Source organism: Myotis daubentonii, chromosome 3 (genome assembly GCF_963259705.1).
Source record: "Myotis daubentonii chromosome 3, mMyoDau2.1, whole genome shotgun sequence".
NCBI lineage: Eukaryota > Metazoa > Chordata > Mammalia > Chiroptera > Vespertilionidae > Myotis > Myotis daubentonii.
The window spans coordinates 190272697-190343395 of NC_081842.1; the positions used below are offsets into that span (position 1 = coordinate 190272697).

The 70699-nt window shown below is 49.7% G+C and overlaps 1 protein-coding gene and 1 long non-coding RNA gene across 4 annotated transcripts; one reads left to right on the forward strand and one right to left on the reverse strand.

Annotated features, from left to right (window-relative positions):
- Positions 1–2140: 2140 nt before the first annotated feature.
- Positions 2141–31031, reverse strand: SLC2A1 (solute carrier family 2 member 1). 2 transcript variants are annotated; one of them, XM_059689820.1, is made up of 10 exons: positions 30850–31031; positions 20042–20137; positions 7780–7940; positions 7383–7623; positions 6614–6776; positions 6338–6525; positions 6012–6116; positions 5427–5528; positions 3592–3795; positions 2141–3228 (listed from the first exon to the last, which is right to left on the reverse strand). In XM_059689820.1, exons 1-10 carry the CDS (start codon positions 30865–30867, stop codon positions 3028–3030), a joined length of 1479 nt encoding a protein of 492 aa, XP_059545803.1. In that variant the 5' UTR covers positions 30868–31031; the 3' UTR covers positions 2141–3027. The 2 variants fall into 2 exon arrangements, with proteins under 2 accessions (XP_059545803.1, XP_059545804.1); XM_059689821.1 differs by lacking the exons at positions 20042–20137; positions 30850–31031 and adding an exon at positions 18366–18389.
- On the forward strand, positions 30910–38399 carry LOC132231167 (uncharacterized). 2 transcript variants are annotated; one of them, XR_009451997.1, is made up of 3 exons: positions 30941–31047; positions 37385–37589; positions 37972–38399. It is a non-coding gene; the product is annotated as an uncharacterized LOC132231167 (long non-coding RNA). The 2 variants fall into 2 exon arrangements; XR_009451996.1 differs by lacking the exon at positions 37385–37589 and having other exon boundaries at positions 30910–31047.
- Positions 38400–70699: the final 32300 nt, after the last annotated feature.

The following is a 70699-nucleotide window of genomic DNA, read 5'->3' on the forward strand; positions in this document are numbered from 1 at the left end:
CACCCCCCCCCCCCCCCCCCAATGCCGGCGCCAAACAGCAACCGTCCTTCGCTCCCGGAGCAGATGCAACTCCCAGGAGACCGGCGCGCAGCATCCCGGAGGCCCCGGAGGCCCCGACGCCCGGCGCAGCCAGGCAGTGATTGGTGGGGCCTGGGGGCCGCCCCTCCTGCGGGCGACCAGAGGAGGCTGACCGGTGGGTGTGCGACCTCTGCGTGGGGCCTGGGCCACAGCTGTTAGCTCTGGGGAGGGCGAGGGGTCGGCCGGCCCCGCACCCACGCCCGCGGGAGCCTGCGGTTCCTGGGAAAGGTCTGGGGAGGACTAGGGGTCGGCCGGCCCCGCACCCACGCCCGCGGGAGCCTGCGGTTCCTGGGAAAGGCCTGGGGAGGACTAGGGGTCGGCCGGCCCCGCACCCACGCCCGCGGGAGCCCGCGGTTCCTGGGAAAGGCGTCGAGGGGCCGGAAGCCGCGCCTCCCGAGCCTTGTGGGCGCGGCGGGTCGCCCGGCTCCCCGCGCCTGCGCGCACTTCCCTCGGGGGAAATGGCCGGCCCTCGCGCGTTGGTGCAAACCCAGTGCGGGAGGGGACCTGGGGGTGGGCTCTCGGGTCTTTTCAGACCCGGGATGGAGCGCAGGGCCTGGCGGGCTGGGGTGCGGCCGGGTTCTGCCCAGCTTCTGGGCCTCGGGCGCGTGGGCGCGCCGGATCGCCACCTGCTTTGCATCCTTAGCTCCTGCCGCTAGCGCGCCCCTCCCACCCCACGTGTTCTTCCATCCTTTGCCAACAGCCGCCAGGGTGCAGCCCTTGGGTTTTATGACTCGATAGCGCCCCTGACTCCTCTGCATCGTCCTCTGGGGGCCGCCCAGTGAAGGTCAGAGACAACTCCTTGCAGCGGGCGTGGGTGGGGGAGGGCAAGTGATAGGGCTTCCCCGTCCTCCCCAATTCCTCAGGTTATCTTTACCGGATAACACACACCCCATAGGCACTTCCAACTACTCCGTACCTGCTGCCCTTCTTCACGCTTCCTCATAACCCGCTTCATGCCAAGATGGTAGTGCTGCCTGTGCGTGCGCAGTTAGCTGAGCCTCTAGGGCAGTGGTTCTCAACCTTCCTAACGCCGCGACCCTTTAATACAGTTCCTCACGTTGTGGTGACCCCCAACCATAAAATTATTTTCGTTGCTACTTCATAACTGTAATTTTGCTACTGTTATGAATCGTCATGTAAATATCTGATATGCAGATTATTCTTCATTGTTACAAATTGAACATAATTAAAGCATAGTGGTTAATCACAAAAACAATGTAATTATATATGTTTTCTGATTGTCTTAGGCGACCCCTGTGAAAGGGTCGTTCGACCCCAAAAGGGGTCGCGACCCACAGGTTGAGAACCGCTGCTCTAGGGACAAATTTCCTCGGTGCTTTATTTCATCAATTATTTGAGTGCCTGCTGCATGCCAAGCCCTGCATCTGTAGATCCAAATAGACTTCCCATTAACTTGAAACTAATGGGAAAAATTAGGATTTGTGATAAGGGTGGAAGGGGATAGTGCCATAGGAAAGGAACAGAAGAAATGCTCTGGAAATTGGTGGTCGGGGGGAGAATCAAGTCTTTAGAAAGGATATAAACTGGAACCAGAGGGGGCATTTCCAAATGAAATTGATGGGAGAAGGCAGCGTAACAGCTCACTGGCCATGCAGTGAACATGATTCAATTTGTGTGTATGTGTGTGAGTGTATGAGGTAGGGGTTGTACAGTTTGTTAAAAGCAGGGTGTTTGGCATATTTGCCCTGAGACTTTAGGCGTATAACCTCTTTGAGCCTGTCAAATGTTGATATATACCTACCTCACATTTAAGATAATGCATATCAAGGCCCAAACATCAATTCGCATATTGCTATCTTTTTTTTTTTTTTTTTTGCAGACCAACTAGCATATATGAAGGAAAATGGGGATGCCTCAAATATCAAGATATTTAAATTTTCTCTGGGTAATAGAGATCAGATTCTTGAACATGTAGCAGTTTAAATTTTCTCTGGGTAATAGAGATCAGATTCTTGAACGTGTAGCAGTTGCAGCTGCTTGTTTCTCTCCCACTCCCACCCAAACCTCCCTACCCTTAACCCACAAGTATTTCAAAACCATGTTTCTAAAAACCAGCCATTTATATCTGTTTAGGTAAGTTACAGAGGAAGTATGGTGGTGTATTTACAAGTTGGTTTGTCCAGAGAGACTATAACTTAGTGTCTGTATTTAATATTGACAACCAAAAAAATATATAAATATTTCTATCTACACACAGCAGGGCAGGAGCATCCACGCGTTCTTGAGTAGTGAGTTCTCAGTCTCCCACGGCCCTCCTCTCATGGTGATCGTCTGGCCTTCAGTGCAAAGGAGACACGAATCTGGCAGTCCAGTCTGGCCCTTCCCCTCTCCTCCCTCCACTCCAGTGCTCCCAACTGGTCTCGGGCAAGGAAATATTAATGAGTGGTTGGGTAGGAAGAGATGGGAAAGGGCGAATCCTAATGGAGCCTGACCCCTAGGGTGGGGAGATTCAGGGCCACAGGAGCGAGTGGCCATGGCCACCTCTAGGGGTAGGAGCCTTGTAGTTCATAGTTCGATTAGTGTGTCCTTGGTCATAGGTCCGGCCCTACAAATTAGCTTGGTGAAGAAGGCAATTGTGTCTAGGCAGGACTTGGTCCCCACCCTCAGGCACTGAGCCATTCAGGGTGGAGTCTGAAGTGTGGGGTACAGGAGGCTCTGGCTGATACAAAAATAATAATAAAATCAGTAATAAAAAAAATTATAAAATCTGTTGCTTGTCTGAATAGATCTGAGCAACAGTCTTGCTTTTGTTAAAACCCTGGAGGCGTTAAAAGTCCTGAATATTCTTCTGGACATCATTGCTGGCTGAAGAAAGGAGCCCCAGGCCCAGCTCTGCTGACATCAATGTGGAAGTGGCGTCCAGCTGCCTGTGCTCTGAGAGATCCTTGGGGCTGCTGGGAACAGGCTGGGCTGGTGGTGTGGGGTTCCTCACACCTGGGAATCAGCTCCCAGGGGGTGGAACAGCTCCTCAGGTGTCTTGTCGCTTTGGCTGGCTCCCCCCTGCCGGAAACCGGAAGCAATCTCATCGAAGGTCTTGCCTTTGGTCTCAGGAACTTTGAAGTAGGTGAAGATGAAGAACAGAACCAGGAGCACAGTGAAGATGATGAAGACGTAGGGACCACACAGTTGCTGAAAGACACAGACACACTTGGTTAGAGTCCGGACCCTACATTCTAGCCGTAGGACCTTTAATAAGTCACTTTCCTCTTAGGCCTCTGATCTGAGAAAGGGAACAGCCACCTACACCCCGGGAGTGCTGGGGTGATTAAATGAGAGTCTGCCTGCCGACAGCGGGCATGAGATAGGCTCCAGGGAACAGGTTCCCATTGCAGAGCAGAATGGAGACAATTCAAAGCCAAGGAAAGAACCCCGGGGTTGAAGTCAGGGTTCTTAGCTGTGTAACCTGGGCTTCTGAGTCTCGTTCCAATGGGAACAGCTGGGAGAGCACTTGGCAGGTGAGGAATGGTGTGTAGAGACAATGGGGGTTCTCACCTCCACATACTGGAAGCACATGCCCACAATGAAATTTGAGGTCCAGTTGGAGAGACCAGCAACAGCAAAGGCAGCCGGGCGAGGACCCTGGCTGAAGAGTTCGGCTACAATGAACCAGGGGATAGGGCCAGGACCAACTTCAAAGAAGGCGACAAAGCCAAAGATGGCCACGATACTCAGATAGGACATCTGGGGCACCTGGTCCTGTTGAGGACAAGAGAGGAGGAAAGTTAGATTGGAGCCTCAGGGGACAAACTGCAGAGGCGGGCGGGGCTGGAGAGCAGGAGGCCTGGGGCTGATCCTGGATTTGCAGTGTGAGTTAAGTACTCTGCCTTGGGGCTCAGTTTCCTCATCTGAACAAAATGATTTACACCCTGCCTGGTGGCTGTGAGCTCATCTATCCTCTGGGAATGGTCATGTGTGCATGCAGGAGTGCTAAGAAGAGGTCCCTGTGGTCTTGCTCTGGGTGCAAGCCAGTCTGCTTGTGGCAGGAGGCTGTGGAAGGACATTTCTGCAGTGGGTGTTAGCTCAAGGCCGGCACAGCACAGGCCTCAGACATGTGGTTCTGTATGTAATCATTCCCGCCTCGAGGAGGCCACAGAAGAGGTTATGGGTTTTGGCTCAGAACCCAGATCTTCCACTCATCGCTGTGTGCCGGACCTCTTAGGAACCATAGGACTTTCTAGGTCTTGGTTCAGCCGTAAAACTGGTGTATTGGTGCTTTCTTTGTGTAGAGGTTGGACAAATGAGTGTTCAGATATGTGACATGCCTACACAGGTTATCACAGAGGTTCAGTCTAGGGCAGGGGTGGGCAACCCCTGGCACGCATGCCAAACATGGCACGCCAGTAACTTTTGCTGGCACGCGAAACCCTCTCTCATAATCTTCCATTTACAATTGTGAATCTTTGTTCTCAATGATGAATTTTGTTAAGTCTCGTAATAGGAGTAGCCTGACGGATGAAAGTTGTAGCTCGTGCATATCTCTGAAGGTCACGAGATATAAACCTGATGTAAAATCTCTGTCATCAGTGATGCAGCAGCAAAAGTCCCACTGATAATATCAAACTGAGTCATAAAGTTTTCTGTCGGACTATCAGTGTACATGTATACATTAAAAAATAAATGTATTTTTCATCATCATATACTGTATTTTTGTCACTCGAATGAATTTTATTATTTCTTCAAGGTTCTTCACATACGTACTCCTTAAGAGATATCAAGTAGGTGTAACATGTTCTCAAAAAATTAGGGTTGGCACGCAGAAGAATTTTGAGTCAGAGATTTTGCTGGTTTTGGCACGCACTCACAAAAAGGTTGCCCGCCCCTGGTCGAGGGCTTGCGGCCAGCAGACCTGAGGTCAATGCCTGACTTTGTCCTTTATCTGCTGCATTGCTAACCTCACTGGGACTCGGTTTCCTCACCTGTAAGATAGGACCAACTACTGACTAAACAGCACTGAGTTGTGAGAACTGAGTGAGATTAGGCATGTTTCTACGCCTCTGGTGAGGGGGGCAATCCCTTCTAGGACTGTTCTAAACATGAATTGAGGCTACAGATGAAGACATTAAAGGGTTAGCATTGGGCAAAGCAACTCACGGGGAGAGGAAACTTGGGGTCTGAGGCTGGAGTGCTGTGGTGAGACAGGGCCGTGCAGGGAGGAGCCAGCTCAGGGTAGCATATGAGTGGGTGGAGTGCAGAACTAGGGAGATCAGCAACCCCAGCCTCTGGTGCCGATGGCCAGGCTGGGGCTGAGGTAGGCACTTTGGGATCAGAAGCCCCTGTGAGCTCTGTACCCACCCCTGCCACCTCACCCCCACAGTGTGGCAACTTACTAGTAATGCCAGCGCGATGGTCATGAGCACGGCACAGCCCGCCATGCCAGCCAGGCCAATGAGGTGCAGCGTCCGCCGGCCAGCTCGTTCCACCACGAACAGCTGTGGGCAGAGAGAATGTCAGTGCCGCCCCCCCCACACACACATGGTGCCCTTCTGAAGCCCCCGCTCAGAGGTTCGCCCCAAGAGTGGGAAAGCCACACGGCACTGCAGAGACCAAGGGAAGATGGTATCACCTCCTCCCGGGGGCGCGGTTTGGGGGCCACACAGGGAGTGAGGGAAGGGAAGCTGGTCCTAAAGCCCGACAGACGCAAAGGGGCTGAGAGCCGGCCCTGGCGAGCCGGATAGCTGAGCACCCTGACTGTGACCTCGGGCAAGCATCACTTTCTCTGAGCATCAGTGTCATCAGCTGTTTGATATGAGTAATGAGCTTGACGAGTTGAGGATGAAATGACATAGCACGTAGGGAGCACGTGACACACGCCTGGCTCACAGTAAATGCTGCCGTTCCGTCACGAGGCCTAGAAGCTCTAAGCTGGACCCTGGCTGCTGACTGGTGGCGGGCAAGGATGGGCACAGACTCACCGACACGACCGTGAAGGCTGTGTTGACGATGCCGGTGCCGATGGTGGCATACACAGGCTGCTTCACGCCCGCTTTCTCGAAGATGCTTGTGGAGTAATAGAAAACCTGGGGACAGAGAAGTCATTGGTGCTGTGCCTTTCCCGTCTCCGGCCCGATGGGTGCAGGTACAGGTGAGGACAGGATGAAGGGGACGCTGCGCCAGTTTGGTGCCGACGGAAGGCCCTCTGGCAGGGACTTGTTTGTTATTTTAAGTCTGGGTCTGCCACAGCATGTACTTGACCACAGGGTTCGGCTGGGGCCACAGGAGGGTGGGTGCGGGCACTCACAGCGTTGATGCCCGACAGCTGCTGGGACAGCTGCAGCACCACGGCGATGAGGATGGGCTGGCGGTAGAGGTGCGAGCGGAACAGCTCCGGGATGGTGACCTTCTTCTCCCGCATCATCTGCCGACCCTCCTCCTTCATCTCCTGCAAGTCTTGGGTCACGTCTGCTATCCCGCGCAGCTTCTTCAGCACTGGAGGGAGCGGAGGGAAGGCGGAAGTGGCTCAGAGCAGGACGAAGGCCCGGGCGGGGCTGGGGAGGCGCGCAGGGCCCGGCCCTACCGTTCTTGGCCCTGTTCTCCTCGTTGCGGTTGATGAGCAGGAAGCGGGGGCTCTCGGGGCAGAAGGGCAGCATGACGCACTGCGCCAAGGCTGGGACGAAGATGATGCTCAGCAGCAGGGGCCACAGCTCCTTGTTGCCCATGATGGAGTCCAGGCCGAACACCTGGGGAAGCAGGGCGGGAGGGGGCGGCTGTGAGCGCTCCAGCCCTGGCCCTACAAGCAGTCCCTGGCACCCGGCGGCCTGGCGGCTGTGTGTCCGCTACGGCTTTAGGAAAAGGGCGCGGGTTCTGAGGCTCGGCCACAGATGTGAGGCTTTCGGCTCTCGGACCTCAATTCCCTCATTTGGAGGAGGGTAGGACCTACTTCCCGGCATCAGTGAGAGGACACATGGCTCAGGGTATGGGGACTGCCACGCGCCCCGGGACTTTCAGGCACGGGAACAGGAAAGCCCCAGAGAGGGGGCAGTGTATGTGAAGGCCTGGAGCACAGGAGAGCCCGGCCAGGCGAGCAGCCTCCGTGCCTGTGGCTGGATCCCCAGGTGAGGAGAAGGCTGAGCGAGCCGGGATGGGCTGGCTCTCCTGCCACAGCGGCCCCGGGGGAACCAGAGTGGCAGCGTATCCTCTGGGACCTGTGCCAGGCTGTCCCATGGGGCAGGGCTGTGGAAGGCGGGTTGGGAGGTCTAGTCCGGTGCTGTCTGGACACACTTTCAAGAGCCACTGGAGCTGTGGGGTGGTGGCCGTGCTAGGGGAGCAGACCCTGCCCCGCTCACCTGGGCGATGAGGATGCCAACAACGATGCCCAGCTGGTGCAGGGTGCCCAGGGCCCCTCGAAGGGCCGTGGGGGACACCTCCCCCACGTACATGGGCACGAAGCCGGTGGTCAGGCCGCAGTAGACACCGATGATGAAGCGGCCCAGGATCAGCATCTCGAAGGACTTGCCCAGTTTCGAGAAGCCCATGAGCACAGCGGACATGAAGGCCAGCAGGTTTACCATCAGCATCGAGTTCCGCCTGGGGGGGGGGGTCACAGGCCAGGTGGGTCCTTTGATCCCCCAGACTCCCCAGGGACTGGGTCACAGGGAATATCCCGGAACAGGCAGGAACATCTCCCCCAACCCCCACACCCATCTGGGACACCCTGGGCAGGGCCAGGGCCCCTCTGCTCACCGGCCAAAGCGGTTGACAAAAAGGCCCACGGAGAAGGAGCCGATCATGCCCCCGACGGAGAAGATGGCCACGGAGAGGGACCAGAGCGTGGTGAGCGTGGTGGGCAGGATGTTCTCCCCATAGCGGTGGATCCACGTCTGGTTGTAGAACTCCTCAATCACCTGCAGGGCGAGAAGCAGCCTGGTGGGCGAGGCCAGGGCCCAGTGGTTCTCTTCCCTGGCACTTGCCCCTCATGGATGGCCATTTTACTACAGGACGCTGGGCCCAGTACCTGGCCAGGCCCCAAGTTCACTGCATGTTCCTTTTTTAAAAAATGTTTTTATTGATTTTTAGAGAGAGAAAAAGGGAGACGAACAGACAGAAACATCAATGAGAGAGAAACATCATTGATTGGCTGCCTCCTGTACGCGCCCCCCCACCCCCACACACACACACCACACACAAATTGGGGATCAAGCCTGCAACCCAGGCATGTGCCCCAACCGGGATTAGAACCAGTGACCTCTTGGTTCGTGGCCTGTGTCACAACGGCCAGGTCCGCTGCATGTTCTGGAGCCAAGTCCCTCCCCATTTGCGGGGCCGAGTTTCCCCAGGTGAGAAACAAGGGGCTGGGCTCCACCTCCAGCTCTTCTACCCCCGGGCATGGTGCCCCGTGCCCTGTGGGGTTGTGTATGTTCAGCAGGACCTGCTGGGACGATGGCAAATGCCCCGTGGAGGAAGTTCAGGCATAGAGCGGGGGCGCTGAGAGCAAGTGCTCCTTCCCACTTGTCCCTTTCTCCTCAAGGTACCTAAGGCCCCAGCTCCTGTCACCCAGGTCCTCTCCCAACCCCCCTGCTGGGGAGGAAAGACAGCTGGACAGACAGGTTCTGCCATTCCCGAGGCCCGGGGAGGAAGGGAGGGCAGGCTCACCGGCTCTGCACTCAGGGCCCGGTGTGCCCAACCTGCACACAGTCACGCTCATGAGACGCACACAGCTGCTCTTTTGTCTCCCGGGCCCAGCTCCTTGTGGCTGGACCGGAAGTCCCATCCTGAAGGCCATATAGCCTCCTCCCCTCTCCCAGGTGCCCAGCTGGGAAACAGGAAAGGCTAGGATGAGGAAGTAGTTCTAGGAACTGCGGCCATCTGTCCTAGCACAGGCCTGCCCACCAGCCCTGTCCCTCCCCAGGGGAGGGCCTGGCCGGATCCCAGGAATGTGACAGGCAGGAGGTACTGGTTAGGCCTGGGCACACTCTCTCTAACTCCAGGACACGCAGACACACACCTAGGGCCATGGGACTGGCCAGGCCTCCCAGCCACATGTGCAGCTGGGCACAGGCCCAATGTACCCAGAAGCAGCTTCCTGTGCACACAGATCTCACACTCACATATTCGTGCCCACGTCACCTGAACATTCCTGGCATCAGCCAGTCACAAACCTGACTGCCCCTCCCCCCCTCACCACTTGCCCCTCAAACCAACTCCATGCCCATCCCAGCACCCCTCCCTGCATCCTGCTGTAAGTTCATGCACACACAGCAGATGCATCTCTTATATACCCTCCACTGGCCCTGCTCTTGGCCCTCCCTCACCCTCCCAAGTCCCAGGGGTCTAGCAGAAGAGGCTGTGGGTAGGCACAACTGCCAAAGGGGAAACAGGCCTACAGCCCCAGCAATGCCATTGAGTATGCTGGCCCTGGACCTGAGGTTCCAGGGGATCTTTGGCCACTAGCCATTTTTTTCCTGCCTTGCTGCCATTATCTGTCTCAGGTCTGGAGACACCTGGCAGGCTGGGCTCTAGGGAGTTAGGAGAGGGGACATGGGGAGTGGGGGAGGGGAGCGGCAGCTCCAATGATCTACTTATTTATCCCAGGGAAGCCAGACAGTACAGGGTTAGGGACCTAGACACAAGTTCAGATCCCAGCTCTGTCCTTATCTCCAGCGTGATCAAGGGCTAATGATCTCATCTCAACAGACAACATTGGAAATATCTACTTTGTAGGAAATTAATGAAATGTCCTTATGGTGCTTACATGGTACCTGGCACCATCACTTAGCCAAGGGACCCGACACTAAAACCTTTTGAGATCCAGTTCAAGGGATCCCAGAAGTCTGTCCTCCCTGAGGACAGGGACCTCAGTGGATTCACACCAGGGCCTTTCCCAGAGCTGGTGCTAGGGACGCCTCGTGAGTGAAGGAAGGAGTCAATGAAGAAAGGTCCTTAGGCTCTCCTTCTGGAAACCCCTGCTTCTTCTGAGGGCAGAGAGAGGCGGGTTTCAACAAACAAAACAAAACAGAGTGCCTGTGTTCTTCAAGGGACAAAGCCACCGCAGAGGAGGACTGGCTAGGAACAGGAATGCTCCATTTATCAGCCCGGAGGAGAACAAGCTGTCCTGGATAAGGGTACCGTCCAGTCCAGATAAATGACACGCCTCTGAGGCCCCAAACTCTCCTGACCTGTCATCTGGTGGAAATCTTTCTCCCTCCTGTCACTCTCTCTGCTGCCCTTAGCAACCAGACCTATCAACAGGGAGAGTTGTTTGCCCCAGAGGCTCTGAAGTTGTGCATTCTGCAGCTTTCAGAATCTTCCCGAGGTTCCGATGCTTGTCCACAGAACTCCCCACACTATCGTTTTACATCCTGCCAAGAAGTCAGCAAATGGAACTTGTTTGAGTTGTGCATAAAGAGTCAACAGGTAAGGGCTGAGTAAGGACTTACTACCTAAAGTGAGCTGGAGGATCCAGGCTGAGGTGTCTGGGCATTTCAGTTCTGTAAACCTCTTCTTGGGGCTGGCTGGAGATGTTGAGGACCATGTGCAAGTGAGGTGTTACTGGAGCCCCCCCCCGCCCTCCCCCCCGCCTGCCCCCACCCCAGTTAACTCTCCTGCTTGTAGTAGCACGTCAGAGGGACCAAAACTTATGCAGGGCTGGCTCCTCTATGGCTCATGGGCCTCTTTGCTACTCAGGCTACTTTATGGGGTTGAGAAAAGGTGAGCAGCCCAGCCCTCCACCTTGGCCCCAGCAACACTTCCTGGCCAAGCTGAGGCTGTGCAGTGGAGTCCTGCCTCTTGATCTGAGACCTGATATTTCTGGGAAGAAGCTATGCCCAGTTTTCCATTCCTGCTGCCAGTGTGGGGGCTGTGTGTCCTCTGGCCCCTGCGGGTCCATGCCCCACGTGGGGCTCAAAGCTGGCCCTGGCCCAGGAAAGGCAGGGAGATCCCTGGAGAGTCAGAAGAATGAGAGCGGTTCTGGGATCACTGCTTCCACCCAGTTACTGCCCTCAGCACCCACCCTTGCAGCGGTTGGGAACCCCGGAAGGAAGAAGAACCTACTTACTACTCCCCTAAAAGAATCCACAGACCCAATCTCCACAACATGTTTACTGGCAACATCCTTGGCCCGGCTCATGTTTGAGGAGCAGCCTGGCACAGGCTTCTTCTGAACATGCCACCTCATGCGCTCCCATCCCACGTGCTTGTCACAAGCCTGGCAGACAATCTGGATCCTGCCATGCCCTCCCTCGAACCAATCACCAGGTTCTGTCAGTTCTGCACTTGCCCCTGAAGGATGGTCCTACTCTCTACTCACGCAACATCTGCCCTGGGTCTCTCCTGGATTCTGCTCCTGACTCCTCCCATCCACTGAAGCCAGAGTCCTCTTCTCCTGAGTAATTACTCCCCAACATGGCAGGCGGGGCCCTGCCCATCCAATGCACAGGCTCAGCTGTCCCGCTTCTCCTCCACTCCCTTACAGCTCCTTCCCAACCTCTGCACCCTGCCAAGGGTCTGAGCGAGTACATGCATTCTGGGGAGGGTCCTTTGAGGGGGGACTGTCAGGAGTTGGGGCTATTAGAGATCTCTGTCCAGTTGTCCCCTCATTGAACTGGAGTGGCCCACTCGGTGACGCTATAGGGGCCAACATGGAGAAGTGGGTTGGCTCTGGGCAGGTGAGTTCCCTTGGTTTCCAGTTAAAAGCTAATTTTCACCCTAGCAGCGCTCCAGGGTAAATAAACATGGGATAGGAGAGGGAGGCTACATCATGTCTGACTTCTTGGGAATTATCCTCTCCTGCCCCCACACTCAAGCAACTGTGGGTGATGGACCACATGTCTGCTGTCTACAGAGGAAGTTCTGACTTCCTCTGCCCTGGCATGAGGTGGAGGACACTGCCTGGCACACAGAATAAGCTGTTACTTGCATCCCCGCTAGTCTCTGGGGACCCACCACTTTCAGAGGTTTGCCATTTGCCAATTGCAGGAAGGCAAAGCATTACCCGTAGGAATTTATACTGTAGACAAGAACCCAAAGGAAAGCTCTAGTCCAGGGGTGGGCAAACTTTTTGACTCGAGGGCCACAATGGGTTCTTAAACTGGACCGGAGGGCCGGAACAAAAGCATGGATGGAGTGTTTGTGTGAACTAATACAAATTCAAAGTAAACATCATTACATAAAAGGGTACGGTCTTTTTTTTCAATAGTTTTATTCATTTCAAATCCGGCCCGCGGGCCGTAGTTTGCCCACGGCTGCTCTAGTCTCAGACTCTGCCTGGTGTACAAAGTCAGTCCAGGAGAAAAACACAGCTTTCAAGGCTTTATAGGATGTGTTGACTCACCTTACAGGTAGTGAGTTCCCTGACAGCGGGAAGCATACCAGTCACAGTTTAGAGCAGGGTTGGTAAACATTTTATGTAAAAGGGTAGGTAGAAAATATTAGGGTCTGCAGACCACATATGGCCTCTGTTGCTTCCTTTTCTCCTCCCCCGCCCCTAATCATTTAAAAACATAAATTAAAAACATTCTTAACTCGTGGGCCATACAAACAGGAGGCTAGCTGAATTTGGCTTTCTTGCCAACCTTGATCTAGAACTCTAGACTCTACCAATAGAAGGGGTATGTGTTTTGGAACCTCTGCTGTCTCACCATCCTTCCCTGCAGGCATTCCTCTAGCTCAGGAGGCCTGGGTCTTCTAGATCATCCTGAGAGAGACTCAGAGCTCCCTCTCAACCTTCTCTTCCCTCTCGGAGACATTACTGTGGGGATGAAGGGGTTAAACAGCCAGCCAAGCTTTGAGCTCGTTAGGAGAAGGGCCAGCTTGTCTAATTTAGTCCCTCAGTCTGAATTTGATGCCTATTTTCTGTTCTCCCTTTCTCTCCCCACCACGCCCCCACAGCTGGAGCAGCACCCCATCCTCAGCCCAGAGCTTATGTCTCTATAGCAACTCTCAGCCACACCCCAGGGCCAGCTGGTAGTTCAGAGCCAGAGGCTACAGGTGGGGCTGGACAGAGAACCCTGCCCCTTGCGTCCCCTGGGCCGCAGAAGGAGCTAGAAGCTGGGCCCCACCCAGCAGCAGAGGATTGGACCACCCAGGCTGCTTCTCAGGAAGAGCCCAGACTTGGCTTCTCTCCAAACCCAGCCAGGCCTTGGTTCTGGCCTCCTCACGGGTGCCTGGCCTCCGGGGTCTCCCCTGCAGACAGCCTTTCTTAACTCAGGAGGCAGTGTCTCCTCTGCCCACACAACTCCCCCACGCTGCCGGGGTGCCCCACACCCCCGCACTTTCCTTTGTGCTGCTGCTAACCATCTTCAGAAAATGCACTAACCCTCTTCTGGAAAGCCTTCCTGATAACCGCCCTCCTTCTCTGTCTCTGTGGTTCTCAAACAGAGGACCTCTGGCAACGTGCGGACCCATTTCTTGTTGTCACACTGGTGGCTCACGACTGGCACCGAGTGGGCACAGATCAGGGATGCTGTCAGACCTCCTACCATGCACGGGGCCCCAAACGTCTAGTGCTGGGAAAACCCTGCTCTATGGACCCTCCCTCTTCTCTGCTCCCACTGGCCAGGCCAGTCCACATTTCCATTATGGCCTTGAGGAAGTCACTACAAGGTACTATGTGCTCCCTCTAGACTAAATTTCAACACAAGGACAGTCTGATTCATCTGTGTCACTGGGGCTCAGCAGAGGCTGGGGGTTGGAAGAGTTGTCGAATGATATAGCTGTGACAGGGTGTAATAACGTAAGAAATTGTGTAAACTGTTGAAATGTCTCAGCATGTGACTCAGCCTGACTGGGCTTGGGAGTCAAAGCAGGAGGGGCCAGCTGGGTAGCAGCTAGAGGTGTGTGAACGGGATTTTGGTGCTCATCTAACTGTAGTGTAACTGCTGGTGGATGCGGACTGGAGCCTGACTCCTTGGATTCAAATCCCAGCTCTGCCTCTTACTACCTCTGTGTGTCCTTGGTTTAATTGCTCAACATCTCTGTGCTCCAGTTTCTTATAAAGGAGGGACTATAGTGCTTACCTAATGGGGTTATTAAAAGAAACAATTGAATTAGAATTTCTAAAGCACTGAGAACAATGCCTGACGCACTGTAAGCTCTAAGCAGCTGTGTTAGGGGAGAGGGGGGAAGGGGAGAGGGGAGCCAGGACTCTTTGGATCTAGGCCAGGGGTGGGCAAACTTTTTGACTCCAGGGCCACAATGGGTTCTTAAACTGGACCGAGGGCAGGAACAAAGCATGGATGGAGTGTTTGTGTGAACTAATATAAATTCAACGTAAACATTTATTCATTTCAAATGGGCTGGATCCGGCCCGCAGGCTGTAGTTTGCCCACGGCTGATCTAGGCGAAGGTAAGGACAGGGCTGGACAGGCTCAGCCCGAGGGGCCAGAGGGCTTGGGCTGGGACACTTTTACTCACCAAGTCACCCTGGGTGAGGCAGACCTTGCTGGCTCTCCAGGTCAAGCTCCTCCTTTGTCAAACAAGGAGGGGCAGCCCCAACTGTGTGTTTCCTGAGGATGCCTCATTCTCAGACATGCCTGACGCTGTCCCTTGGCCAGGAACTCATGGTTTAAATGGCCTTTAGTCATTCCTGTTGGCAGCTCAGCCGTATGCGGAGGGAGAGGCAGTTTTCTCCACCCAGTCCGATGCCCTTGTTCATTTATTTGCTCTGTGGCTGGGCTCACCCACCCCTCTCCTTCCCCAGGAGACAGGAGGCCTGGCACGGAGAAGTCACGGGGATGCAATGTAGGGCAGTGGAGGGTCAAGGAGGTTGAGGCCTGGAGTCCACCTCAGGCCCAGCCCCTCTCCCTGGCCAGGTGACTTCACCTAGCCTTGGTTTCCTCCTTTATAGCCTCCGCCCCACCACCTTGGGAAGCTGCGTAAGGAGATAATTTATGGGAGCTGCTTTGTAAACATTAAAAATGATATTATGGTTAATTAACCACTTCCAGGAGGAAGCCCTTTGGGGCTGTTTTATGGAGGAGCCTGAGCTTCTGTAAGGAAGAGCAGCCCGGGCATCCTTACCATCAGCGGTGGTCCTTCTGACAGCAGGCCGACCGTCAGCCCGCGCAGTTTCCTGAGAGAAGGTCTCAACAGACAGGGCAGCCGGCCTGACCCGTGCCGCGGTTAGCTACTCCGCATTAGGGACACACTTCGCGCCACTGCATCTCTGCACAAGCTGTCCCCACGCCTGGGACACCTGCTCTCCCTCCCCGTGGGACTGACTCACCGCTTAAGGTTTAAGGCAGCGGTGGGGAACGCCCAGCCTGTGGGCCATATAACGGCCCAAGAAATCATTTGGTCTGACCCTGCCATGGCATCGGGGGTGAGTTAATTAAATGTCTGACCAAATATAGCAGGCTCATTTTTAAGCTGATCATGTTGTACGGCCTTCGAATGATGTTATAAATATCCAAATGGCCCTTGGCAGAAAAAAAGGTTCCCCACCCTGCGTTAAGGTCTAGAGCGGCTGCCAAGGCCTTCGAGAAACCCTTCCTGTCTCTCCCACCCCCACACCCAGCATCAGTCGTTCCTGCCTCTTGGCTCCCGTGGTACCCTGACGCCCTGTTATTTATACGCTGGTTTTTCCCAAAGAAGAACCTCCCCACCCCCTGGGAGGCTGAGTCTTCGGAGGGCAGGGGCAGAGTCCTGCTCAGACCATGTGTTAGGCAGCTGCCCGGGGACCAGGATGTGCCCACAACTCTGTCACTCTTGTTTAGGACACTACCTGGCACAGTCCCTGTTGAACGAACTTGTTGAATGAAGTTGCAGAATCCCCGTGCCCAGCCTGCTCTGAGCTGCACTTTCATTTCTCACTCCTGTCGTACTCTCCCCTCTTCGGGTGTTAAACTTATCCCTTCTAATCTGCCTCTGGCTGGGGAACAGCGGCCAGGCTTGTGAGAAGTGTCTGTCAAGTGCAAGAGTAAACAGATGGAGCGCCTGAGTGCGCACCCCAGGAAGTGCCTCTGGTTCAGCGTGTGTGCTATCGATTTCCTCACTCCGGTCCCTGGCCCCAGCCCTCAGAGGCTGGCTTCTTTAGTGACCTTTGGACAGGTGCCCATAAACGGACTGCTGCCCACCTGGCCTTCTAGATACCCAGCCAGCTGCCCCACCTGTCTTCCACAGCAAGTCTCACCTTCCACCTACTTCCGATTAGACTGGAGGCCCCAAGAGCTGGAGAACTTCGCTCTGGATTTGTCCACATCCGCAACCTCAGAAGTATTAGTCCCTCCAGCCAGAAGCAGCGCCTCTGCTCTGCTCCACCATCTTCCTCCTGGAGGAGCTCCTCCCCACTCCTCCTCACCCTCTTCTCCTCTGCTGATTCCTTACATGTTTAAAAATGAAGTTTGCCCCAGCGGTTTGGCTCAGTGGATCGAGCGTCGGCCTGTGGACCAAGGGGTCCTGGGTTTGATTCCAGTCAAGGGCATATACTTTGGTTACAGGCTCCTCCTGGCCTGGGCCCTGGTTGGGGCTCATGCAGGAGGCAACCAATTGATGTGTTTCTCTCACATCGATATTTCTCTCTGTCTTTCCCTCTCTCTTCCACTCTCTTTAAAAATCAATGGAAAAATATCCTTGGGTAAAGATTTAAAAAAATTAATAAAATAAAATAAAAATGAAGGCTTTATATTTCTACCTTTTTAAAAAACATATTATTATTGATTTCAGAGAGGAAGGGAGATGGAGAGGGAGCGAGAGATAGAAACATCAATGATGAGAGAATCATCGATTGGCTGCCTTGCCACTGGGAATTGAGCCCGAAACCGGAGCATGTGCCCTTGACTGGAATCAAACCTGGGACCCTTCAGTCCGCAGGCCGACGCTCTATCCACTGAGCCAAATCAGCTAGGGCTGAAGTCTTTATATTTAAACACACACACACACACACACACACACACACACACACACACACACACACTTAGCCAGGTGGCCCCTCTAGCTAATACCCCTCTTCTCTCCTTTCTCCACCGAGCCTCTACTCTTTCCCACTTCCCCTCTCTCTTCAACTGGCCGCAGGGAGGTTTCGACCCACATGGCTCCCCCAGGCAGCCTTTGCCACCACGGGGTCACCAATGGGTCTTTCACATCCAGAAATACGGGGCTGATTTGTCCGGGCTGACCTCTGGGGCCCCTGGCAGCATTCCTCCACTCCACTCCTCCACCCACGGCTCCCCGAGTGCCTCTTAGGATGCACAGGCTCTGCTCCAGGTCGTGGCCGTGGGCAAACCCAACACCCTTGCCCTCAGGTGCTTCCATTCCTCCTCTGTCTTGGGAGGTTTTTGTCTCTCAGCTTGAAAGTGCCAGCTCTCCTCCTGCCTAGGATCCTCCTCTTCAATCAGTGAGGCTTGGCCCTCACTTCTCTCTTTATTCCAGTCTCTCTAGAACATTCTCCTCTCCTGCTATTTGGATACCAATGACCAACCTGTAACTTTTCTCCAGCTGACCACCCACCTAAGAAACAGATCCCATGTCCAAGTGCGTCTTGTACATCTCTGGTGGTGTCATACCAAACCTCCATTCCTGCACGGCACAGGCCGTCAGCGCCTCCCATACCAGCTCCTCCTCCAAGCCAGCAACCTAGAAATAACTTTTCAACCCTACTCTCCTGTCCTCACACTGACCTGATGATCAAATCCTGCCCATCCTTCCTACTCAGTGTTTGCTTTTCTACCCCTATTGTAAGAGCGGCCTTCTCTCAGTTTCCCAGGCTCTAGTCTCACATGTTCGGATCCGTCCCATACCCCAGACACCTGGATCATTTCCCTAAAATGCAAATCTGATTACTCTGTCCTCTTTAATGGGTCCCCACTGTCCTCATTCTAAAGTCCACACTCCCTAGCTTGCCCTAGATGGTAGTGCGCACATGCCCACTCTTTTTTTTTTTTTAATGTTATTATTGATTTTAGAGAGGGAGAGAGAGAGATGGAAACATCAATGATAAGCATCACTGATTGGCTGCCTCCTACTGGGGTTTGAGCCCACAACCTGGGCATGTGCCCGAACCGGGAATGGAACCATGACCTCCTGGTTCATAGGTCGACGCTCAACCACTGAACCACACCGGCCAGGCCCACATGCCCATTCTGACTGTCCCATGCCATACTGGTGGCTGGATATTTTATAGATGAAAGCTACCCACACGGCCCTGGGTGGCCAGGCTCTGGCTTACCCGTGGCCCTCCCAAGCTTTTCTCTCCTCCCATTCACCCAAGTCACGCATCGGACTTTCTCTCCTCTGGGCATTTTATTGCCCTCTCTGCAGCTCATCCCCACCGTGTTGTTTCTGGAAAACACCTCCTGTGTCCTGATCTTAGAGCCCTAGTTCTGTCAGTAACTCACTATGTGATCAGTCAGGACATCACTTCATCCAGTAGTTCTCAACTTTGGCTGCACATTAGAATCAGTTGGGGAGCTTTAAACATTCGATGCCCAGGGGGGTGGGGGTGGCTGGGAGAGGTCAATGGGGGAAAAAGGAGACTTATGTAACATTTTAAACAATAAAGAATTTAAATTAAAAAAAAGAGAGCGGAAAAAAAAAAATTCGATGCCCAAACAGAAGCCCAGACCAATGAGGTCAGCATCTGGGAGTGTCCAGGGGACCCCAATGTGCCCTCCACCTCCTTCTATAATGGTACAGTCTTCCCGTCTGTAAGGATTCCCAAATGGAGCCCGCTCCAAGGCACATACCTTGGCAAGGGCTGTTCAGAGCACTTAGCAAAGCAGGGCTGTGGCTGTACCAAGCAGGGCCCTCAGCTCCCATTCCAGACGAGCTGAGAAAAGTCCCTTCATGACTCAGCAGGCCAGGCCTTCCTGTGACCTGCTCCTCGGCATGGGGCGTAGCTCTGCAGCCACCCTCCTCCTGTTTGGAGGAGGCCTGGCTCTGACTCCCGACACCGCCTCGTTCTTCCAACGGGCCCCGAGCCTTAGGAGCTGCCTACTCTCACTTTCTTGTCTGAACAACGATGTCCACTCTCATGCCGTCCTCCCCCGGAAGGTACAGCATTTTGAACTCACAAGGAGCTTGGTCAGGAAGGGGGTCGTGTAAACAAGAGTTTGGCTTCTGACTCCACCATTCACGAGCTACATGACCTTGAGACCACTGGTCATTGCATCCACCCTCATCTGCCCCGGGGCCTGTTTTCAGGTTCATAAAGTGGGAATCACCACCCGACCTCAGAAGCATACGCAGAAGGCCTGGTGTAGAGGAGGGACGCAGTACCGTCCCCTCTCCTGACGGCGTTCCTCTTCTCTCCCCCCTAAAGCACGTGGGCTGGGCTGGAGGTGATCACCAGGTCTTCCTAGTCTGACATTCGACATTGGAGTGAACAAGTAGGGACAGAGCTGGGATGCGCTGGGGGGAGGCGGAAGTAAGCGCAGGCCTTCAGCCCCTGCAGTTCCCTAGGGCAAGACGCCATTTGTGTTTTGACTGGCACAGGGCCTCCAGGGAGAGGAGGCAGTTTCAGGACGAGAGGCCTTATAAGGAGTGTGCTGTGAGCGGATGGGTGTGGCACAGGCTCAGGGACCGTCCGGCCAGGAGGGCTCCACGGCAGACTGGAGCTGGACACCAGCTCCATCCCTGACTAGCTGGGTAATGCCAGACAGGTTCCTTCTCTCCGCTACTCTCTCCATCTGCAGGATGGGCACGGTGGATGCTGCCCGCCTGCCTTGGGGCTGCAGGTGAGCAGCCAGTGAGAGAAGCACCATGAGAGCCCTCGCTAGCCCCAGGCGCCACATACATGCAGCATCATTATACCAGGGATTGCTCTGATTATTACAAATGTCTGTGTTGTATAGGAGGTTGCTCAAGGTGATCTATTAAGACCCCATGTTTCTATGGGCCCCAAGAATTTAAGGCCAATGATAAGACTCTCTGACCTGTTCGGGGCCAGAAAACAGGATACTGAGGCAGATGGTGAGTTGACATTAATGTCTGACACCTCAGAGGCAGGGTGAGTGTGTGAGGGGGTGTGCAGTGCAAGCTGGTGTTGATAAGCCAGGGAAAGCGGAGCACTCACCTTCTGGGGGGCATTGATAACGCCAGTGTTGTAGCCAAACTGCAGGGAGCCAAGCACTGCCCCTCCCACAGCCAACATAAGGGTGCCGGTCAGCTTCTGCAGAGAGAAAAACACACTGTTACAGGCAGCTCTGGGCCGGGTTACTACAGGGCAGAGCCTGGGCTGGCAGGTTCTCCTATTCAGGTATCTTGCCTGACTCCTGGCACTCCACCAGTCTTTCTCCCAGGAAACTTGGCCACTTTTTGACTTCAGGTGCCCTAACCAGCCCTCCTGACTTCTAGACACCAGGCTGGCCAGACTCCTTCCGGGGCGGAGGGGATATCTGGGTCTTCTCTCTCTCTCTGCAGCTAGGTTTCGGCTAAAGATGGACAGGCCTTGGCTTCTCTGGGGTATCATTCTCTGGGTGGAGCCATGCCGGGATGCAGGTGGCCCCAGACTGATTGGGAGGCCCAGGAACCAATGCCCCTATGAAAGGGGGACCAAATTACCTGGGAGAAACTACATAGATGGGTAGGGGGGAGCCTCGGATTTGGACCCAAAGGGGCTGGCTTCTGATTCTAGCCCACCTGCCTGCCTACTTGCTCTGTGAATCCCAGCACGCTAAGTGAGTCTTCCCCACTCCTCCCAGAACCTCTGTTTGTTGCTCTGCAAAATGGGGACACTTTCAGGCTGATCAGCATTGGAAATGTGGTCCCATCTTCCCCTCCCTCCATTCACAGTGGGAAACAGAGCCCCAAGAGGCAGAGATGAGGGAGAGAAGAGTTCCAGCTCGCTCAGGGGTCTACAGAGCGCCAGGCTGGAGCCCAGGGTTCCATGATTCCCCACCTAGTGTCCCTCACGATAGCCATCCCCAGACCTTGAGCCTCTCAGGGTTATTTGGACACAGATGACATACCGCTCAGGAATGTGCTTTGGAAAAGTACGTGACACGAGGCAAGTCAAAGCGTGGGGCCAAGTGTTTTCAATGGGCAAAGGGAGAAAAATGATGGTGGGTTTCTGCCCCCGGGAAGCTGGGGGCCTGAGAGCAGCAGGCAGGTGGGCCCTGGGTGACAAGGCACCTTGCTAGAGGGACGGTGCTTTGCTTGCGAGAGCCCCTCTTGTTAAAATAAGGACTCTCTTGTTAAAATAGGGACTCTTTTTTTTTCTTTTAAAACGAAGAAGTCAAGAAACGTGACATCAGGCAGGCCCTTAACTGGTAGTGAGAGAACGGAGCCACGGGAGGGACAGCAAAGAACTGTGGGCACCACACGGGCTGGGTCCTGGAGGAGGGGCTGCAAGCTCACGACCCTGAGTGGTGCAGCCTGTGGAGGGAGGGGGGCTCTCAGCTCAGTCACGCCTTGCTGTGGGCCTCGGTTTCCCCACAGAACCCAGATGCAGCCCTCACAGATAGCTGGCTTAGCTGTTCATCAGACATGTTCCTCGCGTGGTCTTTTCATCCTCTGCCATCAGGCCAACGATTGAGAAAGCCAAGGTTTTCACAACAGAGGCTGAGAAAGAGGAAGGGGGCTTCGGCTAGCCCGAGCGCACAAGCTCAGAGTCCATTCTTCACCAGGTGAGCGCCGGGCCCTTCCTTCCCCCCAGCACACCTGGCCCCTTCCTGGCCAAACGCTGGACATTCATCCTGGATGCTAGGGCTTTCTTCATGGCAGGCTGCACTCCCTTTCAACCCGGTCCTTCACTGCCCAGCTCACCCCAACCCCAAACTCAGCATGCCCCAGGGCCCCCGAGTTCCCTTCTCTCAATTCCCGAGGAAGCCTGCAGATCCAGGGCTGTCAGTTCTGAGTGGCTGGGGAGTACCTGACAGCCCTCCTCTGGTGGGCCCCGGCCCAGCCCAATTCATAGGCTGACCACTGGGATTGAGTAAGAGGATGCCAAGGGCACTGAGCATTGACCGAGGTAGGCCTAAACAGTGGCTGTTGAACCTCACCATGTGAGAGTCCTGCCTGGTGAGTCACGTGTGTTAGCTTGGGGGGCTGTCCACTGGGTTGTCCAGAGTATGACAAAAACGGTGTGAAAGATATGTTTCTCTCGTTCACAACAGAATAAGTATAAAACAAGCAGTGCAGCCCTGGCCAGTGTGGCTCAGTTGGGAGGGCGTTGTCCTGTGCACTGAAAGGTTGCCGGTGGTTCGATTCCCTGGGCATGTGCTTGGGATTGTGGACTTGATCCCTGGTAGGGGGTGTGCAGGAGGTAGCCGATTGATGCTTTGCTCTTGCATCGATGTTTCTCTCCTTCTCCCTTCCTCTCTCTAAAAATTAATACAAATATTTTTTTAAAAACCTCTATAAAATGAGCGATGCAAACCTGTGATTTAATAAAACGTGGCACAATTATATAATGCGATATTAACTTGGGACACAGACCAAGATATATTAAGTAAAAAAAAAAAAAAAAGCAAGCTTAGAGCTGTGTGTTGTATGCTACCTTTTGTGAAATAAATAGATAAATAAATAAATAAGGCTGGGGAAAGGGGAGAATATAAATATCTACTTATTTAAGGGCACACAAGAAAGGTACTTCAGGGGATCTGAGTGGCAGAGGCAGAGTGGAAGGGAGATTTTCTTTTTATAGCCTTTTGCACATTTTTGAATTTTTTTTACAAGCCCTGCAGTTTCATATTACTTAGAACAAAGCAATTTAAATGAAAATATAAGTGAAAAATAATACAGATGAGATGTGCTCTGGTAATCATGCCGGTAGCATATGAATAAATGACGCTGCAGCAGGGGCTGTGAGTAGTAGTACTATTATTACAGGCCTTGTTTTCAGTCTGGCTAGGATCTTCCAGGAGCCTCTCTGGGTCTCTCAAGTCACCCCTGGGACCCCGACTAGCAGCTGTAGCCTCTGGCGGCTGCTAGGAATCAAGGACTTTGCTATTTGGCAGGTCAAGGTCAAACTCTGCGTTAGAAAACCTGCCTATCCACGTCCTGAGTTATATGCACATCCACCCAGGCAGGCTGCTGCACTAGGACCTACGGAAATGCCCAGGGACCATGCCCAGGGCCCGGTCGTGACATCAAGAGAGAGGCTTCTGGTCCAGTGCACAGGCGAGTGTGGTCTGAGCTTCAACCGTCGGTGGGAGAAGGCACTGTGGGAGTCCTGGACAGAGAGACACGTAATTTTTCCTGGGAACCATCAAAGATGGGTTCTCAGGAGGTGACACTGGAGTGGGGCCGTGAAGGACATGTAGGGAGTCTGCCAAGCGGGGAAGGTGGTGACAAGACTGCATTCCAGGGAGACAGAACAGCATGTGCAGGGGGAAGAGGAGGCCCGTATGGGGCCCCAGATGAAACAGGAGGTGCTCAGTGTGGCTGGATGCTAGGTGCCCCTGCTCTATGGTAGGCACCCATCACACATTCACACTCCCGCCCCCCTGCACCCACCAAACCCAGCTTGATCACTGCTCGACTTGGGGTCAGGAGACCCAGGCTGAAGAGCAGGGAGCTGCTTCCCCTCACCCTGGAGTTGGGATAGGTGGAGGCCCTGGCTCTGGGCCTCAGTTTCTTCACCTGGGAAATGGGGACAAGGGTTCCTTCCCTTCAGGGTTGCTGTCCAGGTCTGAATCAGTGCCCATCATAGAGCTCGCAGGGGTCACCTGACAAGCGTTTTCTGAATCAGGGAAGGATGGGAAGCCACCCTCAGCTGGGCCGCCATAGCACCATCTGCCCCCACCTTCCCTGTGGCTGGAACGGAAATATGGTGATGAAATCCATTTAGTCAACATGTGTTTATTTTTTTTTGGTGTCAAGCTGATGGACAAGTTGGTGATGCCTTAGGGAAGGGGTACAAACCCCACAGCTTGCAGTTTTCTTATGAAGCCTTTTTTTAGGGGTGCAGGAGTAATGTGGAGCCCAGAACCTGAGACCTCCTGGGGATGGGGCTGCCTTCTGGAACATCCACACTCTTCCAGGCCTTTGCCCTTGCTGTGTCTGCTACAGTCTCCAGCTTTTGCTCCAAGCAGTTGGGATGCTCACCTTTATTTACCCACTAGGCTGGGAACTCATTACTGCGGGCCTAGAGTGCGCAGGGGAGGACACAGCACAGAACCTTTGTGAAAGACCCACCACTTCTGAATTTAGCTTTTGGGCAAACCCGGCTCTGTGTGTATCTGTTCTGCCAGAACGGTGTTCATCCTCACAGACTTTAACTTGGCCATTTATCAGCCCTCGGATGAGTACTGAAAGCTCCGCTCTGAGACGTGGGAACAGGCCAACAGTAAATGCCTACCCCAGTGGTCGGCAAACTGCGGCCCCTTGAGTGCGGCTCTTCCACAAAATACCACGTGCGGGCGCGCACGTACAGTGCGATTGAAACTTCGTGGCCACACTCAAGGGGCCAAAGAGCCGCAGGTGGCTCGCGAGCCGCAGTTTGCCGACCACTGGCCTACCCCAACCCACAGGGCTGGAGAGGAAAGACCACCAAACCGAGTTTAACCCTGACACCCCTAGAGTGCCACAGACTCTCCAGTTCAGCAAAGGCCCGGGCTCAGGATCCCACACAGAGGGGGATATCACACCCCACCCCTCGTCACCTCTATACTAATCCTGAGGGTCCAGAGCCTGGCTGAGAGCTCTCCCTGCCCCAGGAGCCAATGGGGAGGTGTCAGCATCTGGGAACTCTCCTCCCACACACACACCGAGATGATGATGGCTCTGGCCAGGTAGCACTGCGAGCAGCGTAGCCTTCTGACTTGCTATGTGCCCTTTCCTCGGGCTTGGCCTTCAGCAGAACCTGGGTCGATACCGGCAGAGGGCGGGCATGTGGCTACTGCCATGTGGAGTCAGGATGTTGCTCCCATCCCCTTTCTCACATGGCTTCTCCAGGTGCACTGGAGCGTGGGACACAGCCTTTGTAACTGGTTGGCCCCCAGTTCTAAAGAGGAAGGGGGTGGGGTGGGGTGGGGGCTTACTGGATCCGTGACAGCTCCCTTTGTATTTATTTCCTGTACATTTATTTTTTAAGATGTCATGTGAACAAAATTTGGGGCATTAAAAAAAAAAAAAAAGCCCAATGCCGGGGCTGCATGGCTCAGTTGGTTCAAGCATCATCCCGTATACCAAAAGGTTGTGGGCTTGATTCTCGGTCAGGGCATATACTTACCTAGGTTGCCAGTTCACTCCCAGGTCGGGGCATGTACAGGAGACAACAGATTGGAGTTTCTCTCTCTCTCCCTCTCTCTAAGGTCAATGAACATATCCTCAGGTGAGGATTTAAAAAAAAGGCCCAAGAAATTGCATACTGGCTTTAAAACCCTTGTTTTAATGGGAGCAGAAGGTCAGAGGCAGGGGCCCCCGGCCACCCAGCAAACAAAAGCGGGTGCTGGGATTGGAGTTCTTTGGATTCCTGTGCTGGCGTTTTGCCCTCTCTGACCTTTTCCTCCTAAAAGCTGAGCAATGGGTTGTACTGCTCCAATGCCTGACCTTCAGGGGGCCTCAAGCATTTGCTCCCTTTGAAGTTATTTCCTTCAACCCTTCCAGTGATGTCAGGACTTGCCTGGCTGAGCCTCCCTGCACCTCATGGTGGCCCTGGAGGCAGAAGGGACTGATCAATCTTTTGTGGGTGGGGAGCGGTACTCATAAATCTTTAAAGCAGAGGAGGAGGGAGCTGCTGAATTTAGCAGCACCAGCAGCACCAGCAGCACCAGCAGCACCTGCAGCACCTGCAACATCTGTAAGGGGTTAGGCGCCATACCAGGGCTGCTTCCACGTCCCAATCTAACCACTATGAACACACTCTGGGAGAGATTGCTCCCACTTTCACAGATGAGAAACTGGGAGGCTCGGAGAAAAAAAATGGGTACCGGTACATCCCTCGGCTTCTGTGAAATTTCAAGCTGGGAGGGGTCTCCGACGCCAAACTCTGCCCTTCCTGCTCACGTCCTCCCCGCTTCACTTCCGGGTACTGGTCCCTGAAGGAAACAAGGTTTCTACCTGGTGCTTTCTATGTAGGTCAGATTCCCTTCCAGCAGCTCTGGGCCTTGCCCATTCTGAGTCAGAACAGCCCAGGCCCAAGCTCCTGGCTACTTGGGTGGATTCTGCTCCAAGGTCGGCAACAGTAGCCCGTGGACCACATCCAGCCTGCCGGCTAAGAATGGGTCTTACATTTTTTTAAATTAGCTGGGGAAAAGGGACTAATATTCTGTGATACATGAAAATTACATTAAATTCAAATTTCAGGGAGCATTAATATAGTTTGATTGAAACACAGCCACACTCATTGGTTTATGTATTGTTTATGGCTGTTTTTGTGCGACGATGACAGGGATGAGTGATTGTGGCCGATGGGGACAGAGCTGATGATATTTACTTCTTTGGGGGGGGGGGGGCTCTTTACAGAAAAAGTTTGCCAATTTTTCCTTTAAGCCCCCAGGTCCCCTGAACTGCTATGTACAAACTCAATATGTAAACTGCACAGGATTCTCAAAGCCTTTCAGGCAAAACCAAATCATTCTCCCTAAATAAATAAAAAGGAGTTTCTCCTAAAATGAGATGTTAAATGCAAACAACTTAACTCCCTGGGCTGTGTGTGTGGGCCCTGGGTCAGGACCTGGACATCTGGAGAGGCTGCCACCCCGGAGGAGGTGCCCCTTCATTGGTGAGATGGATAACAATTCAACTCTCATCAATTTAATTTGATAAGACCATGGGAATAGGCAAAGGTCCACGACACTCTCAGCAAACAAATACAAGTCCCAGCTTCTCCGCTTGTGTGACCTTGAAAATGCCCTTTCCCCTAAGACCTCCAGTTCTCAATCAGAGAGGTTTTCTACAAAAAATAAATTACATTACTAAGGAAAGGATAAGGCTTGAAGGCATATTCCCAACACTATTCTAGTCAATGGGGAATTCAGCAATATACACCAAATTCCTGCCTTTCTGGAACTTGATATTTTAGTTGAGGGCGAGGACAGAAAATAAATACGTAAGATACATCAGGTGATGAGTGGTATGAAGAAAAAGTGATGGGGGTGCTACTTTGTAAACATGGGACACGCCCGTAATGGAATACCATGCAGCTGTTGGAAAGAATGCAACACATCTGTACGTACTTGATCTGGACAGAGCCCCAGGGTAGATTTTTCAGAGAAAAAAGCAAGGTACAAAACAACGAATAGAATGTACATTTTGTGTAGAGAAGGGGAAGATAATTAGCTTGTACAATGGTACTTGCTTATACACGCAGAGAAATCCTGCAAGAGTTTACTTCTAAGGGGTGGCGGGCCACGCAGGACTGCACAGAACTAGGTAGAAAGTGTGATCCAAATACATAAAAATTACACTTACAGGCACACATATACACACATGCACAAAACGAGGTCTGTGAGGGTAAACAGCAAACTATTTCAACTGGGGGAAGACATTTACTCTTTTACTTTGCATATTTCTCCACAGATGCCTCCAATACTTCTATCATTAAAAAAAAATAATCCACAACCGGACCCAGAGAGGTATGTACTGTTTTCCTACTGCAGTTGAAGCAGTAAGTTCTGTGGCTGGCCTGAGGTCGGATGGTGGAGCTGTTGCTGAGGGGGCCTTTTCCTCCCCACTCCCAACTGTCAAGATGGTGGAGACAGCTCCGGGCTAGGTGATATGGACAGATGTCCTGTCCAGCAGAGGCCTCGGTAGCCAAATGCTCCATAAACTGGGATCTGGTAAAGCTCTCTCCCCCGCCACTTCCAGGGTGCCGGGGCCCTTGGGAGGCAGAAGCCAGAAAGGTGGTCTTGGAGAGGATGAATACTGCCTTCGTTCTGCCCAAATTCAAGACCATGGAGCCCTGCTCAGTTACTGTCAAGCCCCAGCATTTATGCATTAGCTACTGCTTCCCTGGCCTGGTGGCTGGATGGCAGGGCCTCCAGCCCTATTCCACCCCTCCCACGGAGGGAGGTAACAATGGGGGTTTGTTTTGGTGGCCAGGCCGGGGCCTGTGGGCCTGGACACAGCCTCTCTGAGCCCATGAGGTGCCTTCTCAGCCTCTATGATCCTGGGGACACCGGTTACCAAACTGAGTGGCTTTTTCACCTTTCGGCCCAGGAGTGACATGGGGGAAGGGCTGCAGGTCCCAAGCCAGCGCTGCACACACTTTCCCCTTTGTTCCAAGCCTTCCCACCTCTGCCAGCCTGGGGGAGGGGAGCTGGATGCCTGTACCCTTGGAGCCAGAGCAGAACTCTAGGCCGCGACACCCCGTGACCAGGAGGCACTGGGTAAAGCTGAGCTCCCTGAAGTCACAAGCTGATTACGGGGGATTTGGGGCTGACCCAGCTCTGGGGCAAGTGGGGTCGGGTCCCTGAAGGGCTCAGCCGGGGACAAGGATCATCACGGCGATGTTTACAATGCCTGCACACCCAAACAGGCCGTACACAGGGCGTTTCCACTTAAAATAGCCACCGCTCTGATTAGGGCTCCTGGCCTGTCTCACCACATCCACCACAGGGGAGCGAACCTCCATTTTACAGGCGAGAAACCGAAGGTCTGAGGAAAGCCACTTCCCCAAGGTCATAGTTTTGCGAGGACACATTTTGTTCCAACTCACAGAAGGGTTTCAGTTGTCAAGTTATGCCTAATCCAACGTTGAGACTCCTACTGAGCCCAGAAAGAGCTTGGCAATTCCTGCTCATTTGGGGTGAGTGCAGGATGGCACAGAGGACAGGGGTGTGGAGAAGAAAGCACCTTTTTTTTTTTTTCTCATACTATAGAACATTGCAACTATTTTGTGAAAGCCTTATCTTGGTCACGTCTCTTTCTTTCTCTGGCCTCAGTTTCCTCATCTGGCAATTGTGTTCTGAGGTAGGAGGCTCAGTGTGTGACCTTGGGAAAGTCATTTTTCATTGGATTGTGATTCATTTCGCCCTCACAGGGGAGGCAGGGCAGCCACATTAGCTGACTCATCTCTCCCCCATGGGCTGGCTACCTCTGCAAACCCACTTCCTGACAAACCCCTACTGGAGAAGAACTGGAACCTTAACGATTCCTTGATCAAGTGGTACTTACGGCCCAGACATCCTGGGGTTCCCCCAAAGTACACACTGCCAGAATGCCGGACTTCTGGACAGAGGCCACAACTCGGGCACAGGAAACCTGAGACCCAGGTAAGAGCAATGCATCACGGGAGCCCAAAGAGGCCAGGAAGATTTACCGAACATCTATGAAGGCACACACATTTTTTTTTTTTCTGAATTCTTACAGATATTCTAATGATGAAAATAATATTATTATGCAGATCAGGCAACTGAGCTAAGCTGGACTTCAAAACCACCTCTGCAGGACTTCCGAAAAGCACTGACTAGCCAAGTGCCTAGCAAACTGTAAGAATGTTCTATCTCCACGCGGAATATTTATTCACTTATCCACTCAACAAATAAACACCCAGGTCCTATGTCACACGCTGAACAGATAGTTCTTACCCTTCTTGAGGAAGTAAAAAGTTATCTGTCTTACACGGGGAGAAACGGAGGCCCAGAGAGGTTAAGCGGCCTACCAGGGTCCTGAGACAACACAGCAAGTATGTGGACTGTGTGGTCTCAAGCCCTCACCACTAGCGCTTCTCATTTGATTTTTAGTATGTTATATCCCAGCATAATGGCTAACCTATGACTGTCAGAATACGCGTTCCCCAGGGCGGGGTGAAGCAAGCAGTCAGGATTCAACAGGTATGAAGGAGCCGTTACCCGCTGAGGGTACAGCCTGGCGTAAATGTCCGGCGCCACTCTGCCCAGCGGGACCCCCCCGCCCCCACCCAGTCCTGCCACACTCCTCTACAGCCCTCAGGCAGGGGCGGTGCACAGTTCAGCCTTACCCAGGTTTAAAAAAAAAAAAAAAAAAAGCGCATCCTCGCGCCTTCCCTGCCCAGGAGATGGGAACATTCAAGCGGATAAGAGGGAAAGTTTCCAAGAAAAAAGTGACTTGAGAAATGTGTCCTGCACACACGGGAGGGGCTCCATCAATACATGTTCTGGGCAGGACAAGCAACTCTTCTTTTCTCTGTAAACGGCTTCCTACCCAGAACGTGTATTGATGGAGCCCCTCCCCTGTGCAGGACATATTATTCAAGTCACTTTTTTCTTGGAAACTTTCCCTCTTATCCGCTTGAATGTTCTCATCTATTCAGAGTAGGAAGCCTCCCGTTCCTCAGTCCCCTTCCTCGGGCTCCACTTCAGCCTGGGGTCCCTCGCGCTCCCCAGTTCCCCGGGGACACGCGGCGGCGGCCCCCGTGGGGCTCTCCCCAGCCCCGCCCCGGAGGGAAACGTGCCACTTCGGAGCCCACGAAGCTTTGGGGCCTGCGCTACTGGAAAGGAGGGCCTCGGCGGCCAGCTTCTTGCCCTCTAAGCCTGGAAGGAACCGGGCACCCCGGCCGGAGTCCCGGCCCTAACGGCGTGCCCTGCGCCTCGGCACCCAGGCCGCGCGAGATGTGGCGCCCCAGGAAAGGGGAGCGGCGGTTCGCTGCCAGCAGGAGGAGGGTCCCGCCTCCTCCGCACGCCGCCGGGGCCGGGCCGGGCCGGGGGCTCGGCCCGCTCAGCCAATGGGTGCCACAGGAGGAGTCCGAGCGCCGGGAAAATCGTGAGAGACGTGAGAGCCTCAAGTCCCCACGCAGCTTCCCCGGAAGCCAGATACTCAGTGCCGGCGCCAACAACGCGCGCGGCGCCTCCGAGCCCGCCAGATCCGAGCCCGCGCCACCTCCGCGCCCCCATCCCTGCGCTCCAGGCCGGCGCCCAAAGAGGTCAGAGACGCGCGCCGCCCGCCCCGGGTGCACAGCGCGGCCGGCCGGCCGGGCGGTCGGAAGACCCAGGCAGGCCGTGCGAGCGCGCGGCTTACCTTATTGCTGGGATCCATGACCGCGCTGGGTTGCGCCGGAGGCTCTGGCTGCAACGGGTGCGCGGGCGGCTCAGGTCCCGAGACTGCGACTGCGAGTCTGATTCCGCTCGTTCCCAGGACCCGTGGTCTTCAAGCTCCGCGAGGCCACCGCTACGGTTTATAGGACCCCAGGCATTGGCTGGCGCTACTAGTGTGTGTGTGTGTGTGTGTGTGTGTTGGAGAGGGGGAGGGGGGCGCAGAGCCGGGGGCGGGGCTTGGGCCACGTCAGGGGGCGGGGCTGCGCGGGGAGGGGGCCAGAGAGAGCGGGGTGGACTCCTGTCGCTCAAGATACTTGGGTGAAGGAGTGAAGGCAGGCAGGAATGAATGAACAAATGAGCAGTTAATCTGTCTGCTTCCTGCCAACTTAAGAAAAATACTTTATTTCTTTTTTTAAAATTGATTTGAGAGAGAGAGTTGTTGTTCCGCTTATTTTTGCATTTATTGATTGCTTCTTGTATGTGCCCTGACCCAGGATGGATGGGCGCGTCCTGAGGACGCTGTACCCAACTGACCTACCAGGCTCCTGGCAACTCTCCTAGCCTTTCCTTGAGTGCCTTTTGGGTTTTGCTACCTCCCTGCGCACAGTCTCTGTTCCCTAGCACATCTAGCCTACTTTGTATGCCTCTTCCCAGCTGTGGGATGCTCCACTCAGCCTATGGGTCTCACTTCCCCAGGGACAGAGGCATGTGAACCTGATGCTAGCTAGCCTCACGGAGTCCCAGAACTGGAGAGGATGCAAGAGGGGAGATGCACAACAACACCAAGTTGAGTACAGGGATGCGAATGCACACAGGAGCAGAATTTGTATCACAGAGAGAGTAGAGATCTTCAGGGAAGGGGGAGGGCATGCTCAGCAGGGTTTAGAAGAATGAATATGAGTTCACCAGGTAGATCAGTGTAAAGGCCATTCTTGGCAAAGGGAAGAACATGTGCAAAGACAGCAGACAGGCAGAGAGTAATTGCTGAAGGGAAGAAAGAATCTTCCCATCCAGCTACGGGACGGATGGGGGAGCTCTGGAGTCAGACTCCTGAATCCCAGCTCTGCTATTTACTTGCCAAATATTCTTGAGCAAATCCCTTCTCTCTCTGAGCCTCAAGACCCACGTTTATAAAATGGGTATAATAATTCCCTCCTGGGTAAGCCTGAGGTAAATGGATGTGTATTAAAGTTTATCCAAATAAACGGTACGAATTCATGGTGTAGGAAATTCAATCAACCCCCTTCCTATTGTCATGGTGGCCCTTGAAGGCAAAGGAGAGTGACCAACAGCCTTACCTTTGCCGTCCACACCATACCTGTTCAGACAGACAACCATTATCTGGTTGAAATTTCACTTCTAACTTTTCCCTGTAAAAGCTTTATGACCCCTGGAGGCTATGTTTAGAGGTGCAGTCATCAGAAGCTATTGACCCTGGATCAGAGATTACATTCCCAGGCAGGCTAGTCTATTTTGGGGTGGCTGAGTTCTGTGAAATAGGATTTAACTCCAACCGAGGAGGGAACACCAGAAAAAACATAAGGGAGGAGCATCTGAGGCTGGAAGGTTGGGTTTGGGGGGAGAGGGAGCATGAAGAAATAAATGCCTGGAAGTGGGTCATGAAGGTGCAGCTTAAGCCAGAGAGAGCCAGGCTAAGTAGCCCCTGTGCTCGAAGTGTTGGGGGCTGGGGGAGGGAGGAGAGGAGCATAGGGGGAATTTGAATGAGAGAAGAAGCTAAATGGTGAGGGTCACAAAGGCCCTCAAATGCCAGGTATAGGAGTTAGGACTTTATTCAGTAGGCAGTGGAGAGCCACTGGGGGGTGGGGGGTGGGGGGTGGGGGGTGGGGGGGATGTTTGAGCAGAGGAAGGACTTGAGGAAATCTCAGCCTCCCCTCAAGTCTCCCCTACCCCGAGGCTCTAAAGAGCTGTGAAGAGGGCTGGGGAGCCCTGGCGGTCATCTTGGAGGGACCCAGTGCCCCCCCCCCCCCCCCCCCCGCCCCAAGCTGCGTTCACACTGGCAGCTTTGTCTCCTGAGGCTGCCAGGAAGGAACTGGGGACTTTTCTGGGTCTGATTCCAAGCAATTCCAGGCTTAGCTACTTGGAGGAAAAGAGCATTCTGGGATCGGCTGGGCGGTTCCAGGTGTCTCCGCAGAGGATGCTGGCGAGTGCGTGCCTGAGAGCACGCACGTGGGCTACGTGGGCCGCCCCCCCCCCCCGCCCCCGCGGGCGGCAGCGGCGGAGGAGGCGGCGCTGAGTCGGTCCTAGCGGCTCCGCCTTGCGTCTCCAGTCACCAGTCATCAGTGAGTAAGCCGGCCCGGGAGAAGGCTTTTACATTTTATATTATTTTATTTTTGCCTTTAAAGGCAAACGTCCTGGCAGTCTGGAGAAAAGGCCTGCTGAGTCAACCGCAGCTGATGCGAGGGGGGCTGGCCGGGGCTGGGATGCAGGAGTCCCAGACCGCAGGATATTTTGCAACTCAAATCCTCCCAGGCTGCAGGTAAACACAGGGTTGGACTTCCTCGAAGGCCTGATGGGCCAAGCAGGACAGTTTTTTGTGTTTAATATTTTCGCTCTCATTTGCACACCTGTTCAAACCACCTGCTCCTAGAGAATTTTTCTGCTTTCCTTCTTTATCCTTTTTCGTCCTCCTCTGCAAGATCCCTCAGGGCCACCACTCGCTCCCTGACGCTGCGGGCCACGGGAGGAACACATCCCTCCGCTACTCTCTCCTGAGCACCAGGCTTGTCTGTCCAGCTATCTCCAGGACAGCCTCTTCGTGTGCACAGGGACCTGGCACTGTCCAGGTTTAAATCTAAACGCATCATCTTCCCCTACCCCTTCTGGTCCCCACTCCAGAGATGGCTCCTCTAATTCACTAAATTATTTCCCCGCCCCCCCCCTTCTGCCCTGGGCTTTAATATAATAACTCAACAGGCACTGTTACTAATCTTGTCATTATTTAAAATTTTGGTATTTTGTCATCATGGGTTTTTTTTCTTTAATTTTGGTTTTTAGAAAATATTGTGTAAAATACATTATTTATCTTTATGATTGAGCTTTTGGCACCCCCTTAAATCTTGCTGGGGATATGAGTGCCTCACTTGCCACACCCTAATTCTGACCTGACTGGTAATGTTTTGTAATCAGGGTGCTGCTCACACGGGTGTGTTCGGTTTGTCAAAATTCAGCGAGCTGTACACTTCCAATTTTTGCACTTTTCTGTATATATATTATGCTTCAATTTAAAAATTTATTATTTTTAATTTTTTTTTTACTTAAAATATCACTCTCTGGTTTCAAGGGAATGTCTGCTGTCTGCTTCTTCTAGCTAGCATCCCCAGCACCAAAAAACAATCTGGCATACACTGAGACTTCCTACTTACTTGTTGTTTTTTTAAAATATGTTTTTATTGATTTTAGAGAGATGAAGGGGGAGAGAGAGAGAGAGAGAGAGAGAGAGAGAGAGAGAGAGAGAAACACCGATGTGAGAAAGAAGCATCAATCAGTTGCCTCCCGCACACACCCTGACTGGGACCAAACCCACAACCTGGGCGTGTGCCCTGACTGGGAATCGAACCAGTGACCCTTTGGTGCATTGGATGATCGATGCTGTACCAATTAGGCCACATTGGCCAGGGCTCAGTACTTATTTGTTGAATGAATGAATGAATACAATATTATTTCAGTTAATTTAATCCCCACGAAAACTCCATGAATATTTTGCTCTCCTTTTTCTAAAATGAAACACTGAGATTCAGGGAAGTGAAGTAATTTGCCAAGGAGCACACAGGTAGTAGGTTTGAGTTCTAGCACCTCGATTAAAAAAATAAACAAAAACTTCTGACCAGCAGTGTACCTGGGTCTGGCCTTATCACTTAGATTACAATTATTTGAGCTGTATCTTTCTCTAGATAATGACTTCCTTGGGGCAGGGACTCAGGCATTTCTGATTTGCTTCTTCTAGCTACTTGCTTAGCACAAGGGAAAGGCTATAAATGTTTAAATGAATGAAGCAAAGAATGAATGAATAAGGCCAACAGTGATATGTGGGGGTTAGAGCACAGTTTTGAAGACAGATCTGCTAGCTGTGTGTCTTTGGGCATATTACTTCGCCTTTCTGAGTCTCAATTCCCCCGCCTATAAAATGGGAATAATATCAGTATCTCCCTCGAAGAATTATTGAGAATATAAAGGAGAAAATGACTGTTGAGTGACAGGCATATAAAAGATACTTGAAAAATGGTAACTGTTGTTTCTAGTGTTTAACATTTTCAATGCCTATTTATATCAGGGTGGCAGGGATCTGTCTCTTTCTATTTCCAGGTATTGTTTTCTGGGGGTCTCTGGAGGAGGATGGAGGGGACCTGATGCAGCCCACAGGAGCTTTCTTCCTCAAACTGGTCAAGAGAGCAAGTGCTGGAATAGTCCGGAAGTCTGGCCCAGCTCCTCACTGCCAGTGGTGCCACCGTTGATGAGTTGCTTCCTCTCTGCGAGCCTCAATTTTCTCTCCGTAGGATGGGGCTCAGAAAAAGCTTGATCATAATTATGGGGCTCTGTGGAGGGTCCAATGGCATGTTCCTGGGCCTAGCACACAGTAGGTCCTTTATAACATTTACATCTGAAGAATTGACCTGGCACTCTGAGGTGTGGGAGAACATGGAGACAGAGGGCCTCAGAGACCCCGACAAGTCCCAGTACTGATGGGAAAAACAAACAGCCTGGCTGGGCTCCATTTCGTTCTTAGAACCTTATTTCTCCTGAGAAGTGAAATACTAATTCCCTTTATGCGGATGCAACGTTGTGCAAAACCTTCCCACATGTCATTCCTTGGTTCCTTCCTCTTCACCCCTTGTGCTGAGGGCAAGACCAAATTTTATGTATACATCCACTGGGCAGTTAAGGAGAATAAGGCATACTTGCTTTACCAAAGAAGGAACTTGGTAGCAAATTAAAGGTATGAAACCTGGACCTCACCCTTTCCCTCCCCCATACCCCAAACCCCCTCAAGGGGAACAGGAAACCTTGCTGGCATCCAGCCATGCCTGCCCCCACCTGGCAGTCAGGCACGTTCATCACATCACGGAGTTGCTGGCTGATTCACCCAGTTATACCAGAGCTGACTCACTTTAGAAGATGGACAGAGAACCGGTTGTGAGCCCGTGGAGTCCTCCCTTCCTCACTGAGGCTTAAAATTAACACCCAAATTCAGTTTAGCTCTTAAGAAAGGGAAAGCACTGTGGGCTGGCTGGAGGCAGAGATCTCTGGACTCAGAAGAGGGTGGTTCAGTTCCACTCTGGCTCTGTTACAGTTTTCTGGGTGACTTCAGGCAAGTCACTTTCTAAGTCTGTCTCTTCAGTTTTGTAATAAAGGTATTACAGTAGGTGACTCCCAAAGTCACCTTCTCTTACTAGGTTGAGAAGCCTGGTCATAATGTCATGTGTACTGACAGTTTACAATGTGCCAGGTCCAGGGTGAAGTGAGCGGTATATAATGATCTCCTTCCATTCTCATAACAAATCCTAGACATGCTGTTTTATCCCATTTCACAAAGAGGGAAACTGAGGCACAGTTTCAGACTAACATGCCCCAGGTCAAGCAAGTAAGCAAATGGTAGATGTGAGGATTGAGTTCAGTCTGTCTCCAGAACTCTCCTAATCCCATCTATACTTACTCCCTTTATTCTGCTGGACCAGTTTCCTCAAAAACAGTTATGACAGGACATACATAACATAAAATTTACATTTCAACCGTTTTTAAGTAGATAGTTCAGTGGCATTAAGCACATTCACACTGTTGTGCAACCCTCCCAACCATCCATGTCCAGAATTTTTTCATCTTCTCAAATAGAAATTTCATACCCAATAAAGAGTAACTTCCCGTTCCCTCCCCTCACCCCCACCTCCAGCCCTTGGCAACCACCATTCTACTTTCTACCCTTTGAAGTTGACTACTAGTTACCTGATAAACTTTCCTCATTTTAAGAACTATGATAATAAAGGTCAAGAGTTGTCTGGCCAGCATGGCTCAGTGGTCGAGCGTCAACCTATGAATCAGGAGGCCATGATTTGATTCCCAGTCAGGGCACATGCCCAGGTTGTGGGCTTGATCCCCAGTGTGGGGTGGGCAGGAAGCAGCCAATGAGTGATTCTCTCTCATCATTGATGTTTCTGTCTCTCTCTTTCTCTCCCTCTCTGAAATCAATAAAAAACCCCCCACAACTTTTGTTTTTAAATGGTCAAGAGTTATTTGATCCATCTAGTTGGCTGGACTTAGATTTAAGTTCTAGTTCTTCCATTCAACAGCTGTGTGCCCTCAGGCCAAATAAATCTTGCCTGGTGGAGCTATTGATTGAATCACAGGGCACAATGCATAGGAAGGTGTTGGGAAAGTCTGATGTTACTTCTGGAGCTTGTTAAATATACCTTTTTCCTGGAGGTCTGAGACCAGGACCCCGACTTGAGTTGATAGGTGTGAGAGCTGGAAAGAATTTAGAATTATGTGTATCAACCCATTTACAGCTAAGAAGACTGAGACCTAGAAAAGTGGTAATGACTTACCCAAAGCCATGGAACTTGATGCATCCATTCCCATCTGTGCCCTGAGCACGATGCTGTGAATATGGCAGGTGTCCAACAGATGTTTGCTGCTGAGGTTGGAAAATAGAGGCCCCGGCATAGAAGAAGGGCTTTGACTGCTTGTGTTCCAGCCTGTGTACCTGGGATTGTAAAGTGGATGGTAGAGCCTCTGCTTGTAGAAGGCACTGGGGCAATACTCTTTTATCTTGGGTTCTCCTTTTTACTGGTTCCCAGAGGCCTGCCCTTGTGGCTGTTGGGCTCCATTTTTCTCCTTTCCTTAGAATAATAATGTTAGGATCTTTCAGTAGCAGGTTTCAGTATATTCAAGCCAACTTCAGCCAGTATAGGAGAATTTATTAAGGCATATAGAGGTGTCTCCCAAACCAGTGGCAGGGGTGCAGTCAGGGGCTGACAAAGGTAATGGGAGAAGGTAATGGGCCCCCCGAGGAGAAGGTAATGGGCCCCCGAGGAGACTACCACCAGGATAGTCAACATCCCTCACCACGCTTTATTCCTCTCTCTTTTCACAGACAGGTATGTTCTGCTCTACCTGGCAGGATATGACCGTCACACAATGCCAGAACTTACATGGGACCATCTCAACTACCCTCAAGGTTGACTCAACTGTCTCCTGGTCCTGCTTCTGTTTCTAAATGAGAAAAGCAGATTGGTTCCGCTTTGGTTAGAGGTTTGCCCTGGGCCCGATTGGCTGTGGTCGGACCAGTTGGCACCATAGAGCACAGACAAAGAGAACAGGGTGGGGCGGAAGAAGGGGTATGAGTCACAAAGGCAAACGTGTGTATCTATTAAAAATGTTGAATAGAATATACACACACTGATATGAAAAGAAAGGCAAGCCCAGTTGGTGAGGCTCAGTGGTTGAGCATTGATCTCTGTCATCATTGATGTTTCTATCTCTCCCTCTCCCTTCCTCTCTCTGAAAAATCAATAAAAACATTTTTTTTTTAAAAAAATCAAGATTGTTTTGAATGGAAAAAAACAGGTTATAAAACCGTACATTTATCACATTTTAAAACGTAAATATGCACCCTGGCCGGGTTGCTCGGTGGTAAGCATTGGCCCACAGACTGAAGGGTTGCAGGTTCGATTCCCAGTCAAGGACACGTACTTCAGTTGCAGGCTCAATTCCCCGGCTCTGGTCGGGGTTTGAATGGGAGGCCACCAATTGATGTGCCTCTCTCACATTGATGTTTATCTCTCTCTACCCTCCTCCACCCTTCCCTCCACCCTCTCTAAAACAGTCAGTGGAAAAAATATCCTCCCATGAGGATAAAAAACAAAAAAAAGTCAATATGCATATGTAATATAATTGAATTGCTATACATATATGTAAGATAAATGTTCATTGAAATGATGGATAGTAGGATTGGGGATGACTTTTGTAATGCCTACATTTTAAATTTTTTTCTATAATGAATATTAGTTGAGTTATAATAAAACAACTTTTACCTCACAGGGATGCAGTGTGTGTTGACTAGGCCAAGGATTCCCTTATTCAGTGAATATTTATTAAGGATCGTTTATGTGATGGTTTGTAGAAGCTACACAATGACTGGCCAGTGACAAAGACTCAATAATTGGTGTCACCCAGACAGTGCCTTCCAGGAGTGCACAAGGCTGGCTCCTCAGTCACAAGTCTTCTGTGTTACCGCTTTGTGCATTCTAAAAATCTAGGAAATGGCCCAGCCGGCGGGGCTGAGTGGTGGAGCATCAACCTATGAACTAGGAGGTCACAGTTTGATTCCCAGTCAGGGCACATGCCAGGGGTTGCCAGCTCAATCCCCAGTAGGGGGTGTGCAGGAGGCAGCCGATCAATGAGTCTCTCATCATTGATGCCTCTCTCTCTCTCTCTCTCTCTCTCTCTCTCTCTCTCTCTCTCCCCTCAGAAAGCAATAAAGTATTTAAAAAATTTTTAAATAAAATAAAAATCTAGGAAATGAAAACAAGTGGGTTGTTTCAGTCATCCACTGCTCGTAAAACAACTACTCCAAAATTTAGTGGCTTTAAACTACAAGTGTATTATTTCTCATGATTGTGTGCTGTTCTGCTCCCCATGGAGCAGAGCTGTTGTTATCCACGCAGTTGCATTCAGGGGATCCTTGGCTGGGGCCATTCTCTCCATATGGCGTTGCATCCTCCTCCGTCTCCAGCAGCTCAGCCCGGACTTCCGTACAGCATGGCGGCTGCGCCCAAGAGGGAACATTTCAAGAGGACAATCCCCGTGAAACCCTGATCAAGCCCGCTTTAATCCATGCACATCCTTCTGGCTCTTGCTTGCTTTGTCTCTTTAGTCTATAAGGAGCATTTTCTCTGTGAGTAAATATTCCTCACAGCCTGAAGTTTAATGGCTGGCCAATGATCCATCATTGATTTAACCAATCCCCTATTGATGAATATTTAGGTGGCTTTCATTTGGGGGCAGTTAGGAACAACTCCAATTTTGTATCAAGAAATTGGTACAAATCCTTGAAGAAGAGTGACAACAGGATGAAAAGACAGGGGCATTTTTTAGACTTAGAGAAATCATTCTTTAAAACCATCGTACATATTGCACTTCCAGCAGTTGGAAAGGGACTGCCCTTTTCACAGTCCTCTGGCCAATACTGGGAGTGTTTTTGTTTTTAGTCTTTGTCAATTAGATAAGTGAAAAACAGTATCTCATCGTTGTCTTCAAAAGAGAGAACGTTAAAAGAAAGTTGCCCAGAGCCAGATGGCTTCAGAAGAGTTCTTGCTTTTTCCTCGGAAGCAGCCTAACAAATCAGCAGGGGTGGGGGCAGTGTCTCTCAGCCCCCTGACTAGGCTGGAAAAAGGGAGAACAGCCTTGACAGCTGAGCTCCTGGCTGTGGGGGTGAGGTCACCGTGTCCTCGCAGTGCAATCGACTGGGACAAGTTCCCTGCTGTCCTGTCCCGGGTCTGAGAGTTTTCCAGTGGGCACAGGGCACAGGACCTCACCTGCCATGCTCACTACACCTATCTGGACTTGGCCCTGTCCCATATGACCCACTGGTGCTAAGGTCTAGACCTGGCCAACTATGGCTGCTGATGATTTTAAAGCAAGGTGTATAAAGTGGGACTCGAAGATCAGACCTTGGCTTTGAGCAGCCAGAGCCTTTCTGGCCTCAAAAACTCATGAATGAGGGACAATTTCCTGTGTGGAAGTGGGAGTCCTTGACTCAGAGCCAGCTCTGCTGCTTTCTAGCTGTGGAGGAAGCAGTGAACCCGTGCTGAGCTTGTTTCTTCATCTAGAATAAGTGGTAGTAGAGCTTTTAGGATTCTTGTGTACTTCTTTCACGTCTGACCCTTGTAATCTTCATAGGACCCCTCCAAGACTGGGAGTATCCTGCCTGCTTTACTGGTGAGGCAAAGTGAGGTCTGGAGAAGGGAAAGAACTTGCTTAAGGCCACACAGCAAATAAGTCGCAGACTTGGAAATGAGCTCAGGCCAGTCTGGAACCAAAGCCCACGTAGATGCCTTCTGTGGGCTTTGTAAACGGTGGGTGAGAAAAGACATGTTAAAGAGCTCTGTGCCCGGCCAGCGTAGCTCAGTGGTTGTGAACCAGGAAGTCATGGTTTGACTCCCGGTCAGGACACACGCCTGGGTTGCGGATGGGATGTGCAGGAGGCAGCCAATCAATAATTCTCATCATTGATGTTTCTATCTTTCTCTCCCTCTCCCTTCCTCTCTGAAATCAATAAAAAAAATTTTTTTTAAAAGAACTCTACAACTTCTTAGGAGTTAAAGAACATCTGCAATGACAGCCCAATGTACAAAACACCCTGTTACCCAGCTGGGCGGTTAACTAGCATCGTTCTCAGTGCGGGGGCTGGCTGGCTGGGCACTCACCTTGGAGAGCCAGGCTTCCCTCTGGAGTGCTCCAGGAAGGTGCCCGATCACAGCTACAGTTCTGCTTTAGTCTGCTCTCTCCACAGAGGCCCCTCACTCAATGCTCCCATTTAGATAGGGGATGCTAGGTGCCCTTGATGTGCACCTGGGCCTTGTAGCAGTCAGTTCTCACAATGAGTCTGTATGGAAGGCACATCATCTGTTGAGATCCTGTTCTTTGGATGAGGTGCCGGGGCACAGGCAGGTTAGGTGAGCTGCCAGGGCGACAGAGCTCCATTCCAGGATGACTTGGGATCTCATCCTCCTGACCGGGGCCTAGAGTGAGGCGCTCAGGGCTGGACCATCAGCTTTTATCAAGCTTTTTTACCCTGTGATCCTCAGAGCCGCCTCTCAGCCCTGAAAGCTGCCAGGGCAGAGCCACTCTCTGCCTTGCAGACGGGGGAGCGGGCTCAGGCAGAGGAGAAGGCTTGCTCCCTCCACCACTGCAGCTCGTTCAGTCGGAATGCTGCATGGGAAGTAGAGAACAGCTTGCCAGAGGTGTCAGACTTCTGCCTGCCAGCTGAGATGTGGCCTACTAAGGAATGGGGCGTTCCTTCCTGGGAACTGGTGGGGCAGAATGGGTGTGGAGTGAGATCAGAGGGCAGGCCAGATCAGGAAGCCTGGAGGGCAGGTCTCTGGGGGGTTGTGGGAAAAGGAAAGGAGCCTGGAATGGGGCTTGGCCTCGGGATTTCTTAGCTGGAGGTGAAATAGGGGCCACGTGGAGTGTGGAGCTGGGGAACAGAGGCTCCTAGCTACAAATTATGACAGTGCTAATTATGAGAATGGTGAGATTGCGCAGATAGCTCCCTGCACATCAGCGTCCTCATCTGTAAAAGGCTCGAAGCACAGGGGGTACAACCACGGTATCTGGAGCCATGGTTGATAAGTCCTGGTTCTAACACTTCCAGTGTGACTGGGGCAAGTCCTCTCTCGGCCTGTTTTCTCATGTGTCAGATGGGCCCGGTAGGGACAGTCCCCATTGCACCAGCTGTTGTGAGGATTTAAGGTCCCAGCTGCACACGTAGAGGTTTCCTGTGGGCTTTTCACCTAGTCAGTCTTTGCTTCCATCATTTTCTTCGTCCACCTCAGAGGATTCTTGGGAGGCTTTCACAGGCCACTGGTGCAGGCACCATCGGATAATGACTGGGCAGAGTGACAGGTGCTCTGAATAAGGTGGTGGGAGGAGCAGTGAGACTCACAGGAAGGAGAAAAGAGTTCTGCCTGGCTGGGAGGAGGAAGGGCGTGGAAGTTCCTGCAGGAGGTGCTTTTTCTGGGCCTGGAAGGATGTGTAGAAGTCCCCCGGGTAGAGAAGGCAGGAGGTAGAGAGATGAACTTGAGGAGACAGCCTGAGCGTGTCTGGGGACCATGGAGCAGTTTCCTGAGGCTGGATGTTGGGGGTGAGGGGCCAGGCATGAGGCCGCACAGGGGCACTGGGTCCAGATGGCAAAGGGCTCAGAGTGCGTTGCCTGGGGGTTTAAACTGGCTCCAGTAGGTAGGAGTTTCTATGCCTGTCTACATGGCAGAATCACCTGATTCTGTGGCTCCACCCAACAATATTCTGAGTAGTAGGTCTCAGGAAGGACCCAGGAATCTATAGTGTTTAAATCTCCCCAAGAAATTCTGATGCCCACCCAGGTCTGGGAACCCCTGCCATGGGGAGAAGGTGCCTCTAAGCAGAGAAAGGCCCCGTTGGAATACCAACCCCAGATCTCCAAGAATTGAGAGAGAGCTTGAGAAGGTGGGGATGGGGTGCAGAGCCCTCTGTTTCTGAACTCCAGCTCCCCAACCCTCTCCAAGCGCATCCCACACTCTGATGGCCACATTTGCCACCAGGGTTGGCTCCCGGAGACGGAGAACCTTCCTGTTATCCATCCATCCATCCATCCATCCATCCATCCATCCATCCATCCATCCTTTCATCCATCCTTTCATTCATCTATCCATTCATCCATCCATGTTTTTATTCATGCAACAAACAGTTTTTGAGCTCTCACACCATGCATCTGTCATGGGGTTAGGTCCTGGAGTACAATGATGAATAAAGCAGACACTCTACACCCCTTGCAAAGCTTTTTGTCAGTTCTGGCTCTCAGTTGGCTGAGCATGGAGTGCTTTGTCATCAGGAATACGGCTAAATAAAAGAAAGCTAGGACAGGGAACTCACCAGGGGCTTTAGACAGTGGTGGTAGCAGGGCCCACTGGTCCAGCCTCCAGGCCAAGAGGGTCCTAGTGCCCAGGGTAGGCAGGAACTGTGCAGCTACTTCTCCACCCCACCCCCAAAGAATGCAACAGGCTTGGGTAAGGCCTGAGCAACTCTTCCCAAGGGGACGGTCAAGAAGCATTTCCTTACAGGAGTAGCAGAAATAATAAACATGAGGAAATAACAGGGATTCCAAGGATTTTCAGAGCACACGGCTCTGGTACAGGATGGAGCCACCCAGAGAGATGGGGTTGGAACCTGCTGCAGCAACTTCCTGGCCTCCCTCTTGGAGCCATCTCCTGGTGTTCTCTGCTTTTGTTTCATCGTGACCCCTTGCCTGCTCCAACATCACCCACCATCCCCAGTGTGGGTGTTGTGGATGTCATTGTCACACTCACTCATTGCTATTCACTCATTTCTTCATTCATTCAGCACATAGGTACTTTGTGCCAGACACTGAGAATGAAGCTAGAAGCAGAATATGGCCTCACATGGAACTCCCACTTGGGTGGGAAACGAATGCAATGAGACAACTCTAATACAGTGTGATTATTGCCACCATGGTATTGTACATAGGGTATTATAAACCCAGGGAGGAACAAAGGGAAAGCTGATTCTTGATGAAGGAGTTGGAACTTGAGGAAAGCATGCCATGCAGTGAGGACAGCAAGAGTAAAGGAAGAGTAAAAAGATGGTTTGCCATGGCCGGAGCACAGGGAATGTTCAAAGGACAGCAGGAGTGGAGGCTGGAGAGGTCCGAAGGACAGTCCATGAAGGACCTTGAATGCTGGGCTAAGGAACTAGAATGTTCTACTGTAGGCAATGGGGAGCTTTTGGAGGATTGTGAGCGGGAAGGGACACAGTCAGATTTGCATCTTAGAATGATGTATGGAAGCTGGTTTGGAGGGATGGACTGGAGGGGGAGAGGCCAGGCAGAGTGTCCAATAAGAGGGCAAGACTCAGTCTAGGTAGGAAAGCCAAGCCTAGTCTAGGGCAGGTCGCTAAGCAGGTATAAGCACCTCTTGGCATAAGAACAAAGGCGGGTTTGGGGCAAATGGGTTATAGAACTGGCCCCACTCAGGGCAGCTGGGTGTTTCCATGTCAAAGAGAGGCTGAAGCAGGCAGGAACTCCTAAGCTTTGGACTTGAGCAGGCTCAAGGTCAGCAGGTGCAGCTGGGTCTGTGTCTAGAGACAGGAGGTCCACAGCAGGACCCCAGTCTAACATAGGAATCAGGGCAAATCTGGACCTGGGGAAGAGTTCCCATGGGCCAAGCAGGGTGTCAGTTGGAGCCCTGGTCCTGAAGGGAGAAGACGCTCCAAGGCAAGGAGCAGAGGGTACCTGGCTCTAGTATCTTTGTGTCCCAGATCACCTCCCTTCTCCGACTACTTATAGAGATAGTCTATGGGGGCACCTGGGCTATTTCTTGCTCTCTCAGATGAGGTGTCCCTCAGGCTCTTCATCCTGACTCCAGTTACCATCTGCTCCTGACCTGGGGACCCAAGGTCTGCATCAGGTCTGTCCTGCCCTTACCTTTAAGCTCCGGCGAGGGTGAACTGGGCTCCATCTTCTCAGGTGCATTTGGGAGTGTGCTTACCTTGCCAGCCCCCTTCAGAATACAATCACAAAATGATTATCTAAAGTCCATGGACACCAGAGTTCCCTGCCTAGAGCCCATTTGGCTAATTCATTACTCACACAATACACATTTATTTACACACCCTCAGTGTGCCAGTCCCTGGAGTGAGAGCTGGATTTAAATGGTTAAATCAGATTCAGTTCTTGTTCTAGAAGGTTCACAGTATAATGGAGATAAACACTTTCAGCACAACACAATCTATTACAATACGACACAACACAGTTCAATATGACTCAACTCAACACAGCACATTTCAGATCTCAGGTCTGTTTTACAGACCCCTGACCTGGGGAAAAAAGGACAGTTCATAGGCAAAAGGGTTGTACTAGGTGTACCAGTTAACAATGCGGATTTTTTTTCAATAGATGGAGTTACACATGTGTTGATATATATGCAATTTGATATGTATGCTATTTTGTTGTATTGACAACAAGCTTCAAAACTTCGTATGTCAAATTTTCTGAAGGTGTTAACATCATAGATATTTTTATGCTTAAAAATGTCGAATTTCACCCTAACTGGTTTGGCTCAGTGGATAGAGCATTGGCCTGCGGACTGAAGGGTCCCAGGTTTGATTCTGGTCAATGGCATGTACTTTGGCTGTGGGCACATCCCCAGTAGGAGGTGTGCAGGAGGCAGCTGATCGATGTTTCTCTCCCATTGATGTTTCTAACTCTCTATCCCTCTCCCTTCCTCTCCGTAAAAAAATCAATAATAATAATAAAAAAGTTGAATTTCGTGCCAAAAAAAAGCATTTGCGGGAAGTTTTAATTCATTACTTTATTTTGAAGAAAAGTGCTGCTGAAAGTTATCGTATACTTCGAGAAGCTTATGGTGAACATGCTCCATCTCAAGATACTTGTGAACGCTGGTTTAAACGCTTTAAAAGTGATAATTTCGATGTGAAAGACAAAGAACATCCAGGTCAACCGAAAAAGTTTGAAGACCAATTACAAGCATTATTGGATGAAGATGCGTGTCAAACTCAAAAACAACTTGCAGACAGACTAAACATTGCTCAGCAAACAATTTCCCATTGTTTACAAGCATTGGGAGAGATTTTAAAGCAAGGAAAATGGGTGCCACATCAACTGAATGAAAGACAAATAGAAAACCGAAAAGTCATCAGTAAAATGTTGCTTCAACGGCACGAAAGAGAGTCTTTTTTGCATCGAATTGTGACTGGCGATGAAAAGTGGATTTATTTTGAGAATCCCAGATGCACAAAATCATGGGTTGATCCCGGTCAACCATCAACATCGACTGCAAGGCCAAATCGCTTTGGAAAGAAGACAATGCTCTGCGTTTGGTGGGATCAGGAAGGTGTGGTGTATTATGAGCTTCTAAAACCAGGTGAAACGGTTAATACTGATCGCTACCGACAACGAATAATCAATTTGAACCACGCTTTGATCATGAAACGACCAGAATGGGCTAGAAGACACAGCAAAGTAATTTTGCTTCATGATGACACACCATCACACACTTCAAAACCAGTTAAAGACAAGTTAACAGATCTTGCCTGGGAAGTATTAACCCACCCGCCATATTCACCAGACCTTGCTCCTTCAGATTACGTTCTGATCGATGGCACACGCACTTTCTGAGCAGTGCTTCAAAATGTACAAAGAAGTGGAAAATGGGTCTCTGAACGGTCTGCCTCAAAACAAGAAATGTTCTATTGGGACGGTATCCACAAATTACCTGAAAGATGGTGGAGATGTGTAGCTAGCAATGGGCATTACTTTGAATAAAGCACTTTTGATGTTTCTCTTGAAATTATTGTGTTTTTCTTTGATTACAAAATCTGCATTATTGCCCTGACTGGTTTGGCTCAGTGGATGGAGCGTCGGCCTGAGGACTGAAAGGTCCCAGGTTCGATTCTGGTCAAGGGCATGTACCTTGGTTGCGGGCACATCCCCAGTGGGGGGTGTGCAGGAGGCAGCTGATCGATGTTTCTCTCTCATCGATGTTTCTGATTCTCTGTCTCTCTCCCTTCCTCTCTGTAAGAAATCAATAAAATATATTTTTAAAAAAATCTGCATAATTAACCGGTAAATGTCAATCTGAATTTTTAACTGGCATCTGGATATATAAAGAGACATGTGCACCCACTCCCCCACCTTGTATCTTGCCCCCCTCACCTCCTAAACCAGTTGGCTCCTCAGAGCCTGAGCTCTCTGTCAGAGTCTCCTAAGGCCCTCAGCAAAGCATTTTCCCCACAAAGATAGTTCCCTCTTCCCAAGAGGAATTCTGGGACATATGTTCGGGCAGTATACATCATCATCTTTAGTACCACATATAAAACCTGAGACTTACAAAACATTAAAATCAAATAATCTTAGAAATAAGAATCTTGGAATAATCTGGCTCAAGGAACGCAAGTTTTCAAAACCATGGAGATTTTTAGAATCCCCCGCATTTTACAATTACATGGGGCCAAACAGGATCGTGGAGTCAACGCCTTAGTCAATGCAGACATCTCTTCTACAACAGCACAGCTGGCAGCTGCTCACACTGCTTACACATACAGACTCTCTGCCTTAACACAGCTCTTACTCTCTCACCAGGTGATCTGTTTGTCCACTGTAGGATTATATCAGCAGCCCATAGAAATGCTTGAGATAAGGAGGCTCTTAACTTACTTTCTTTTATACTTGTAATGACACAGGTGGAGTGGGATTTTAGAGCAATGACAGTTGAGACCCAAGAGCTGGGACCTGGGTGGTCCAATGTATGATAATCATAGTGAGCACAGATATGATTGGGGCAGGGCTGCGGCCAGAGGGTGAGGCTAATGGTGGTGGTTAATATGTTTTTGTTTTTGTTTTTAATCCTCACCCAAGGATATTTTTTCATTGATTTTTAGAGAGAGTGGAAGAGAGAGGAAAAGACAAGGAGAGATATTGATGTGAGAGAAACACATTGATTGGTTGCCTCCTGCACATGCCCTGACCAGGGTCTGGTCTAGGAAGGAGCCTATAACAAAGGTACGTGCCCTTGACTTGAATCGAACCTGGGACCCTTTGGTCTGCACGCCTATGCTCTATCCACTGAGCCAAACCAGCTAGGGCAATGTGTATTAATTGATGAGTTGTATTTTCATTTAGTTCAAAATATTTTTTAAAAAATTTCTCTTGATTTCTTTCTTGACCCTTATGTTTTTCAGAAGTGTGTTGTCTAATCTCCCAGTATTTGGGGATTTCTCAGGTAGGTTTCTTTAAAAGATTTCTAGTTTAATTCCAATGTGATCTGAGAGCAGATATTGTATGACTTCTATTCTTTTGGACTTGTGAAAGTTATGTTTTATGGACCAGAATGTGGTCTATCTTGGTGAATATGCCATGTGAGCTTGAGAAGGATGTGTATTCTACTGCTGTTGGATAGGTGGTTGATAGATATCAATTATATTCAGTTGATTAATAGTGCTGTAGAGTTCAACTATATACTTACTGAGTTTTTGCCTGCTAGATCTGTCCATTTCTGACAGGAAGGTGTTTAAGTCTCCAACTATAAGAGCGGATTTATCGACTGTATTTCTCTTTGCAATTCTTTCACATCTTATCACATGTATTTTGATGCTCTGCTGTTAGGCACATACACATGAAAGATCATGTCTTATTGGATTGTTGATCCTTTTTTCATTAAGGGGAATGCCTTTCTTTATTTCTGATAATGTTCCTTTATTTCTGATAACAGTCTGCTCTGGCTGAAATGAATACAAACTACTCCTATTTTCTTGTGATTAGTGTTAGCATAGTATATCTGTCTCCATCTATTACTTTTATTTTTTATCTGTTACTTTTAATCAACATGTGTCTCTATATTTAAAGTGGGTTTCTTTTAGACAATATATAGTTGGGTCTTGTTTTTTGATCTACTCTGACAATCTGTCTTTTAATTGGTATATTTAGACCATTAACATTAAAGCGATTACATGATAAAGTTGGATAAGTGTCTATCATATTTGTTACTATTTTTTTATTCATTGTCCTTTCTTTGTTCCTATTTTTGTCTTCCACTCTTTTTCTGCCTGATGTGGTTTTAGTTGAACATTTTATGATTCCACTTTCTCCCCTTTCTTAGCTTATCAATTATACTCCTTTTTCAACTTTTTTAAATGATTGCCCTAGAGTTTGCAATATACATTTACCATCAACCCAAGTCCACTTTCAACTAAACTATTCTGCTTTACAGTGCAAGTACCTTATAATAACTAATATTTCTGATTCTTCCTTCCCGTCCCTTATATCATTGCTGTCATTCATTTCACTTATACATGAGTTGTAATCATCAAATACATTGTTGCCATTATTTTGAACAAACCTATCTGTTAAGATCAATTAAGAAGAAAAACTTAAATATGTTATTTTCCCTTCACTTATTTCTTCTTTGATTCTCTTCCCTTTTCAACGCAGATCAAAGTTTCTGACCTATATCATCTTTCTTTTCTTTGAAGAAGTTCTTTTGACATTTCTTGCAAGACAGGTCTACTGGCAACACATTCTTTCAATTTTTGTTTGTCTGAGAAGATCTTCATTTCTCCTTTACTTTGAAGGACATTTTGCAGATACAGAATTCTAGTTTGTGGTGCTGTCCTCTCAACTTTAACTATTTCACTTTGTTCTCTTCTTGCTTGCATGGTATCTGAGAAGAGGTCAGATGAAATTCTTATCTTTGCTTCCCTATAGATAAGGTGTTTGCTTTGATTTTTCTGTAGTTTATATAATATGCTTGGATGTAGCTTTTCTTGGCGGGGGGATTATTCTGCTTGGTGTTTTCTGAGCTTTCTGGATCTATGGTTTGGTGTCTGACATTAATTTGGGTGAAACTGTCAGTCATTAGTCCTTCAACTATTGCTTCTGTTCCTCTCTCTTCTCTTCAGGTATTCACAGTATGTAGGTTATACCTTTTGTAGTTGCCCCACCATTCTCCTCCCACTCTTTAGCCAGTATCTTTTTTTCTCTTTGCTTTTCAGCTTTGGAAGTTTCTACTGAGATATCCTCAAGCTAGAGATTCTTTCCTCAGCTATGTCCAGTCTAGTAATGAGCCTATCAAAGGCATTTTTATTTCTGTAGATATTTTTTTATCTCTAGCATTTCTTTTTGATCTTAGAAATGTCATTTCTGCTTCCATTGCTCATCTGTTCTTGATGTTGTCTACTTTTTCCATTAGAGCCCTTAACATAGCAATCATGGTTGTTTTAAATTTCCATCTGATAATTCCAACGTTCCTGCCTGATTTTGCTGCTTGCTCAAATTGTGTTTGCTCTTTGATGTGCCCTGCAATTTTTTGTTGAAAGCTGGGCACGATGTACTGGGTAGAAGAAACGTCTAAAGCAGCCGTGGGCAAACTACGGCCCGCGGGCCGGATTCGGCCCATTCGGCTGTTCTATCCGGCCCGTTCGGCTGTTCTATCCGGCCCGCAGAGCCGAAAGAGCGGAAGGTTCTCTTGCTCTCACCTCCGCTCCTTCACCAGCAGCAGTGTTAACATGTATTAGTTCACACAAACACTCCATCCTGCTTTTGTTCCGGCCCTCTGGTCCAGTTTAAGAACCCATTGTGGCCCTCGAGTCAAAAAGTTTGCCCACCCCTGGTCTAAAGAGGCCTTAGTGATGTGGTGGTAAAGGTGTGGGAGATGGGAAGTGTTTTAGAGTCCTATGATTATGTCTCAGTATTTTAGTGAACCTGCGTCCCTGGACTGTGAACTTCACAGGTATTTCTCAGTCCCCCCTCACCCTCCACCTTACTTAGGCGGGAGAGGATGGCTGGAGAGGGCTAGAATCGGATATTTCCCTTCCAGATAGGTCATACTCTGATAGAACCCCAATAGGTTGGGCTCTGATAAATAGTTTCTACTGAGGGCAGATTTTGTTAAGAAGAACAGAATGCGCTGGCGTATTTCCACCCCATGGGAGGTGGAGGGAATTTTTCTCATGTTTTCTGTGAGGACCTGGTCAAGCTACTGGAGGTAAACCCCACAAACCTGTGGGGGTATCCCTGTGATTGGGTCCCCCTGGAATTTTAAACTCTCAGGCTTGTCCACATAGAGCCTCCAGCAATTCTTCAATGACAGTTCAGGTTTTCCTATCTAGTCCTCATTCCTGCAGAGGTTCCCACTCGTGGGTTTCTGGTCTGGCAAGTTGTTATTCTCTGCAGTCATCTGTCTGTCTCTCCCATGTTTGGTTAAGGGTTGGCCCTGTGACCTCACTTCTCAGACGGATTTAAGAAGACTTGTTGATTTTTCAGCTTTTAAATTTGGTTTTCTGGTAGAGTGCTGACTTCCAAACTCCTTACAGGCCAGCCTGGAAATGGGGATCTTGCTTTTACCAAACCAAAGCTCATGTGCCTGACCCTTCAAAAGACCAAAACTCAAAATGTCAGAGTTTGGAATAAGGGAAGGTTCACTGACCAAGAAGATGCCAGCCAAGAAGATGGGAGACCTAGTGGTATCTCAAATCCATCTTGCTCACTAGACTAGGTTAAAGTCTTTCAGGGGCTGGGGAGCAATGTGCGGAAGTACTGGTGGGATATGTTTTAATGGGAGGAGCTTGGAATTTGGCCATTTGTAGTAAGTAAAGGGGCATCAACACTGGATCTTCCCGGACACGGAACCCTTGGCATCTAAAAGGGTCTAATGTTCAATTTCTGGTTCTGTCCTGGTCCTCTGGTTCAGGGGAAGGGGGACTGAGACTTCGGTTCCAGGTGCAGCTAGAGGTCTATGTTCTCTCCCCTGCACATGCTTTGGCTGCATGACTTGCGGTTTTGGTTTCTTGTCTCTGAGAAGCAACCCAGTATCTCATTAAGCAGAACAGGAATGTTTAGAGCTGGCTCTGCATTCACATCACTATCATGTATGAACACCACGTGAAGTAAGCACTTTTTATATATTATCTCATTTAATCCTGACATCAGTCCTGTGCAGTAGCATCATTATTCCATTTTGTAGAAGCAATTCTTGTGGCTCAGGAGGAGTAAGTGACTCCCTCAAGGCCACACAGTAAGAAAGTAGGATTTGAATTTAGGTCTGTTTAATTTGGAAGCCTGTATGTGTCTCGCCCATCATGCCACCTCCCACAACTAAGCAGATTCTGACAGGGCTTGAGGCCCAGAGGCAGACACAAGTCAGGACTAGAAACAGGGGCTTAGGCCAAAAGGGAGGATGGGACCCAGAGGATATGAAAGTTCCCAGGGCTCATTCCTGGCAGGCAAGACACCAGGTCTCCAAAGATAAGTGCTAAATCCTGATTCTGCCCCTTAGGGAAGTCACTTTACCTCCTCCAGCCTCCGATTCTTAGCAAATAGCCTAGGGCCTGGAAAATGGCAACTGCTAAAAAAAGGGGGGGGGGGTACTTTTGTCGATAGGTAGTAGTTATGTTGCCAGCTAGAATGCTGCAGGTGCTAATCCCTGTTTAGCCCTGGTCAGGTGAAATCAGAAACTGGAGAAGAGGCCAGAGCTGCCAGATTCCAGCTGGGGTAGCTGGGGGAGGTGAAGGCACTGGAGGAATGATTTCATTGACAAAGTTATAATGAGATACCCCACTCTGTCTTCCCCCAGGACACACTAGTTCCCTCCTCTTCCTGGCTCCTGCCCTGGCTGGCTGGCACCCAGTGCTTGAGAGGTTGACAGAACAATAGGATCAGTCCCTCCCTGGTGCCAGGTGTGCCACCTGGTGTAAGGGAGGAAAAACCTCCTGGATCCAGCACAGAGCCAACCCTGACGCTTCCTGGTCGATTCCACTGCCGGCTCTGATGACAGGAACTTCTGCTTCTGGTTAAGATGGAGTAACCGAGACTAGGTTTACTCTCCCATCTGAAACATGAGTTTTGCTATCTATCTGAGTATTAATCAACTAGAAATTGTATTAATCAACGTAGGTGTGGGGAAAGAACCATTCAAAAGGATAAGTGGGATTAGTGCTCAGAGTTCACACAAGGCTGGGAAACACAGCCTATTCCCGACAGCCTGATAGTCAGAATAGAAAGTCTCATCATTCAAGGGGCATCCATTAGAGTACTAAGAAGGGTCTTGGCTGAGTCCTGAGGAAAAGTAATGCCATACTAGATGCAGCTCTGGCACACCTAACAAAATAATCACACTGTTTCCAAGCAATTTATGACTTCCCAGGACAAAACCCAAGATTCTTTATAGAAATACAAAACAATTCAGAGCCCAACAAGGTAAAATCCAGTGTCTGCTATCCCAATCAACAATGACTAGCCTTAGCCCTAAGTTTGGCTCAGTGGACCGAAGGGTCTCGGTTTCAATTCCGGTCAAGGGCACGTACCTCGGTTGCAGGGATTGGTTGGGGTGCTTGCAGGAGGCAACCAATCAATGTGTCTCTCTCACATCCATATTTCTCTCACTGTGTCTCTCCATTCCCTTCCACTCTCTCTAAAAATAAATGGAAAAATATCCTAGGGTGAGGACTAACAACAGCAAAAAACACAAAGAAGCAGGAAAATGCTACCCATAATGAAGAGATAATCAATCAATTGAACTGATGGTACAATTAATAGATGGTAATATGAAAATGGGTGTATTTTGCCCTAACTGGTTTGGCTCAGATAGAGCGTCAGCCTGTGGACTGAAAGGTGCCAGATTCGATTCTGGTCAAGGACATGTACCTTGGTTGCGGGCACATCCCCAGTAGGAGGGGTGCAGGAGGCAGCTGATCGATGTTTCTCTTTCATCGATGTTTCTAACTCTCGATCCCTCTCCCTTTTTCTCTGTAAAAAATCAATAAAATAATTTTTTTTAAAAAAGAAAGAAAACAGGTGTATTTTATATGTTTAACGAGAAGAGAGATTGACTATGTAGAGACATGAAATAGCTAAATAAAAAAAAGTTTAAAAAGTGGTACTTTTAATTTTTAAAAAAATCCAAATATAAACTTCTAGAGATGGAAACTACAATGTTGGAGATATAAAATACAGTGGATGGAAATAACAGTAGATTAGACATTGCAAAAGAATAGTGAACTTGAAAAAATAGTTATAGAAACTGCAAAATGAAACATAGAGAAAAAAGACTTTAAAAAGCCAATAGTTTAGTGAACTGTGTTACAACTTCAAACAGCCAAATAGTGAGTTCAATAAAGCGGGGGGTGAGGGAGGGAAGCAATAAAAGGCAAATAAGATTGGAAAAGAAGAAGTGAAACTATATTTACAGACATGATTGCTTGTCTAGAAAATCCTATGAGGTCTACAAAAAAGATACTAGAACTAATAAGTGAGTTTAGCAAGATAAATATACAAAACTCAATTATCTTTCTATACATTAGCCACAAACAATCTGAAACTGAAATTTTTAAAAACTTCAGTGGATAAAAATATGAAATATTTGGGGATAAATCTGACTATATACTAGTATATATGAGACCTATACACTGAAAATGATAAACTATTGCTAAGATAAGTTAGCACTGTCCACAAAAAGTTGATAAATTTGACTTTATCAGAATTAAAATTTACTGCTCTTAGACATTGTGAAGAAAATGAAATGACAGCCACAGACTGGGAGAAAAGATTACATATTTGACAAGGGACTTGTTTGTAGACGACAACAAAAAATCTTGCCAGTCATGCCCTGCTGGTGTGGCTCAGTTGGTTGAGTGCTGTCCCATGCACCAAAAGGTCGCAGGTTCGATTCCTGGTCAGGGCACATGCTGGGGTTGCAGGCTTGATCCTTAGTAGGGGCATGCAGGATGCAGCTGATAGATGTTTCTCTCTCACATCGATGTCTCTCTCTCTCCCTCCCTCCCACCTCTCTAAAAATCAATAAAAACATATTAAAAACAAAACAAAACCTTACCAGTCAATACTGAGCAAACAAGCCAATTAAAATATGGACAGAGATTTTATGGACAAAAATTTGAAAAGACACTTCACCAAAGAAAATATATGGATGCTAATAAAACCCCTCAATATCATAGTCATTAGGGAAATGCAAATTGAAACTACAGTATGTCACAGCCACAGATCTATTAGAATGTATCGAATTAACAAGACTTGACCACACCAAGCCTTGGTGAAGATGTGAAGCAGCTGGAAGTCTTAGATGTTGCTGGTGGGAGTGTCAAATGGTATTACCACTTTGGAAAAACAGTTTGGCAGTTTAATAAAAAGTTAAACATAACCCATGTTGTGACCCAGTCATTCCTCTCTTAATTATTTACCCAAGAGAATTGAAAGCGTTACAAAAACTTGTACATGAATATTCATAGCAACTATATTTGTAATAGCCAACATCTGGAAACAGTCCAAGTCCCAGGACGTAGGAAAAAGAAAAAGGGGTTGGCCTGGGATTATTTAAATGGAGGTTTAAACAGGAGCCATGGAGGCCCTGGCCGGGTAGTTCAGTTGGTTAGACCATCATCCCAATACACCAAGGTTGTAGGTTGGATCCCTGGTCAGGGCACATGCAAGGAGAAACCAGCGAAAGCATACATAAATGGAACAACAAATCAGTGTTTTTCTATCAGATCAATAAATAAAAGTAAACAGGGGCCATGTGGAGTGTGGAGCTGGGGGGTCAGAGGCTCCTAGCTACAAATTATGACGGTGCAACTTGTAAGAATGGTGAGTTTGGGCAGATGGTTCCCTGCCCTCAGCGTCCTCATCTGTGAAAGGCCCGAAGCACAGTGGGTACAACCACGGTATCTGGAGCCATGGCTGGTAGGTCCTGGCAGGTCCTGGCGCTGCCACTTCCAGTGTGGCTGGGCAAGTGAATTTGCCTCTCAGGGCCTCAGATTCCTCATGTGTCAGATGGGCCCGGTGAGGACAGTCCCCACTGCACCAGCTGCTGTGAGGATTGAAGGGCCCAGCTGCACATGTAGAGGTTTCCTGTGGGCTTTTCACCTAGTCAGTCTTTGCTTCCATCATCTTCATCCACCTCACAGGGTGCTTGGGAGGCTTCCACAGGCCACTGGTGCAGGCACCATCGGATAATGACTGGGCAGAGTGACAGGTGCTCTGAATAAGGTGGTGGGAGGAGCAGTTGGCTGGGAGGAGCAGGGCGTGGAAGTTCCTGCAGGAGGTGGCTTTTCTGGGCCTGGAAGGATGTGTAGAAGTTCCCCGGGTAGAGAAGGCAGAAGGTAGAGAGATGAACTTGAGTGAGACAGCCTGAGCGTGTCTGGGGACCATGGAGCGGTTTCCTGAGGCTGGATGTTTGGGGTGAGGGGCCAGGCATGAGGCTGCACAGGGGCACTGGGTCCAGATGGCAAAGGGCTCAGAGTGTGTTGCCTGGGGGTTTAAGCTGGCTCCAGTAGGTGGGAATTCCTATGCCTGTCTACATGGCAGAATCACCTGAGGGACTTTATAAAACGCAGCTTCTGTGGCCCCATCCTGCAATATTCTGAATAGTAGGTCTCAGGCGGGACCCAGGCATCTATACTGTTTAAAGCTCCCCAAGAAATTCTGATGCCACCCAGGTCTGGGAACCCCTGGCATAGGGAGAGGGTGTCTGTAAGCAGAGAGAGGCCCCAGTGACATACCAACCCCAGATCTCCAGGATCTAAGCCAGAGCTTGGGAAGGTGAGGAGGGCATGTGAGAGTCCCCTGACTCTGACCCCCAGCCTCCCAGCCCTCTCCAGGGGAACCCCACACTCAAAATGCCACATTGACTGCCAGAAAGTTTCTTCTAAAGTGATGTATTTATATTATGACCAACAATTGAAGACATATGAAAGCACATGTCCACCCAAAGGTTTGTAAGGGAAAGCTCATAACAAGTCTGTTTTTGTCGTAGCCCACGGTTGGAAACAACACTCATGTTCACAGGGGAGTGGATATATTCATACACTGGGGCACCACGCACAATGAGAAAGGACGAGCTATGGATACATGCAACAACACGGACAGGTGGCGAACAAGCTGGATGAGAGAAGCTAGAGCAAAAACATAAATAAATGAAAGAGTTCATAATGTGCAGGGCTCCATTTCTATGAAATTCTAGGAAATGCAAACTAATCTACGGTGCCAGAGAGCAGAGCCATGGCTACGTGGATGGAGGGTCGGGGAGAGATAAGAGGGAGGGGTGACCAAGGGGAAGAAGCAAGTTTTGGGGGTGATAGATATGTGCCTTATCTTGGCGCTGCTGCTGGTTTCAAGTGTGTATACATGTGTCAAAACATCAAATAGTATCATTTGTGTGTTGTTTATCGGGTGTCAATTACACCCCAACGAAGCCGCTTAAAGCTGATGCCAGCTCTGCGCAGTCGTGCCAGTGTGGTCCTCACACAGCTCTCCCCGCATGTCCTCTTGTGAGTGGCCAGGGCACCGTGGAGGGTTACCATGCGCGCGGCACTGTCCCCTGAATGCTGGGTGGAATTTTTCATTTGACCTCACAGCAGCCCTGTGAGGTGGTGCTGTTGTTATTAACTGTTTTACATTTGAGGAAACTGAAGCTCAGAGAGGCTAAGTCACTTTCCCCAGGAAACGTCACCTGACTGCGTCCCAGCCCCAGCGTTCACCCCTCAAGCAAATGCTGGTCTGATCTGTTCTTATGATTATACAAACATTGCGATATTTATGGAAAAGAAAACTTAAATAGCTTTCAATCCATCCTTGTACATCCTGAAAATCTTAACACATCTAAGTATTTTTATTTTCCATGTTTTTATTTTTAAATCCATATGAGGGGAGTATTTTTACTGCTATAATTCAAAAATGTACATAGAAATTTGTTTTCTCCCCCTCAACCTTACAACTTCACATGTCATCTTATTGTCTTCTCCTTAAAGAACGAAAAGAAGAACAGCTTTCACATAGGTGATTTTTCTTTTTTCAGGCAAAGTCCTGAAAAGTGGGATGCAGGGCACAAAGTGTGATGTTTTTCCTCCTTATCCTGATCTAAAAAACACAACTCAACCTTTTCACTGTCTGGTGGAAGGGGTGTCTTCTTGGAACTCTAACCTGGACCCTGGAGTTGTTAATTTTTACCACCAAGCACCCATTTTCCCCATGGCTCTAGGAAGTAGCTCACTTCCCAATATCAATAATAGGTTCTGAAAAGAGAAAGCGTGGAAGGAGGAAGGAAGGAAGGAGGGAAGAAAGGAAGGAAGGAAGGAAGGAGGGAAGGAAGGAAGGAGGGAAGGAAGGAAGGAGTTCCTGATAGTTTTTTTTAAAGTTTTTATTTATTGATTTTAGAGAAAGAAACATCAATTTATTGTTCCAATTATTTGTGCATTCATTGGTTGCTTCTTGTATGTGCCCTGGCCAGGATGGAACCCACATCCTTGATATATTAGGACGATGCTCTAACCAACTAAGCTACCCAACTAGGGCTCATACTCATTTGTTGAAAAGACTATGTTTTCCTATTGAATTAACTTGGTCCATTTATAAAAAATTAATTGATTACATATGTGTGGGTCTATTTCTGGACTCTTATATCCACTGATTAAATGTCTATCCTTAAATCAATACTCAGTGTCTTGACTTTTATATTAAATCTTAATCAAACATTGTTCTTTCTTTACGAAATTGTTTTCGTCATGCTAGCACCTTCACATTTTCATTTAAATCTTGGAATCAGCTTGTTAATTTCTACAAAGACATCATGCATGTGTCTTGATTGAGGTTTTATTGAACCTATAGATCAATTTGAGAAGAAGTAACATCTTAACAGTATTGAGTCTTCCCATCCATGAACATGCTGTATCTTCCTATTATACAATTTCTCTCAGTAATGTTTTGTTGTTTCCAGGAACAATATTGGTTTTTAAAATATATTCACAAGCTATTTGTTGCACCTCCCTTGTAGAGGTGCAGACTAATTCCCTCCCCCTGAGAACGGGCTGGACTTAGTTCCTTGACTTGCTGTAGCAGGTAGAATAAAGCAAATTGACCGTGTGGGACCTCAGAGACCAGTTACAGAAAGCTGTGGCTTTCTGATTGGGTCACCCTTTCTCTCCTGGCTCATTCCCTGTGGGAGAAGCCAGCTGCTATGTTAGGAGCATTCCTATGGAGACTGAGGCCTCCTGCTAACAGCCACATCAAGCCTTCAGATGATCGCAGCCTTGGCTAACATCTGGGTTGCAACCTCATGAGAGACCTTGAGCTAGAAGCACTCAGACAAACTGCTCATGAATTCCTGGTCCATGGAAACTGAGCTAGTGAATGTTTGTTGTTCTAAACCACTAAGTTTCGGATGATTTGTTACACAGCAATAGATAACTAATACACACATCTTGCATCTATTTTGTTAAATGTATCACTAAGTATTTAATGTTTCTTTGATGAAGTCTTAAAAAATGTTTTTGAAATTTCTGTGTCCAGTTGTTTATTTGCTATATATAGAAATGTAATTGGATTCAGAATATTGACTGTATCCTGGAACCTTGCTAAACTTAGATCTATTAGCTTTTAGAAGTCTGTAATTTTGATGAGTTAGGAAACTGCTGTGGTAGTCCTCAATTCCTGGTTTGGGAGCTTGCTGCTCCTATTCTGCAGTCTACTTTTAACAAACCAAGTTCTTGTTCATTCTAATCTGTGATCTTTCCCCTCCACACTAGGAACCGTTAGGACCACCATTAGCAGGAGTTCATTGACTTTTCATCTTACAGCTCAAGATGAACACAACAACGTGACTCCCACCCCAGTTCGCTTCACCTCACTCTGCTGGCTAATTTCTCTTCTCAATCACTCGGACAGGCTCAGGTCTCTGGACTTCTTCAGAGTGTGACTTCTTGCTTCCATTTTTCTGTCCTGTTTGCCCATGTTTCTCTGTTGAATTTCTCAAGTGTGACCATCTGGTTTGGACCATTTCATCTTTTCCCTTGGTTTCTTTGGTTGCCAAGAAACCCTAACTAGGTGGTCAGGTCCTCCCTTATTCTAGTTGGTTCTCCACTAGGGACAAGGTTCCATGGTCCAAATGTACCTACTTTGTCTTTGGGGGTTGGGGACAGAGAAATCTCCCTTGACAGGAGTATGATGAGTGGGCCCTGTGATGGACACCTCATATGAAATGGACATCTCTCATGCATACCTCCAACCCTTGGCTCTGCCTCCTCCTTGAATCACTCTGTGACCCTATCATTGCTCCTGTAATCTGTGAGAGAAACCAAACCCCATTTATAGAATTCAACATTTCTGTACTTGGTATTGATTATCTCCCTCCTCCTTTCCAAGCTCTCTCACCCTCTTCTGTACTCATTTACAGACAGAACTGAAAGGTCCAGAGAAATCATGCACTCCAATCCAGGCACTTAGCAGGTGAGAAAACTGTGGCCTGCAGAGCTCATGTTCATATAGAGGCAAAATATCAATATAGGCCTCCTATTTTCCCAAGTTAGTATTTCCCCTGTAAGTAGTACTTGGCCCCAGCAGGCATGCCCACCTTCCACTGTGGTCTGATGGGCAGAGAAACTTGTGCTGCAATCCAATGGAGGTAGGCAGAGCCAAGGAACAGGTGGCAACTGTGATCCAGACAAGCTTGCGGGTGGCAGGGGTCCCATCCCACCCAGAGTCAGGCTTTTGGGCTTAGTAGGTGAGGGCCTGGGAGTCTAAGTCCAGGTTTGGCTAAGAAATAGAGATACAGAGGCAGGGGCCTGGCTGAGTTGGAGCCAGACCAATACACCAAGATTAGTTTTCTGTGCCTGCTGTAGCAAATTTCCACACACTGGGTAGCTTAAAACAATAGAAAATGTGTTCTCTCTGGGTTTTGTAGTTTGGAATTCTGAAAGCAAGCTGTTGGCAGGGCTCCACTCCCTCCCTGGACTCTGTGGAAGAATTTGTTCCTTGCTTCCTCCAGCATCTGATGGCTGCAGGTGTTCCTGGCTTGTGGCCACATCACTCCAATCTCTGCCACTTATTCACATCTCCTACTTCTCTATGAACATATGTCTTCTCCTCTCTTTGTCTGTCTCTCTGACTCTCTTTTGTAAGAACACTGGTAGAGAACCAGGATGGTGTGCAGGTAAACACCGGTACTCACCGCCTCCCACAACCACATCAAAATTACAACTAAAATACAGAACAACAATCATTCAGTGCTGCCTGAAATCTGGCTGAATGAAGTCCTACAACTAGAGAAGTAAAGAAGAAAGCATACCCCGCCAGTGTGGGTCAGTGGTTGAATATGAACATCTGAACCAGGAGATCATGGTTTAATTCCTGGTCAGGGTACATGCCTGGGTTTGGGGCTTGATCAATGATTCTTTCTCATTAATGTTTCCATCTCTCTTCCTCTCTGAAATCAATAAAAATATAATTTTTTTAAAAAGAAGAAAACACATTGAGACTGGTATGAGATGCAGAATGAGCTGGTCTGACACCTACGTGTGGCGTTTTTTTTTTTTGTTTGTTTGATTTGTTTTTTACCAGGAGGGATATCTCCACTACAGAGGGAACCCCATCCCACACCAGCCCTCCAGCCCAGGGTTCTAGAATGGTGAAGAGATTCCTCTGTAACTTTGGGCTGAACAACCAGTGGGGATTGTGGCTTACTGACACGGAGGCTGCTGGAGACCCAGACAGTTCCTCTTAAAGGGCAACACATGGACTTACCCTAACTCCCTCCCTCTGGGCTCTAGCGCTGGGTGGCTGCTTTGGAGGATTCAGGGACATATGGGGAGGAACTAGATTATCTGGCAGCAGGGCAGAAACTCAGGGGTAGCTTTCTCCCAGATAGGGTTGCTCACAAGAGTCATTGTTCCTATGCTGGGACCTTCCCCATTGCAGAGCTCAGTGGCAGCCATATATGAGTTTCCATTACCCTGCTTCACAGTTTGCTCCATATTGGTGATTCCCTGAGACCCTGTCACATCCAATTTGCAGTCCCACCCAAGCTGTTTGCAGCAGCTTTTACATATGAATGGCCTATCTTGGCTCAGGCTTCAGACTTTTCTAAAATCTCTAAAACAAGCAGCAGTTGGAGTCAGCATGCCCCAAACTTATCAATAAGAGGTCCAAGACCTGGCATTAGCACCAACCTGCCTTGCTTCACAGCTTGGCCTCACCCTGGCCTTTCCAAGCCCAATACAAGTAGCAGCCATCTGCAGATCCTCTGTAGCTCCTTCTGAGTGGCCCCAGGCAGTGGCTAACTTTGCACCTCCTGGGAGATCCCATAACCAGTGTACCTGATGGACAACTTCAGACCATACAAGATTACAACTCTACACATCCACAAGTGACACACTCAAGGGGCAGACTCAGTGAACACCAAAGCCCCACTGAAGCAATCCTGCTCCATAGGGATGTCTCTTGCACAGTAGCTATTCCATTGTAGCCATAGCTGGTCCTCACAGCCACTTGGCCTGGATATCAATTCCTTCCATTGATGCCAACAGCAATCAAAGTTCAACTACAAGATAGTGCACACAGCCCACAAAGGGGCACACTTAGAGTACCCACTTCAGGTGACTGCCGGGCTGAGCCATGGGGTCTTACAGGACACCTACTACACAAGACCGCTACTCTACCAATTCCAGGAGACATAGCAGCTCTACCTAATACATAGAAACAAACACAGAGACACTGCCAAAATGTGGAGACAAAGAAACATGTGAAAGAACAGAAGAAATCTCCAGAAAAACTACTAAATGAAATGGAAGCAAGCAAACTACTAGATACAAAGCTCAAAACAATGGTTATAAGGTTGATCTTAAAGAGAGCCTCAAGAGACCTAAGAATATCAAGGAAATTAGTGAGAGCATCAAAGACATAAAAAAGGGCCAGTCAGAAATGAAGGGTACACTAACTGAAATGAATAATTTACAGGGAATCAACAGTACAGTAGAGGATGCCAAGAATCAAATCAGCAATTTGGAATATGAGGAAGCAAAAAACACCCAACCAGAAGAGAAAAAAGAAAAAGTAATAAAAAAATATTAAGATAGTGTAAGGAGCCTCTGGGACAACTTCAAGCATATCAACAATCGCATCATGGGGGTGCCAGAAGAAGAGAGAGAGCAAGACATTGGAAACCTATTTGAAGAAATAATGACAGAAAACTTCCCCTACCTGGTGAAAGAAATAGACTTATAAGTTCAGGAAGAACAGAGTCCCAAACAAGAGGAACCCAAAGAGGTCCATACTAAGGCACATCATAATTAAAATGCCAAGGGTTAAAGACAAAGAGAGAATCTTAAAAGTAGCAAGAGAGTAACAGTTAGTTACCTACAAAGGAGCACCCATACAACTTTCAGCTGATTTCTCAACAGAAACTTTGCAGGCCAGAAGGGAGTGGCAAGAAATACTCAAAGTGATGAATAGGAAGGACTACAACCAAGATTACTCTACCCAGCAAAGCTACCATTTAGAATTAAAGGTCAGATAAAGAGCTTCACAGATAAGAAAAAGCTAAAGGAATTCATCACCACCAAACCAGTATTTCATGAAATGTTGAAAGGTATTCTTGAAGAAGAAGAAGAAGAAGAAGAAGAAGAAGAAGAAGAAGAAGAAGAAGAAGAAGAAGAAGAAGAAGAAGAAGAAGAAGAAGAAGAAGGAGGAGGAGGAGGAGGAGGAGGAGGAGGAGGAGGAGGAGGAGGAGGAGGAGGAGGAGGAGGAGGAGGAGAAAATATGAACAATAAAATGGCAATACATTCCTATCTATCATCAATTAAATCTAAAAATCAAAATAAACAAACAAGAAATCTAATGAACAAAATAAACTGATGAATAAAATAGAACCAGAGGCATGGAAACGTAGAACAGTATGATGAGTCTCAGAGGGAAGTGGGGGGTGGGAGGAGATTAACCAAAGATCTTACCTATGGATATAGACAGTAGGTTGGTGAAGGCCTGGGGTAGGACAGGAACCAGATGGAGGGGGGCAGTGGAGGGAAAAAGGGGGACATCTGTAATACACTCAACAATAAAGATTTAAATAATTTTTAAAAAGAGAATCATTTTTTAAAAAAAGAACATTTGTGCGATAGCAGGTGTGGCTCCGTTAGTTGGAGTATTATCCTGTGCACCAAAGGGTCACTGGTTCAATTACCAGCCAATTACAAATCAATAATAAATAAATAAATAAATAAATAAATAAATAAAACCTTTGTGATGGCATTTGGGCCCACCTGGACAACTCAAGTTATGCTCCTCCTCTCAACATCTTTAACTGAATCATATTTTCCCTCCCATATAAGGTGGATATCTTTTGGGATACCACTTTTGGTTTACTGCAGATCTTACCAGCCCACACCACTACTCTCCTTTCAATGTCCTCTGAACTGTTAGGGAAGGAGTGGCAGGCCAGGATTCCTTCCTTAGTCCTCCTGGGAGTAGAGGGGAAACAGGAAGTTGTCAAGAGAAAGAACAATTATGGTCTCCCTATTTATTTGTTTATTTATTTATTTATTTTAAAAATATATATTTTAAAATATATTTTATTGACTTCAGAGAAGAAGGAGATGGGGAGAGAGAGAGAGAAAAACATCAATGATGAGAGAGAATCATTGATCAGCTGCCTCTTGCCTGTTCCACACTGGGGATAGAGCCCGCAACCCAGGCATGTGCCCTGACCAGGAATTGAACTATGACTTCCTGATTCATAGGTTAATGCTTAACCATCCAGCCATGCCGGCCAGCCTTGAAATATATATATTTTTTTATTTCAGAGAGGAAGGGAGAGGGAGAGACAGATAAAAACATCAATGATGAGAGAGAATCATTGATTGCTTGCTTCCTGCATGACCCCCACTGGGGGTTGAGCCTGCAACCTGGGCATGTGCCCTGACTGGAATCAAACTGGTTCATAGGTCGATGCTCAACCACTGAGCAATGCCAGCTGGGACCCACTACTTATTTAGACACTATATTAGCTTGGGCGGCCATAACAAAATACCACAGACCAGGTGGCTTAAACAACGGACGTGCATTTTCTCATAGTTCTGGAGGGTAGAACTTTGAGATTGAAACCAAGGGACCTTATGACTGATTATCTTTAGCTTTAAATCCTACCTAGCCTTTCCCCAGGATCATCAGCAACCCCCAAGGCAGCAGAAGACATTGCCCGGACCTGACTAATGATCACAAGATACAGACCCCTGGCAGGCTAAAGATAACCTGTTGACCTAAGTTATGTTTCAGCAACTGAGCCCAAGGTGGAATGACCCCCTGGCTACTTTTCCATGAGACAAGACAGAGGGACTCCAGAACAGACCTCTGAACTGTCCTGAAGATCCGAAGAAATGATTTATTACCCTTACTCATCTCCGACCAATCAGCTCCCAACAGGACGCTGAAGCCTTTACCCTTGGTGACTTGGAAGATTTGGCCTGTATAGCTGTATCTTATGTGCCATCAGAGAGTTTGGGCTTTTGAGCATTAGCTTCCGTTCTCCTGGATGGCGCCATTCATAATAAAATAGCCAATATTTCTCCACTGCAATTCTTGATGTTTAGGGTTTGGCTCTGCTAGTGCCAGGTGGGTGAACTCTTTCTGTGTGATAACAAATTCAAGGTGCCAGGGTAGTCCATTTCTGGTAAGACCTTTTCCTGATTTATAGATCTGCCTTCTTGCTATGTCCCCACATGACCTGCCCCCCAGCCGTGATCGGAGAACCGGGCGCTTTTGCCGCCCCCCAGCCAGTTATAGTGGGAAGCAGGGGTGGAGCCAGCGATGGGAGCTGGGCAGGGAGGAGCCAGCAGTCCGGGGAGCTAGGGGTCCCTTGCCCAGGCCTAAAGCCTTAGCTACAGACGTTAGGCCTGGGCAGGGGTGGAGCCTGCAATTGCGGGGAGCTGGGTGTCCCCTGCCGAGGCCTAACACCTTGGCCAGAGGCATTAGGTCTAGGCAGGGGCAGAGTCAGCGATCATAGGGAGCTGGGGGTTAGGCCAGAGGCGTTAGGCTTGGGCAAGGGCGGAACCAGCCATCGCAGGGAGCAGGGGCAGAGTCAGTGATCGTGGGCAGCTGGGGGTCCCCTGACCCGGCCTAACGCCTTGGCCAGAGGCATTAGGCCTGGGCAGGGGTGGAGCCTGCAATCGCGGGGAGCTTGGGGTCCCCTGCTCAGGCCTAATGCCTTGGCCAGAGGTGTTAGGTCTAGGCAGGGGTGGAGTCAGCGATCTTAGGGAGCTGGGGGTCACCTGCCCAGGACTAATGTCTCCACCAGAGGCCTTAGGTCTGGGCAGAGGCGGTGCCAGAGACCGTGGGTAGCAGGGGCGGAGCCGGGGATGGTGGGAGCTGGGGGTCCCCTGCTCAGGCCCAATGCCTTGGCCAGAGGTGTTAGGCCTGTGCAGGGGTGGAACCAGCCATCGCGGGGAGCAGGGGCAAAGTCAGCGATTGTGGGCATGGGCGGAGCTGGCAATTGTGGGGAGCTTGGGGTCCCCTGTCCAGGCCTAATGCCTTTGCCAGAGGCGTTAGGTTGGGCAGGGGCAGAGCCAGCGATCATGGGCAGCAGGGGCTGAGCTGATGATTGAGGGAGCTGGAGGTCCCCTGCCCAGGGCTAATGACTCAGCCGGAGGCGTTAGGCCTGGGCAGGGGCCAAGCCAGCAATTGGTGTGAACTACAGAGGAAACACCTTTTCTGATGGCTCATTGGCTTAGCTCCCTGTATGCCACTGGTAATATTCTTAGTAACTTGGGTAATAAGAATCCAAATAGGTGATCTAGGGTTTTTTTTTTTTTTTTTTTTTACCACACTCCTGGAGAAAAAAAGGAAGGTCCGCTGCTGTAGGGCTAAGAAATGTCATATCCTGCCCTAGCTGGTTTTGCTCAGTGGATAATGCCGTGGCCTGCTCACTGCTGGGTCTGGGTTCAATTCTGACCAAGGGCATGTACCTAGGTTGCAGGCATCTCCCTGGCCTGGGCCCAGGTCAGGGCTCATGCAGGAGGCAACCAATCAAAGTGTTCCTCTCACTTTGATGTTTCTCTCTGTCTTTCCCTTTCTCTTCCACATTCTCTAAAAATCAATGGAAACATATCCTCAGGTGAGGAGAAAGGAAAGAAAGAAAGAAAGAAAGAAAGAAAGAAAGAAAGAAAGAAAGAAAGAAAGAAAGAAAGAAAGAAAGAAAGAAAGAAAGAAAGAAAGGAGGGAGGGAGGGAGGGAGGGAGGGAAGGAAGGAAGGAAGGAAGGAAGGAAGGAAGGAAGGAAGGAAGGGAAGGAAGGAAGGAAGGAAGGAAGAAAGAAAGAAAGAAAGAAAGAAAGAAAGAAAGAAAGAAAGAAAGAAAGAAAGAAAGGAAGAAAGGAAGGAAGGTCATATCCTATGAAAGACACATCTTGAAAATGCCTAAAGAAAGTTGTCATTTTTTCACAGTAAAGGGACTGGAGTCCGTGTTGATGAAAACATCTTGGTGGCTGCGGTGACTGGCAGTGACTGCAACAGCAGGGTGATGGGGCTGGTGCCTTCCGCTGATCAGCCCAGTCGCCTCCCACAAAGGGAGGCCAGACTGTGGCTTAGGCCCGCTCCCCAAGGGGAGCAGGGAGCAGGGACTAGGACATCCCCTGAGGGCTCCCAATATGTGATAGGGGGCAAGCTGGGCTGAGGGACCACCCCCTCCAGTGCACAAATTTTTGTGCACCGGGCCTCTAGTTTCTCAATAAACATCTTAAATTCAATATCCCAGAAAGCAGCTTCAGGGTGGCAGACTTTTGGTTAACACCTTTCTGGTTAAACAAATGCTCTCACTCATCACTTAACCATTCAGTGAACATTTACTTCCACTGCCATGTGCTCGACCATGTGTTGGGCAATCCTGGGCAATAGAGGACACAGAGATGAGGGAGACCCAGTTCCTGCTCTCAGAGACCTGCAAGTGCAGGTATAAAGGCAGACATAAAGGGAGGAGTGGGTAAGAGGGTGACAGGTGAAGGAAGATCCTGGGCTCTGAGGGACAGGGATGTGGAGGGAGGAGTAGTGACCCTGTTATTGGTGAGGTGCCCTCTGTGTCCCCGCCTATTGCTGGTGGAAGTGGGCTTCTTGGGGTGCAGCAGGAACAAGAATTTCCTGAGGCCCCCATGGGAGGATGAGGTATCCTAGAAAGCTTTATTGATGATGTAACACGAAGGGAGCTCCCCTCCATGATCTTATCGCCCTCCATTCTGTCATAGATTCCCATTTTGTCTTTAGCAGAGCTAGAATTAAAGCCACCTCCCAGAGTCTTTGCTCCATATTACAGCACAGTCCAGTCCTGCCTTTGGCTAGCGTAGCTTGTGCTCCCAGCTGCAGTCCATTGTGTGTGGGGTCTGCATGGGCCACATGGCATGCTAGCGTGGGTCATGGAGCAAGCAAGTGCAAGGAAGCAGAGTGAAGCCAGGGGAACAAGAGAGAGGTAACTCTTTGTCTCAGGGTTATAACCAGGAGCTTCACCAATTAAGCCTTCAAGATTTCACATGCTTGCAGTGGCTCTGCCATTCTGGCCCATGGTCTTTGTTCCCCAGGCTAGACTGACAGGCAAACACCTTCCTGACATCACCCCAACTTCACGGAGCATGCGCCCATCTTCCCCTTTGCTGGACCCCTCCCCGCTGTGATTTGCAGGGATGGATAGGTGGTCCCTTGAGAAGTGTGAAATTGCAGCTTCCTGGTGAAGCTGCCCAGATGACCATACTTACAATGTCTGGCCTCTCCTTTGGTTTCTTCCTATTATTAATATTAACCAGCTAGTTATGATGGTAACAACGCCACATCCAGTAAAGCAAAGAAGGCAGTTTTGTCTGCATTTTATATAAGGAAACTTAGGCTGAGAGAGAAATGACAACCTAAGGCCACATAACCAGAAAGTGGCCAGGCCTGCCTGCGATCCAGAGCCTTGTCTCTTGGCACAGTGCCTCACACTGTAGTGAACACTGGGATGGAGGGCAGCAGAAATCTGAGCCAGACACTGCAGAGCCTGTGAAGAGCTCTCAGTCTGGTGGGGAGGTGGACATCCATACTCCACTCTCAAGAATGCTCACCAAGCACAGCTTGGCCACCTGGTGGCTGCATCAGAGGGTATCCTGGCCCCTCCTGGGGAGCTGCAGCCTGCTGGGTGTGGAGGATGCACACCAGGATCAGAGCAGTGACAATCCCCAAGAAGTCTCATCCTGGGCAACCAGAGGGTTCCAACCCACATGAATTCATGGCCTCCGACATTCATTCATCCATCCATCCACTTGTGTGGTTTTTCATTCAGTCGCCATACAGTACTGAGAGCCATTTGTGTCCCAGCCTGTATGTACTGGGGGAGCCTTCCCTTCCTCTCCAAACACCAGTCCTGAGCCCTCAGCACGTGGGGCTGCAGCCCTGTGTCTGATTTGTGTATGTACATGACTGCTGCTCAGTGACCCGGACATTCCCAGAGCAGGGACCTGGTTTCACTCCTCCCTAGCTGACCTAGAGGAGACTGTACAGGCTCTTTGGTGCCTCGGAGCTTCTCTTTGCTGTTCCCAGCATTCCCTCTCCAGGAAAGGGTGTTCTAGGCTGGGTTGCAAGGGCAGAAGGTTTGTGTGAGCACAAAGAACACACTCCCTAGATCTACTGATCAGCTTCAAAGCAGAAGTCAGAATTGGAGGGGCCCAGATCACAGGGATTGGCTCTGTTCCCCACTGTACTGATGAGAAAACTGAGGCAGCCAATAACCCCACCCCCGACAACATAGCTCCTACTTCTGCCAAGGCCTGAGCAGCTATCCTGGGAGGTCCTCTGGCCTCACATTTAGATGCTTTGATGGGGGATGGGAGTTCTCTCTGGAATGGGCTGCTGGTGGGTGTGATGGAGGAGGGGCAGCTGCTCCCATTCTGAGGACATTCCCTCCCAAAGTGCTTTTGATCTCTAGTGAGCCTGGCCCCAACCTCCTAATTCTGCCCCAGGATGGTCCTGCATGAAGGACAAAGAGGGGTGTGTGTGTGTGTGTGTGTGTGTGTGTGTGTAGGGGTGGGCTGTGGGGGAGAGTGAACAGGCAGGATAATGCCGAAGGATCATTCCAGGGTTCATTCTCCAGTCCTCCTTGACAATGGGGGCCTCCTGAATGGTTCCTGGGGGCACACACTGACCAGTGAAGTGTGAAATGAGGTGGGGACAGGGGTGTGTAGGAGTACACGGACATACATGCTCCGCATGGTATTCGTGTGCTTGCGGGATTGTGAACACCTGGAGGGCCTGGGTACATTCAATGGTGCCGCCAAGGCCGCTCCAGAGGCTTTGGCCTCCCTCTAGTCTCCATCAGCATCACCAGTGCCCCCTCCTTTGATGTGGACAGAACTATCTTGCGTCAAGAGCCACCAGCCCGTTCAAGTGGACTCCTAGATAAGACATTCCGGAGCGCAGACATGAACTGTGCACAGGAATGTTCTGCAGATCAAATTCCGCTTAGAGGGCAGCGCACGTCCTCACCCTGGGGGTGGGGGGGCGCTCGGGGGGCGCCCGAATCCGGGGAGCGCTGCCCTGGCCTCCGGGGCACCGCACAGGGCTGTGCATTTCACAGCCTCCGCGGGACCCGCGGGCCAGGCCCTGTCTTTGTTTCGCCAGAGACACTGGTCGTCCCAACCGGGGCCCCGCCGCCTTCTCGGGTCCTGGGGGCCGCTGGAGGGAAACATCTGGCAGAGGAGACGGTCCTGACCCAGGCTGGGTGTGCCTGGAGCCCCGGGCCACTCCCCCGTC

What these genes read in the sequence shown, in the direction of transcription:
- SLC2A1 (XM_059689820.1), bottom strand. An exon ending in TTGGCATCCTCATCGCCCAG is followed by an intron (nt 6,777 to 7,382) that starts GTGAGCGGGGCA and finishes CTGCTTCCCCAG; the next exon opens with GTGTTCGGCCTGGACTCCAT. An exon ending in CAGCCTTCACGGTCGTGTCG is followed by an intron (nt 5,529 to 6,011) that starts GTGAGTCTGTGC and finishes CTCTGCCCACAG; the next exon opens with CTGTTCGTGGTGGAACGAGC.